At 32.7% G+C, this 70,394-nt stretch overlaps 10 protein-coding genes across 10 annotated transcripts in view; 6 read left to right on the top strand and 4 right to left on the bottom strand.

Moving 5' to 3' along the window:
• LOC145631084 (uncharacterized) overlaps positions 1–7,120 on the top strand; it is an 8,509-nt gene extending 1,389 nt beyond the window's left edge. Inside the window, exons 2-11 of the mRNA XM_081683184.1 lie at positions 1–84; positions 172–328; positions 409–472; positions 2,147–2,514; positions 2,996–3,259; positions 4,574–4,892; positions 4,985–5,082; positions 5,174–5,236; positions 5,767–5,857; positions 6,460–7,120. The exon at positions 1–84 is cut by the window's left edge and continues 71 nt beyond it. Coding sequence (XP_081539310.1) covers positions 1–84; positions 172–328; positions 409–472; positions 2,147–2,514; positions 2,996–3,259; positions 4,574–4,892; positions 4,985–5,082; positions 5,174–5,225 — 1,406 coding nt within the window. The 3' untranslated portion in view covers positions 5,226–5,236; positions 5,767–5,857; positions 6,460–7,120. The remainder of the gene's footprint in view (positions 85–171; positions 329–408; positions 473–2,146; positions 2,515–2,995; positions 3,260–4,573; positions 4,893–4,984; positions 5,083–5,173; positions 5,237–5,766; positions 5,858–6,459) is intronic.
• A 6,727-nt stretch (positions 7,121–13,847) lies between these two features.
• On the top strand, positions 13,848–17,677 carry LOC145632308 (protein STRICTOSIDINE SYNTHASE-LIKE 10-like). Its single transcript, XM_081684647.1, has 3 exons — positions 13,848–14,261; positions 15,526–15,789; positions 16,910–17,677. Exons 1-3 carry the CDS (start codon positions 13,966–13,968, stop codon positions 17,478–17,480), a joined length of 1,131 nt encoding a protein of 376 aa, XP_081540773.1. The 5' UTR covers positions 13,848–13,965; the 3' UTR covers positions 17,481–17,677.
• A 1,721-nt stretch (positions 17,678–19,398) lies between these two features.
• Positions 19,399–25,105, top strand: LOC145631083 (protein STRICTOSIDINE SYNTHASE-LIKE 10-like). The gene is made up of 3 exons (XM_081683183.1): positions 19,399–19,782; positions 23,144–23,410; positions 24,060–25,105. The coding sequence occupies exons 1-3, from the start codon at positions 19,529–19,531 to the stop codon at positions 24,640–24,642; spliced, it is 1,104 nt and encodes a 367-aa protein (XP_081539309.1). The 5' UTR covers positions 19,399–19,528; the 3' UTR covers positions 24,643–25,105.
• Positions 25,106–29,652: 4,547 nt separating this feature from the next.
• Positions 29,653–34,152, top strand: LOC145632307 (uncharacterized). The gene is made up of 6 exons (XM_081684646.1): positions 29,653–30,013; positions 30,602–30,708; positions 32,385–32,493; positions 32,607–32,768; positions 32,863–33,036; positions 33,705–34,152. The coding sequence occupies exons 1-6, from the start codon at positions 29,750–29,752 to the stop codon at positions 33,732–33,734; spliced, it is 846 nt and encodes a 281-aa protein (XP_081540772.1). The 5' UTR covers positions 29,653–29,749; the 3' UTR covers positions 33,735–34,152.
• Positions 34,153–38,400: 4,248 nt separating this feature from the next.
• On the bottom strand, positions 38,401–39,963 carry LOC145631082 (germin-like protein). The gene is made up of 2 exons (XM_081683182.1): positions 39,834–39,963; positions 38,401–38,951 (listed from the first exon to the last, which is right to left on the bottom strand). Exons 1-2 carry the CDS (start codon positions 39,961–39,963, stop codon positions 38,401–38,403), a joined length of 681 nt encoding a protein of 226 aa, XP_081539308.1.
• A 2,076-nt stretch (positions 39,964–42,039) lies between these two features.
• Positions 42,040–43,929, bottom strand: LOC145631081 (uncharacterized). Its single transcript, XM_081683181.1, has 2 exons — positions 43,238–43,929; positions 42,040–42,283 (listed from the first exon to the last, which is right to left on the bottom strand). The coding sequence occupies exons 1-2, from the start codon at positions 43,610–43,612 to the stop codon at positions 42,281–42,283; spliced, it is 378 nt and encodes a 125-aa protein (XP_081539307.1). The 5' UTR covers positions 43,613–43,929; the 3' UTR covers positions 42,040–42,280.
• On the bottom strand, positions 43,678–44,391 carry LOC145633174 (F-box/kelch-repeat protein At3g06240-like). The gene has a single exon (XM_081685452.1). The coding sequence runs from the start codon at positions 44,389–44,391 to the stop codon at positions 43,678–43,680; it is 714 nt and encodes a 237-aa protein (XP_081541578.1).
• A 2,083-nt stretch (positions 44,392–46,474) lies between these two features.
• LOC145631079 (kinesin-like protein KIN-7O) lies at positions 46,475–59,825 on the top strand. The gene is made up of 33 exons (XM_081683179.1): positions 46,475–46,721; positions 46,818–46,907; positions 47,549–47,667; positions 47,861–47,974; positions 48,055–48,136; positions 48,385–48,452; positions 48,525–48,599; positions 48,777–48,922; positions 49,035–49,137; positions 49,212–49,292; positions 49,432–49,500; positions 49,593–49,652; positions 49,733–49,894; positions 50,590–50,646; positions 51,492–51,734; positions 51,894–51,959; positions 52,044–52,214; positions 52,315–52,419; positions 53,401–53,484; positions 53,644–53,793; positions 53,879–53,992; positions 54,090–54,125; positions 54,206–54,409; positions 54,492–54,677; positions 55,279–55,485; positions 55,614–55,703; positions 55,791–55,931; positions 56,751–56,848; positions 58,296–58,374; positions 58,467–58,628; positions 58,767–58,886; positions 58,972–59,040; positions 59,322–59,825. The coding sequence occupies exons 1-33, from the start codon at positions 46,592–46,594 to the stop codon at positions 59,547–59,549; spliced, it is 3,909 nt and encodes a 1,302-aa protein (XP_081539305.1). The 5' UTR covers positions 46,475–46,591; the 3' UTR covers positions 59,550–59,825.
• Positions 59,826–60,380: 555 nt separating this feature from the next.
• LOC145631080 (acetylajmalan esterase-like) lies at positions 60,381–62,660 on the bottom strand. Its single transcript, XM_081683180.1, has 5 exons — positions 62,405–62,660; positions 61,348–61,560; positions 61,080–61,225; positions 60,703–60,976; positions 60,381–60,595 (listed from the first exon to the last, which is right to left on the bottom strand). The coding sequence occupies exons 1-5, from the start codon at positions 62,658–62,660 to the stop codon at positions 60,381–60,383; spliced, it is 1,104 nt and encodes a 367-aa protein (XP_081539306.1).
• A 2,508-nt stretch (positions 62,661–65,168) lies between these two features.
• Positions 65,169–69,544, top strand: LOC145633173 (GDSL esterase/lipase At5g03980-like). Its single transcript, XM_081685451.1, has 5 exons — positions 65,169–65,424; positions 65,837–66,052; positions 68,419–68,564; positions 68,962–69,235; positions 69,324–69,544. The coding sequence occupies exons 1-5, from the start codon at positions 65,169–65,171 to the stop codon at positions 69,542–69,544; spliced, it is 1,113 nt and encodes a 370-aa protein (XP_081541577.1).
• The last annotated feature ends 850 nt before the right edge of the window (positions 69,545–70,394 follow it).

The raw sequence follows: 70,394 nt of genomic DNA, 5'->3' as shown, positions 1-70,394 counted from the left end.
AAATTGAACCAGAATTGAAACATGCCCTTGAGCGTTCTATCACCAAGATAACAAAAGAAATAGAAGCTGAAAAATTGGCAAGAGGTATGATGAATAAAATATTTAAATTTTCACTAATAAAAAAAGTTAGATAATATTTACCTTTTAACGATCAATTTAAATTTTTTCTAGATGAAGCAAAAAAGCTAATTGAGGCTGAGGAGAGGGAGAAAAAGAAAGCTGAAGATACTCAAAATAAAATGAGGCAAAAAAAAGAAAAGATGAAGAATGTAGAAAATGTCACAAAGGTTATGAAAGAAAACCTCAAGGAAGCTTTAAAATCTATTAGGTTAGTTATAATACTTTACATTATTTTAATGTTCTTTTATAAAAATTTAAAATAAACTTTTTTCCTTCTTTGTGAAATAGTGACATGGAAATCAGAGAGGATGGTGGAACTAGTACTATCTTACCTGAGTGGCAACCTCGAGAGGTAAGTTTTTCATAGTTTTAGTAGTTTACTTTATATGTGTACTTCGGATAAATTAAAATACCTATATGGGGTTATTATTGGTAAAAGACTAAAAAACCTAGTTCTTAAAACACGAGTTGATCACAAATGGTCCCCCAAAAAAGGCAGAAATCTGTTTTAAGGAATTAGTTTGCAATGATAACTTAAAATGAAAGTAAGTCATGGTAGTTGCATGAGCAAGAAAGAGTAAACGAACCTAATTTGTTGGCACTAAGCTGCAATACAAAGGGACATAATATCATAAAATTTGTTCCAAAATTCTAATATAGACACGTGGTTCAAGGGAGCTACATATGACTATGTAACTATGTTAATATCTACCATATTGTTCAATTCAAATCCATGAAATTGAGTTTTTTAAGATTTAATTTATCAAAGCCTTATTGGTCACATACCTAGCAGGTAGTAGGTAAACACCCTCAAAAACCAAATTTTCACAAACAACAGTAGCTTAAAAATCTCAAAGTCCAATTGATCACAACATCCCAATAAAAAACAACCTGTTAATTTGCCCAAATCACCATCAATTCTTAAATTTTTAGGGTTTTATGGTATACACAAATAAGAGCATGAAATTGAAGATGAATATCGTGTTTGAGCATATTGAGATGATCGACGAAAGAAATGTAGATATGCTCGAAGGTGTCAAGGTTAGTGAATTGAGCAAAGAGTGAAGGGAAGCAAGAGATTGGAAAAAAAAAAGTGTGAACGAAGGGAAAAAATAATATGGTGAGGAGGAAAAAGGAAAAAAAAGTGAGGTGGGAAGGGTTGCACTCAAGTCAACAAAAGTATAATGTTCATTGAACATTTAACTTGGGGATAGCCACATGTATAGATAGTGTTGATGAGAAGTGAAGAGAGAGTTGGAAAAGGGACACGTGTATAGGTCTTTGTTTTATTTGGTGTGTACTATATATATGTGCAATAGTTGAACATGCATCTCTCTTAGATACTTTTATGATGTACCTACAGAATTCTTGCATATTATTAGAAAGGAAAAGAAGATGAAGCTTTTTGGACCTTTAATGGTCATATGAGCTTAAATAAGATTTGAATTGTTTATTTCACGGGAGTGTACTTATTCAAGTTTAAATTTCGTAACTGATTTTCGTGTGTGATTTAGTTATTTGCATGATTTGATTGTAGAAATACTTCCTTGTGAATTTTAGAAAGAAAAATGAAAAGATAAAAAAGTTTTGGGCCTTTAGGCCATTTTAGATCAAAGGAAGGAAATTAAGATCTATTGTTTCATAGCTTTGATGATTAAAAAACTGAGCTTGTTTTTGACTCCTGATTACGAGTCAAGAGTATCAATTGTGTGAGAAATTGTGTATTGAGTATTATATTGATATTTTTGTAATAGGTAAAATTGTGTCTTACTTGAACCAAGTTTAATCGTTTGTGTCTGAAAATTTATGATGAATCTATGAGAACATCTAATATGACAAAACAAAGATCAAATAATTATTAATATTTACATGAAGTTAAGGCTCATGTTATTCAAGTTTTCGTATTTAGCTACCAATGAGCTTTTTATTGTTTGAATAGAACATGGCTTTCGCTTTGGCTTTGGCATTGTCTTGTTTTCTTTTATATCTGATAATGATAATGTATTTCGGTTTATAAATGTTGTAGTTCAATGTTCCCTTCAATGGCATATTAGAGAAAAAAAGTGGGCGGAATTGCTTCATAGGAAGTATTCAAAGTGAATTGTGCAAGCTGCCGAAGTCTTTTGTGGAGGCTTCATCATATCACTTTGACAAATGTGATGAGCTAGTGACATTGTGCAGCAACTACGAATGCTTACTCAATGTGGAGCATTTAATATTAAACCCCATTGACATGTCTGAGAAGCTTCTTGTCACAGAAATAGTTTATTCTATCGAGGAGTTTTTTTCTCTCAAGTATCAGAAACTCAAGAGTTCTAACATATCTGCCGATGAGACTTCGTTGGGGGAAATGTGGTGGGATCATATTTCTGGGATGTTCTGGAGAATCTTTAGGTAAACAATTCCTTTCTTCATTTATATATGAGAAATTATACGCAATACTCTTACTTAAATCAATGTACCAATCCTTACATATTTTCTTGTGCTAGAGTTTAATTTTTCTTTTGAAAAAAACAAGTATAAAAGTTATATCTTCTTTGAATTCAAGCATTGTAAGTTAAATTGTTTGCTTATATAACTCTCATTATGTAAACTAAATGAATTTGTAAAGTGGTTCTTATTAGATTGGGTTTATTACCGAGCAAATGTTCATAATGCATAGCTAAAAAGAAGCATATACTATATTTGTAAGACTAAAAATTGACAAATTATGATGCCATGCAAATAATATTATCAGTAAGGGTTACACATAGAATTTTCAAAGCAGTAAAGTACCATGCAGAATTTTCATTTGTTTTTTCATTATAGGAATTGAATGTTTCTAACACATACATTATATGTTTATTAATTATGTTTTTGGTCATTGTAATTGTAGGGATGTGGCTAGAGGGTTGATGTTTTTGCATGAGAAAACTAATTATGCTTGTGGGGATTTATCTTTCAACACTTTCGTTACATTTGGTGGTAGGGGGCGGATCCTACCCTCCTTGGACAAGTCCAAGAAAGGTGAAGAAGATGTGACTCAATTTGTTCAGCTACTGAACAATATTGTATATTTTCCTTTCGTAGGAAAATCTACTCCTGTCATTGTTCTTCCGAGTGACTTGAGTAGACTCTTGGATTTCATTCCCCGCATGCAGTAAGTTTCATCATTATCGTCATCATCATGAAAAACTCATAACCATTATTGCATGAATTTTTTTATCCTTAATTGATTTTCTGGATGATGGATTTTTAATTTTCATTTGCACCTATTCTTGATGGTGAGAGTCAATTGAAGTTTTGTTCTTGGTTCCTTGGGTGTTCCTGTTAGATTCCACCACCCATTTAATTGCATATAGTTTGACATATATAACCGATTTAAACACTAGAAAGTTCATAAAAGACTTACTTGCTGAATTTCTGATTTGTAAGTTTGCTCTTCAATTTATGATTTTAGGATTTTTGAGAATCGTAAGTTCTCCTTTTGAAGTTTTCAGTTTCTTTACTACTCTAGTTGTTGTCTTATGATGGTTTTCTTATTATCTATTTCTGCAAATTGATGAGATAAGAATTTAAAGCGGGTATGGTTAAGGAAAGCATTAAACTTGCATAGGGATGAGAGGAGGTTTTGCTTCGAGTATGATGAGTGGATAGAATGATATCGAACTTGACTTTTATGTTGTCTAGTGTAGAGATATTGCGATGTTACAAATTTTATATTGTGTTGTCCATGCATGTGTTAAGATAACTATTTGCTATAGACTGCCTAGAATCACAGTGGCTAGAACAGGAAATAGAGGCAATAAACAGAGGAAATATGGGCAAAAGTTGGGATCTTTGATTGATATTCGACTGAAGTTACAATGGAGAAAGATTCTACCTTGGAGGCTACACTACTTCTATTCTACGGCTACAAGGATTACTTCATTCAACATAAAAAAACACTGTTACATTGCTCTCTCTATTTATACTCCTTACTGTCCTGATCCCAATACCCTAGCATTCCCCAACTTTGTCCTGTTGTGACAGAATGACAGCAGCCCATTTTACCACACCTCATAGTGGGAAATCACGTTGTTTGTCTTTTTGTGTTACTGCATTGGCTGCTGGCCTTGATTTTGCTCTTTGTTTTGTTGCTTGCGTCTCCTTGCATACACTATCATAGGTGCCTCAACCCGGTTCATAGCACTATTATCCTTATTATCAGCATTCATGATCAAGGTGGTGTTGTGTTAAACCATGGTTGGTTGCATCTGTTTCAAAATGTTAGAGAATGGTGTTCTTGGTCGTTTTAGTTAGTTTTCAAGTTGCACATGTATATAAATACATATGTTGTTAGTTTGTAATGTTTCACTTTTATTTTAAAGCTTAGGTTGTGTGTGTTAGCTGATGCTTACATATTAGGTTTATGTTTACTAAGGATATAAACTTGAATGAATTTCTGTTTCTGATGTGTTTTGTTTTACTTTAGGAGAGTACCGACATATTTTCTTGTTAATCATCCATTTTTTTGGACGGTTCAAGAGAAAATTGATTTTGCCTTGAAGCTTAAGAAGTTTATCAAAAAGACGAAACATATAGAGGCAGTGGTTCAAAGTCAGATGAAACGATTAGGTGCTTTCGATAATTGGTGGGATGGACTCGCAGGTGTTTATTTCAAAATATGGAATACTGCTCAACTTAAAAAGACTATTACTTCTTACACAAGAGAAGTGGATATTGTACGATTTTTTAATGCGGCTTATTCCCATATTAATGACGAGGACTACAAAATAGATCGCAAGTGGAAGGTTTGTTTATATTTGTGTGAATGTAACATGCTTGATTTATGTTATTATATATTGTAATAGTGTATTTTCTTATGTTTTCTTCATTCTGGCAGAAATTGACTGATGTAGAGATTGAGAGAGATCTGGAGGCATATTTTCCTGATTATTGCGTTACTATATTTGGATGTCTTTGTGATTGTATGAATAATGGGTAAGTGTACCTAATTTGACTTGTCAATTCTTTAACTATCTCTAAAAAGAAACAAAAACTAAAAGAACTAGTACATCTTTGTTTTTATTAGATCGTTACATGAGAATGAGTTGATGGATGTCAACCATTTACTTCCGAGTTGATCATTGATGAGGTATGTTTGCTTTTGAGGCCTACGTTCTAGAATCTGTTCAGCAATAAATCTACCAAATCCATGGTCATAGTTCATAGTTGTGTTGCATGCTCAGCATTTAATTCTGTTATTTATTAGAATACACTACAAAAACCTGATCCTTTTACGACAGTCCATTAATGACGGGGTTTAAATCATGTCACTAATATAACACTTTTAATGACAATCTTTTAGCCCGTCATAAAACATATCCAACTTCTACTAAAAGCCCAACCCAATTCTTATTATGACAACTAAAACCTCAATTAAACAAAAACAAAAGAAAGGCCTTTATTTTCTGTTATTCTCTCCACCATAATATAGTACCAAAACACCATTTTCGTTGCTCCAAGAAGATCAACAACTGATTTTTCCTCCATCAAAATACACCAATTTTTTCCAGAAAAATTAGTTGCAAATTTTGATTCAAGATGTTCAGTTGATTTTTTGCTTTGATTTAGGTTAATTACTCAATTTTAGCTTTAATTTCTTTTTCAAACAAAACAAAAAAGTGTTGTATCGATTGTTCGTGGGATTCGGCTTCAAAAGGACTACTAAATCGTTGATTTGAGTTGGGAATTGCAAAAAATCTTTGATTTGAAGGTTTGTTTCTCTCTCTTCTTTTCTTTCATTTCATATCAAAAAGCAGCCTCCACTAGGCAGACCTCTAATTAAAGGCTTTCAAAATTTACTGCGGTTATAGATTTTGCCCGCACCTAACAGTCCCTTTGCTGTGTTTCAACTCAACCTGTAACATCTGTTGGTTTGCTATGTGGCAAAATACCGGTCTAGGTAAACTGTTATTTAGAACAATAGCCATACCTCAATCTGTCAGGAACATTCTGTGCCAAATATGAATTATTTGTCTATGTAATTTGCACTCTCAAAACCAATGTTAGGATCTCAACTATCTCTTGAAATGTAGAGACCTAATATTAAAGAGTATAGTAATAGCCTACCAACAGAATTGCATCTTAGCTTGTTTTACCAGAAAATAACAATGGAACACTCATATAGTCAGATGTTCTGGTTTCCCACAGCAACCTGCAATCACTGTTGGTTTATGCATTGTTACTCGGAAAAGGTTTATAGCATCATTTTATGCATGAAGTAGAAAAGGTTTATAGCTGGTTAATCTGTGAATAGAATCATCTTGGTGGTGTTCAACAAGTATCAGGAGTAATAATATCTTCTGTTTTTATCAGTGGCAGGCTTCTCTTTTACTGCAGATTTCCTGATGACACTGCTTAATTCTCTGATGTCAATCATGTCAAAGGCTGGTTCTTGTGGACTCGACTTTGTCAATATAGGGCGCAGCTCAAGCTCTGAAATTTCATCAAATTTGTTAAACTTCTAAAACTTTCAATTGTACATTGCACAAATACTCTATTTTGTTTAGTCTTAAAATTGTACACATCTCTTATCAATTTTGTTTCTTCTCCATTTCTAGATATACAATATGTGGTTGGTTTTATATGGAACTTTTGTTTCACTTTGTAGGACCTTGTTACTATTCATGTTAATATTTGAACTATTACATTAGTGAACCAAAGAATCTATTGATATCAATTATATTAGCAGGTTTGTAAATGATAAAATTGTGACAGGGTTATCTGATCATAAATGGTTTTTCGCGACCGGATTTTTGCCTGTCGCAATTGGCTTCTGCGACGGGATTTTTGCCCAACGTAATTGGCTTTTGTGACGGGAAGATGATACATTCTTAGATCCTCCGTAACTTCTTTTGCAGCTAACTCCAAAACAAGACTTTCGGGAAAATGAAACAGGAAAAGCAGATGAAACAGTATCTCAATGAACTGAAGCAGAAGCAGATGACTTCCACAGTCTGTGGATAGAATGAGAGAGGCTCAAGCTCAATTGAAAACACCCTATCTTGTTCTTAGTGGGTTATTACTTTGCTTTTTTACTTGTGTATGAGTATTTCTCAGGACATGAGTTTAGTTTTGAGGACGGACCTCGATGACCTAAAAATAAAAGTGATGCACTTTTTGGAAACATTTGCAATTAATAACAAGATTTACAATTGTAAAGAAGATACTCCTTTGCTTTTTCTGTATTTGCTACATTATATCATCTTAGGCGGTTACATTTTTGCTTATTATCTTTCATCTATTTGATGCCCTCATGTTTTCCCTGGAATATAAGTTAAAATGTATTAATTAAATCAAGGCTCTGATTCGACTGACTCTGTCCTGTTGACACTTATAATTAGGCAAACTAGTGATCCTAGGAGTTGCTTTGCAACTGTTGAGAAGGATGTCCCTGGAAGCTTGACACCTATGCTTGGCGATAAAAAGGTAAGCTCTCATTTTGCTCGTTGCTTTTTTTTTATATATATATATATATACATAAAATATATATCATATCATGCATTTCCCAGTTCTCACTCAATGAGCAAAGATAAGGCTGGTAAGAGACTTGTAGGGCTGTAACTAGACTTGTAAAAATGGGTCGTTAGATCAGGTTCAAGTCGGATGATTTTGTGGTTGGGTCAATTTGTTATGGGATACTTGTGACCTGGGTGCTGGGACATGAAATCTTTAAACATATTCTCGATACTAGAATATTAAATACTCGACCCTACCAATAGTGGCGGTGAAAGGTTGTTCATCATCGGGTTTGGTTTTGGGAAGACATTTTTAAGTGTCTACAACTACCTCAATTTCGATTTTAATGTTGAGCTCCCCCTTCCACATACATCATGCTTGAAATTAGGCTAACTTTGATAAACCCTACTTCATTAATTAAGTGGGTCATATATGTAGCACCCATGTCTTTATAAATTAGACCAATAAATCGTTATATTATATGAAGTTAAGTGGGCATAACCATAACCTAGTGGTACACTAGTACTACAAGCTTAACCTTGCCCACCTTAGTATTAATCCTTACAGCCTCATTCCTGGTCCAAGACTCAGCTTGATGTATATAAGGGTGGTTAGGAGGGATGAATATAATGATGATGAAATGATTATAGATGAAGCTACACTTTGAGCTTAGCTTGTATATATCTCTAACCAACCAACTAATTATGTTAAGATTTTTTATAAAAATTTTAATCAGCTTCTTATATATGCATTTATACCTAATTAACACAAAATTTGAAGATTGATCAACTTGCTGCTTAATTAGTAGATATTGTGTAGCTATGTTTAGGCAAGATGATAAATGTGGAGAAAAGATATTATAGAAATAATGTAAACTATATGGCTTAAAATTGACCAAATTTCAGTAGAGTATATTGATCTATATCATGCCTCTTGAACCACATATGTTTGGGAAAAAAGGAACCAAAATGTTTCATTGCTATTTGCTTGGGATACCTTAATAATGTGTTTTTGAAAGAGAAAATCTTCTATCCTTTGAAATTATTGGATACAAACATGTTACATTATTGCAATCAATTTCTTTATATCCATGGGATAGACCACAATCCACATAATGAGTTTAGTACATTGGTATTTAATTTATACACGCGTCGTAGCCCTTATAGACAGATCATTATTTTGTCTGGAATTTATATTTTGCCATATCAACTTTTCACTAATGTTTACAAACCCTTTTAATAATTTGAAATTTTAATAACTCTACACAATATCATCAATTGTTACATATTTTAACCAAAAAAAGATGCACACGATATTTTCTTAAGGAGAGGTGGATATCATCCAATTGATTAGGCCATGTTAATCAATACAAGATTATCTGCAATTGATCTGATCTTGTTCTATATGAGTTGATTCAGCATTCAGGTTCATCCGATTGATATACAATTATTGATTATGTATTATCACTTTACACTTATTTTAATATTCTCTTATCATATCATTTGTGTTATTGTCGTAAGTCTTTATTTATATTCCTGTTAATTTTTGCAAATTCAATTATATCTACAATAATGACATCTTTGTTTGGTTTAAAGTTCAAAATCATGTGCTATTTACATCTATCCATATTTCACCATAATAATAACATTTCTCTAATTTTCCACATGAATTGAACTAGCACTACTTCCTCCATTGCTTAAAAAAAAAAATGCACGCAACACATTTAATTATACTGTACACTATTTATATACTGCACTTTGACTAGAATTGATGATTACATAGTAAAGTGAAATCTTGTTAGACTCGTGATCTCTCATTATTCAAAGATATAATTGATTTCTGCAAGGAAAAAAATAAAAAACAAGTGAAGTATTATACTTTTTCAAATTAAGTTGCCAAAATGAAGATATACCATACTTTGAATTAGCTACAAAATCAGGAATATAGAAGACTTTGATGTCCAAACCAACAAATACAAGTATAATTATAATCAATTACTAATTGAAACTTTTAAAGAAGTCAAAACTAATTAAGCTAAGCAAGTGAAATAATTAAGGCATTAATAAGCTAATAATACAGCACATACGGTTTGGTAGTGTACGTGCTAATATGATTTAGTAAATCATAATACAAAATTGTCAAGATACGCATATCTTGTATGAGAATTTAAATATTTGTGGCAGTTTTTGTCGCTTAACTCTTCTAATTATTGCCGTATTTATAAATTAAGGTAGATTATCCTTGATCATAAATAATTAATTAAATAGTTAATTAATTAATTAATTAGAAGGAAGATGCATTTGTTGTAGAAGATGAAAGCAAAGTGTAAACCCACTTCACCAAACAAAGAACTGTGGCTTTAGCATACCTTGTCGGGTCACCACGTTTAGTAGGGGTGTCCTTTAGCATATGACCCTTTTTAAGGGCATCAAATCTTTCTTAAATCTCTTTCTTCCAATTAACTTGTTTTCACATGTTTTTATTATTTTCTTCCATATAATTATTATGTTTTTGCCAATTTTTGTGAGGTTTTAAGATAGTATATAAAATATAAATTATTTAAATATTTAATAATCACAAATTATGAAATACATTGGTTTTTTAAGACTGAATTTCATCCTTGTTGATGATAATATCGTTTTAATATTATTTTATCGAGTGTTGATTAAGTAGTTATTCATAATAATTAGCATGATAATAATGTTACTTTTATCCTAGAATTATCAGGATATATTAGCAAGAAGTAGTGTAACAAAGAATAGTAACAACATATTACTAACTTCGTTTTATATTATTTGCAACGATTAAACATTTTATACGCACACTTTTAAATCATTGCAAATAATATTAAGCAGAAGTAATATATTATTTCATCATCTGATACAATAATGTTGCTATAATTTAAAAATTACATTAGTATACATGAAATTTTGTACTATAACATTAGGGCATGTTCTCATTGACTGAACTCAGCTGAACTGAATTGAACTGAACTAAATTGAGCTGAGCTGAACTGAACTGAACTGAACTGAAATGAATATTTTATAAGTGAAGGAAATTAGGAGCTGAATTGAACTAAACTGAACTGAGCTGAACTCAACTGAACTGAACTGAATTTCAACGTAAGAGAACAGACCCTTAATATACTTGTATTGATTACTAGGTACCTTTGCTAGCAATGTAAATTTGCCTACTTGAAAAATATCATAACTAGCAATGGAGATCAAATCACTCATTAAACATAATATTATCGAGACCTTAACATATTTTACAAGAAACTCTAACAATGTTTATATAATTTGTAGAAGTTTCAAGCTAAGTCAATCAACATTTTTGCGACTTTAAAAGTTTACTAGACAATGCACTATATTATGTACGAGAAAAACTTGAATGACAAAACATTTTCCCGTCTTCGAAGCTAGACTAATGGTTTTCAAAATTTAAGAAAGAAATCAAGACTTGCGAAAAATTCCTTTCTAAAAATCTCAATTTCTACCATTTATGTTTATGGGCTTTCTATTCCAAAAAAGGCTCAACAGTGATCCAACTGTATCTGTCCTCTCTGATTTGATTGGACTTCCTAGTCCCTCCCACTTTTTTCTTTTTATTTACTCTTATTATTATTTTTTTTTTAAAAAAAAAAAAAAAAAAAATTAGAGCTACAAAAATGGCTAAATAGTAAATACATGATATCCAACATTGAAAATTAACTTAGGTGTTATTGTGAATTATATGTAAATAATATTCACTTAAAATGAAAAGAACATGTTAAAGAACATAACAAGCCGTTAAATAATGTTCTTTATCCTTATGTTCCTTGATAATGCACTTTTATTTGTGACATAATGTTTATTTTGAAATATTTTTGTCTTTAGATTAGATTATGATGGTTGAATAAAAATAATGTTCATTACATTATACTACCTCCGGTCCAATTTAGTTGCAACTTTGGGGGGGTGGGGTTTGCGGAGGCCGAGGCAAAATTTCCTAAGCATGTTTATTGAAAGATAAGGGTATACAAATAAGTATTAATCAAGTAATTAAAAAAAAAAAACAAATTCAACCCAATTTTAAAAAAGAAACCTACCACCACCAACCCAGCCATGACCAACAAACCACCAACCCCAGAAACGCAACGACCCCCAACCTAGTAACCCACCGATTCCACCAGCCACGACCACCAAACCACCGATTCCACCAGCCACGACGACCAAGTGACCAACCCACCGATTCCACCAGCCACGACCACCAAACCACCGACCCCCGAACCCACCGACAATGAAACCACCAACACCGAAACACCAACCCTGAAACCCACCGATTTGAAACCCACCAACCCCAACCCACCGATTTGAAAACCACCAACCCTAACCCACCGATTTGAAACCCACGAGGCCACCGATCTTAAACCACGCCGCCGCCGATCTTAAACCACGAGGAAGGAGAGGAGAGAGAAACCTTCGATTCACGGTACGCTCAATTCTTCGCCGTGAAACTTTGGAACTCACCGGAAATCGCCTCAATTGGGCTCGATCAAACGACAGGTTGAGGAGGAGAGAGAAAAAAAATGGGGATGGTGAAGATATGTAGAAATTTGATGAGTAATGGTGATGAGGAGGAATTGATGAAGGAGGGTGAAGGTGGTTGGAATTGGTTTCAGTGGCTAAGGGGTTGATTTTGGTGAAAATACGTAACTTAATTAATGTTAGGGTTTAAGCTAATTAGATAAAATCACTTTTGTAATTAGGGTGTTTTAAAAAAAAAGTAAGGGTAAAATGGTAATTTTACCACTAAAAAGATACTAAAAAAGGAAAGAAATGAGAAATGAGAAAGTTGCAAGAAATAAAACAATTTAGTTGTTAAGGTTAATTAACTACTATATTTTGAACATGATGTTATTCAGAAAAAATAAAATATTTACGTTATTGCATGAATACTTTGAGCAATTGAGCATTAACAAAAATGGCTTTCCCCATCCTACAATTTGAAGCTTTTTATTATGAAAATTGCAAGATCACACAATTCACAGCCACTTAGCCCAATTATGCGATCCAATTGATTGGGCCAAATTTTGTTGAATCTCAAACGACATGGCCCAATACTTATATCAATTAAAATTTTGCCATTAATTGTTCAATATACTCCCCCTGTCCTTAAATTACATTCCTACCCCATTCTATTATGTGAGGAATAAATACTACAAGTAGGAATATACTTTAGGGAGGACGGAGGGAGTACTAGTGTTACAAAATGGCTCTAAATTCCATCACATAATGATGTTACCTAATTGAAGACAAGAGAATGTATGTGAACTTGGACTCGAACTCACCGTGAAACAAATATATGTAAGCCAGGCATTTCATACGGAGTAAAAAATTTGAACCACTCGACTTTAGAAATTTAAATGCAAGTTTGTTGGCTTTTTATACTCCTTCCGTTAGATATTACTCGCAACAAAAGTATATTTTATGTTACACAAATAATACCACTTTGTTGTAAGTAATATGTAATGGAATGAGTATTTGTTTTTGTACATTTCGTGCAAGTTATTGGACATACATATCAGTATTTGGGTGGGTGGACTATTTGGGAAACAAACTCACTCAATATTGTGCACAACGAGATAGACTATAATTAACCCTAAGTTTGGATATTGTCCAAACACTTTGATCAGATTACATGCTCTTTCTGTTCTTTGAATACTTGTAACATTTGATTTTTTCATTCGTGTTTGAATAATTTTAGCACAAGACCACTATAATTTTATGGTCTCTCTCACTAATCCCACATGTACTATTCTTTATTGCTCCTCTAATTTTCTCATTTTATTTTCTTTAAACCTCGTGTGTTTAGGAGTAGAGAAATTATTCTTTCTGTCTTTATTTATTTGTCCTATGAACGTGGGTGTTTTTATTTAAGTATTACAGTCTTGTAACATGATAGCTATTTTTATTAATTTTTATTTGAATTGAAAGGCTTAATATACCAAACTTAAGGGTCTACGCATGTACTGTTCAGCTTAATTTAAGTTCAGTTTACCTTTAATCAGTTCATTTCAGTTTTTAATTTCCTTCTTCTATAAACAATTTATTTAAGCTCTATTCTCTTCAGTTCAGTTCATTTTAGTTATTTTCAGTAAATCAAAACAGACTCTCAGTGCATCCTCGATCCTCATCTACCTTAAAATTTTCACATTATTATCACTGTACCCGTGACTATGTACAATATCTTTTACTAGTACAATCATAGTTGCCAATTTGGACCATTAATAAGCAAAAGCAAATACATCAATCTTGAAAATCTTCCAGTTATCCCAGAGTCCCAATAATCCCACACACCAATTCTTCTACAATCAACTCAAAAATGGTGAAAGCTTCAGACATGGTACTTACTGCATCAACAATTGCAGCTCTTTCAACCCTTTTAGTTCTCTTTCTTCCTCGTTTTCTCTCTCCTCCATCTCTTTCTCTCTCTACCCCTTCTCATGACCTTCTTCATCGGGCCCGGCCCATTGAAGTCCCAGGTGCTTTTGGGCCTGAGAGCCTGGCCTTTGACCCATCTGGTGCGGGCCCTTACACTAGTGTTGCTGATGGTCGGATCCTTAAGTGGGACCCTTATTCTACTTCTTGGGTCGATTTTGCTTTCACCTCTTCCTTCAGGTATTATTCTGTATTGTATACGTAGTATGCTGTTACCTGTTTCCAATGATTTTTCGTTATTCGGTTTTGATATATGCAGTACTAAGGGTTATGTATTTATTTACTTTGTCGGGTATTATTATGATTTATTTTTAATTAGCGGAAGTTTGTACTAGTTGTAACAAATTTATGAAAATTTAATTTATTGTGAGAAGTAAATGAATCCGTGATGTGTTGTTGAGAAAAAATTATGACAAACTTCCCATTTTTAAGGTACTCAGACCAATCATGCATTAACATATGAACTCATGGGTTAAGATATGTAGTTGTCACATTACTAGTTTGAGTTATGATATAGTAGTGACAATTTATTATTAGGTAAGGCTTCAGGGAGTAATATTTTTAAAATGACTATTAGATGGCACGGTGGGTGTATGGTATACAACATGTTTTATAAACACAAATAAAATGAAAGTCACTCCTTTGCGAAGTTGATTCTACATAGAGGAGTTGATCTTGTATATGGTGGTGCTGGCGAATTTGACCTTGATCAATTAAAGTCTTAATAAGGCCTTTCCTGTATAAAATTGTGCTTATGACCAAGGTCTACTAATGTTTGTTAATGGCACGATTTGAGTATTCATCAAAGACAAATATATAAATATTCGTTAAAGCTGATGACATTTTATGGTCTTTGTAACTAATTATATTGCAAAGTTGATAAATTAAAGCAACTGACTTGAGTATGAACAGAATAGTACTGAGCAGAAAATACTTGGTTATTATTATCGGACTTATAAGAGTTGGAATGTAGTTTAGGATTATGGAAGTGTGAGCAACATAGCAGTTGGCTGGTAAGAATCAATGGGGATGAACATGTATGAGTATAAAGTAATTGAGCTAGTCCATCAATTGTTTTTTGGAATGGAGCTGCACTTGACTTGGCAAGCATGTTCGTGAATGTCGAAAATGTTAGTAAAATAGTTATCCTGTTCCCGGGTTTCAGAATGAAAAGAGTTTGTATATTTATTCAATTTGATGTACCATTGAAGAGATATAGGTGCCATATTGAGCCAGTTGTTACGAAATGCTTCAAATTTGTACTTGTGCTTAACCTTTGATGTTGAATTCAACTCATACAATTTTGTACATCGAGCCAGTTGTTAAGAAATGCTTCAATTTGTATTTGTGCTTAACCTATGATGTTGAACTCAACTCTTTCAATTCCTTTGTGAAGAATCTCAGCTAATTAATTCATTCTTCTTTAATGGTTGTTTTTATGAAGAAAGAATTGCACACAGCCGTTTGCACCAGAGTTGGAGCATGTATGTGGAAGGCCATTAGGTCTGAGGTTTGAGCAGAAAACTGGAGATCTTTATATTGCTGATGCATACTTTGGCCTTCTAAGAGTTGGGCCTGAAGGTGGGTTGGCCTCAAAGGTGGTAACTGAGGCTGAGGGCACTCCCTTGTATTTCACCAATGACATGGACATTGATGGAGAAGATGATATCATCTACTTCACTGATTCGAGCACAAAGTTCCGCAGAAGGTATATATTTTCGAAGATCATGCAATTTTTTGTATTACCAATTATGTTTCTTGGGACTTGGGGATAAGGGATAACTGTTTTAAAGTGATTAAGAGTGATCAATTTTTTTCGGTTGCATTTTTTCTCACTTCATTCTCTATCAATGACTGTTCAATATATTCTGTTTGCTAATCCTTGTTCTTATAAAATGCTATGGAGATATTTGGAAAAATCCCAATTTCAAGATCTCTGATATTGCTTGTCAAAGTTCCGTTCAGTGGAGAATGATAATAGCTAATTCAGTTGGTAGAGCCATAGAGTTATTCGGAACCTGCTGATTTCATTAGCCTTATAGCCTCAGCCCCTCCTCATTCTCTTAGGTTGTGTTTGGTTAGGACTTAGGAGGGAAACATTTTGAACTGAATTATGGTAGGTACATTGTGATGGGATTGAGTGGAGAAGAGGAGGAAAATAAGGGATGGGGAGGTTATTGTTGAAAATGACAAAATATTTTGAACCCCCATTTTTTTTTTCCACCCCTTGACAAACAAAACAGGGGAATATTGGAAAACTGGTTAGGTCTTATGTGGAAAAGGTAAACCTTTTATCCAAAGACAACCTAAATGAAAACCTCCGGGGAGAGGGGTCATTGTTTGGCTCGCTCTTTTTCTGCTCTTATGAGACCTTTCGGGTCATTTGTCACATACTAACATCTACATAGTGAGTGCGCGATACTGTTTCAATTTCAGACATATCATCCCATCCCTTTGTTTCTGTTGGTGTGACCAGAATTTCAGTCAGTTGTATATAAGTATATAACTACTGTGTAACTGTGAATTAGTCATTAATCACCCCCATGAATGCAGTATAATTCATTTCTCTATCGCTAAAAGATGTATTCTCAAATTAATAGGCCACATGATTTGGGGTATGTTTTAAGGAATTTAGCTAAAGCACCTTTTTGCACTGTAATATAATTCCACTATACCAATGTGATCTTTCCAAATAATTCTTACAGTATTAGGAAATTATGAAAGGGGAAATATGGGAAAGTTGATTAAACTTACTTTGTTTTAAGCTAGAAAGCAGCCTTATAGCTTCATTGTATGAGTATTATTACAAACTGTTCTTTGTTTTGCAGGCACTTCATACCATCAATTCTAAGTGGAGACAAGACAGGCAGATTCATCAAGTACAACATATTATCCAAAGAAGTAACTGTCCTACTACGTGACATCGCCTTTGCAAATGGAGTTTCATTGAGCAAAGACAGATCATTTGTGATTGTAGCTGAAACTGGCACCTGCAAAATCTTAAGGTATTGGCTTCAGGGTCCAAAAGCAGGACAAGTTGAAACTTTCACAGATTTGCCTGGATATCCTGACAATATAAGAAGAAACTCAAAGGGTGAGTTTTGGGTTGGTTTACACGCCAAGAAAACTCCTTTGGCTGATTGGCTTCTTAGAAACACTTGGGTTGGAAATACATTGCTTAAGATCCCGCTTAGGTTTGTACAACGACTGCATGCTTTGTTCGTGGGAGGGCACCATGGTATAATTGTGAAGCTGAGTGAAGAAGGACAAGTTGTCGAGGTTTTAGAAGATACTCAAGGGAAGCAAGTGAGGTATGCTAGTGAAGTTGAGGAGAAAGACGGAAAGTTATGGATTGGTTCTCCTATTACACCTTCTGCTTGGGTTTATGATTTGGATTAACGAATTAACCCAAGTACTGTTTCTGTGCATATGATGTAGAGATTAGGAGATATTACCAGTAATAATAAAGAGTGCCAGGATCATCACTTGTGTATCCTTATTCTTCAAAATTGTACTTCTGTCGGATTTTGTTATCATATTATTAGCTCAAATTATGCTATCTTGGTGATATTAAATAAAAGCTGAGTTATAACTAAGGTCAGCTGATGAAGAAGTATAAGATGTTACTGTTCTGTAAAGAAGATGCCTAAATCAAAGGAAACAGCAGACATGGACATTCAGGTTTGGTAATTAATTGAAGTAACCAGTGAGTGAAATTGAACAGCTATGTTGCTCGGATTATAGCTACCCTATCCCATGTTCGATATGGGTATATGTGTCCAAGTGTTCGAACTCAATTATTTTGTGACTTTTTATTTTTAAGATTTTGGTTTAAATTTAAGCGTCAAAGGGGTTCTTATCTACCGTATGTCCGTATGTGTGAGTGTTGAGGATTCGACACAAGTACTTGAGATAAAATGCATAACCTAGATAACACAGTTGATAAGTATCAATTATATGTGGAACAATCACTGATCACATAATGTTGAAATATAAATTTCCCAAACAACACATGTAAGTGTTTCACGTTAAGAAAAGAAGAGAGAGTTGAACACTTCTATAACTAATACTTACTAAATAACTAAAAGAACAACCGCTGACATCATCCATTATTCAAATTGTTCACTGGTCAACTTCTCTTTCAAAATTTTCCTGCCTAAACTATTTTTTTTTTTCTCTTTCACATTTTTTTTAAAAAAAAAAAGAATTAAATATTGACTACAAAATATTTTAATACATAATACTGTACATTAAACTCTTCACAATTTTTTTAATAAGCCTTTTGACAACTGTTTACCTAATATCTTATGATTTTTTTATGGAGTATTATTTAAATAGCTTTTTTTTTTAATATCTGTGCATCGCACGGAAGCTAATCTAGTTATAAACTTAATAGATTACTCTTATTTTATATGGTTTTGGGATAAAACCTCATTTTGACTTGTAAAGTGAACTCTCTTTCATAGTTAGAGTGTGGTCTAAAGTCTAAACCCTATACCGCTATACTTTGTATAAACTATGAATATTATGCTAAACCTTGGTAGAGTTTGGGTCTAAAGACTTTGGGACCCAGACTTGAATTCATTGGATCTAGGTCTTATTTGATTACTCAACAGAATAAATTGGTGTTATTAAATCTTATTTAAATTAATAAAATTTATTTTATCTTTATCTCAACTTAATAACCCTTATCTTTATTTTACCGATCTATACGTGACATATTTTCAAGTTGAAGTAAATATGATTGAAAAAAAAAAAAATCCAAGCCGAAATATCTTTAATGAATCTACCATGAAATAAGGGTACGAGACTACGAGTCCGGCCTAGTTTTTTTAAAATTTTATCAGTTTAAGAAGGACAAGGGCTTATATAGTATCGGGTAAGTAACCTGATTGGCCACTAGGATACGTGTACAAGGTATGGATTAAAACTTTAGGATCCGAATATACATAGTATGTATTATTAAAACCTAATTGCACCTTACGCATGCATTCCCATCCCTATCTAACATTTGATAAAATGACATTTTTAATGATATCTAATAAATTTTGAAACAAAACTCTCAAGTTTTTTTTTTGAAACATTGAGATGAAGTACACTTTTTACAATTTTGTTTCTTTTGATGGATTATGTTATATCATTACATGCATACTTAAGGACCCACAATTTCCTAATAAGGTTGAAAGAATTATGGCTTTACTTGAGTATTCAAATTCTTGTATTTGGTAGTATCCGTTTGTTACACCAAATCTTATCACAAAAATATCAAACATATTCCCTTACATTTCTTATTTTCATTACCCCTAATAAACCTTATTATATATTCATACTCGACCTCCACCTTTCTCTTCTTTTCTCTCTTCTATATATATTCTTCAACCAAAACTATCAAAATAAATTCATAATTTTACTATGATATAGTAGTAAATAATTTATCTATATAAAAAATGAAGCCATTAAAGTTTTTGACATCTTCTACAATTGTTCTTTTATGCGCCTTTCTAATAACCACATATTTTCGTTCTGGTTCAAAATTTTCGGAGCTAGAGTTTCTACCTATAGAAGGCGCTTTCGGGCCCGAAAGTCTCACGTTTGACCCTGCCGGAGACGGGCCGTATGCTGGCGTATCCGATGGCCGGATTATAAAATGGGTCCCACATCAACGGCGTTGGGTGGACTTTGCCTTCACTTCTCCTCTAAGGTGTGTGTTTTCCTGCATCATATTTTATAACTTATATTCGTTAATTAAGATTAGTGCATGTTATTAAGATTCTTTATGTTTCCTCTTTTCTTTTTATTATTTTATTAATATTGCTAAAATCAATGTTGGTAATCCAATAGTTAGCATCATGGGAAATTGTTGAAATGATTAATTAATTTAATTGCTTGTTAATGTTAATGCAAACATTTTTTTTTTTTTTTGAAAGAATGCAAACAATTTTTTGAATATGCATGAATAGATAAAAAAATATGTTAGATAAATAAAAAAAAAGGGGGGAAAGTTAACAAATATCCTGGGGCGTTGGATAAGATGACTAGAATTATAAGTATTATTAAACCAAGATAAATATTAATTACATTAATTGATGTTTGATTTTGGCATGCCATGCATGCATTTCCAAATTAAAACAAAGTACTGTTTTAGGATATATAGGAGCTCATTAGCAAGATTCTAATTATTAAAAAAAAAAAAAATGAAATGTGAAATTTTTAGTCATTATCATCTTCAAAATGTTTCTTAATTTTCCTCAATTCCTAAAATGCTCATACACGTATAATAGGCATATCATGTTCATTAGTCATTTCACCACATATAACGGTTGAAATTTTTGCTAACAAAAACTAATGCAGATAATAAAATAATTAATGCTAATTCAACTTCAATTCAAGTTAACATTTAGCCTGGCCCACAATGACAATATTTAGTTTGTTGGATTGCTAAAGTATTTATTAAAAGTATGTGACATGGTAGACTTGTATTCTAATAAGACACAAATTGTTTCTAAAATTACATAAGGTGTTATTTTTAACTTAAATTCAAACACAAACTCTATTGAAAAACCTCAATCACTTGAATAAATTGAAATACAAATTACAGTTTGGTTTGAAGTAAACCTTTCGAATTGGGTAAACTTTTAACAGTACACGCTTAGACACATACATATGCCTAACCAGCAACTAAATAACCGCCATCTACTCTATCCGTACGTGGTCATGAGTGTTCTGTTACATTGATAGACATTGCTAATAGCTAAACAATAGACAGCTCATTCTTTTAATTTAGGTGTTTTTTGTCCATTCATTATTTACTTATTTATTACCAAAATTCCTGGTAATTTACTCGTACAAAATAAGAGACTTTAATCTCTATCTTGTTGGACATGTCTTATATAATGTATGGGACACTTAGTCCTCTTTTATTAATACCAAGTAGGTGTTTTTAAGGTTTAGCATACATAGGAGCATTAAGGATCAAGCCTGCTGCCATTACTTTGTTGTCGAACACACTAAAAAATACTTTTTTTAAAAAAAAAAAAAATCAGTGATTTAAACTAACAGATAATATACTGCATACAACTTAACTTAGCTCCGTAATGGTATAACAGGTTGCATTATAACTTTGGTGTCGAACACTAGCAAAAATACTACTACCTTCGTTTTATATTATTTGCTACGATTTGATATAAAGTAGAGAGGAAAAATGTCTAATCGTTATAAATTATTCTCAGTTATGATTGAGGTGAAAGCTATTAATCTTTTCAAATTTATTTTAAGAGTTACTCAAAAGACATACAGAGTATTTTTGTTTCGTAGTATACGAAGTATCTATTTATTAGTGAAAGCTAAAAAAATGTGGTATATCTATTTGGAACAAAGAGTCTTTCATTAAATATTTTGAATTCTAACAAGTATAGATCATCCTCAATTCAGAGGTTTTTTTTGCCTAGGCAACAAGTAATAGCACAATTTTGGCGTACGTAATTACCTACCTTTTTATGGCTTGTTGGTATATTTTCTATAAGAATGTAGTAAATAAATTCTAGGTAATAAATAACACTTTGAGAAATGCATACAACGATGTTTTAACTAGAATGTTTGGATCTATTTCCTTCTTTGTCACTGGTCTATAAGTCTATATTATTACGGAGTTCTTTCTTTGTTTTAGCATAGTTTTGACGCTTACATAGACGTAAAAGGAGATGTTAGAGTATTACAAGTATTTATTAAATAAAAGTAGATGTGATAGAATTTAATGATGTTTTTATTGATTAAATGTGAAAAAATAGAAATATTGCATTTTGGCAGTGGAAAGAGATGTATATATACTCCCTCCGTCCCTTATGGTGAATTTCATGGGAATTAAGAAACTTAAATAAGAAATAGTAAAAGTACATTGAAATGGTAAATTTACATGGGATATGCAAAAAGTAGAGAGCGAAAGTAATAAAATTATATGAAAATGCAAAATTTATATAGAAAAGCTAAATTTGCACAAATATTATTGCAAATTGGAGGGAATTTTGGTAAAAAAAAATATACTCTTTTATGTCTCATAAATAATACCCATTTGTTGCGAGTAATATGTATCGGAGGAAGTAATATCAATAGTACGGACTAGTTGAAAAAAGCAAATGAGACTATCATAATGGAGGGAGTATATAATAAATAGTACGAGTAGTCAAGTACTCCGTAGTATGATTTTTAGTAGGAGTTTCTTTCCAAAATAATACAGTAGTGTAAAAATTGACGTCAAAACATAAGGATACCAAAAATTCATGAAAACTCAACTAACCATTAATATCTATGCCATCATGAAAGTGATGTCTAGCTAATTTGCTTAATCTGGTGTTTGGCTAACAGTTAATTGAAAATCTTTCCTTTTTGATTGGGATTTTGATAAGAATTAGTTGATAGCTAGTGTCACACTCACACAAACATTACACATTTACACTAATCTCTTAAGACTTAGATGTTTTGCTTTCAAAAATAATATTTACTTTTCTGCATCTTCACCCACTAGGGTTGAAGAGTCGTGAAAATAAGTTCTTAGGTAATGAATAGTTGTTGATAGATATCCTTTATTATAATCACTTATCATTTCGAATTATCCTTAAATCGAGTTAAGAACTAAATTCAATTGTAATTTGTAAATACCTATGTATAGTTTTCATCCTAAACCTGACTATGATCAGATCAATTACGAGCAAGTTGGCTATATAAGTAGTATATTATAAGTCCACCTCAAAGATTACATGTCAATGATTTTGGATACAATATATAGATTGTATACATTTAAAACCATACACTCAGCGGACGACTATGATTATAGAACTAGTACATGTATTATGATATTATGTTATTGATTTCTATATTAATGTCAATATTTAGACAAGTTTAATGATAACACCATCTCATAGTCTCATTGTATGGTTGCAATTTTTCCGCATGTATGAAAGCTACTCTTCGATGTTTTAGAACAGTACAACATTAAATTGTAATATTATGTGTGTGATAAACGTTGACCCGTTTTATTGGGTTGGTTGGTTGTTGTCTTTTAACAGGGAATTTTGTGAAAATCAAACCAATCATGAAAAAATGGAACATAAATGTGGGAGGCCATTGGGCCTAAGATTCAATGAGAAGACAGGAGAGCTTTTCATAGCTGATGCTTATTTGGGCCTGCTTGTTGTAGGCCCAAATGGTGGGCTTGCTAGTAGAGTTGTAACTGAAGTTGAAGGTGTACCACTTGGGTTTACTAATGGGCTTGATATTGATCAATCTACTGGAGTTGTCTACTTTACTTCTAGCAGTACCAATTATCCAAGAAGGTTAGTCCATTCCTCTTTATATCTTTTTGTTTCTTTGATTGAAAATTTTCTGATAAAATGTAGCATGTCAATGTACAACTTTGATCATTACTTTATACGAAGTACTTCTTTTGTTTTGTGTAGTTGTAATACTTCCAACTATTACACTACTCATAGACTTGACTTTAAATATCTTTGGTGATTTATACTTGAGTAGAAAACAATAGTCATATACGAGTTTATTAGATTCATATTTACACAGCTTCACAATATCAAATTTTAATAATTTTTACCACATAGATGATTAAATACTCTTTATATAATGGCCAGCTATGTTAATTGGACTCTTCATTTCACCTCACGTACCCGTGTAAGACCCTCGACACTCAGACACGGGTATGACACCCGGCACTTCAGTTTTAGTCCAAAATCATGAAACATTTTCACAAAATAGCCGAGTCGGACACTTGGACACGTATCTGTAGTGGACATGGTCCTCGAGTCCAAGTAACAAAGATGGCCGGAGATATGCATAATTGATTGACATGTGTGAAAATCAAAACGTGACGGTCCTTCCAACATGTTAGTTGGTTGTCGTAGGTGTGATACTTGCATGGCATTAACTATATATAGATGTTTCTGAAAGATATAGTGTTGTATACTCTTGCAGGAAGTATATGTCATTGATTCTTAGCAATGATAAGACAGGAAGATTGCTAAAGTACAACCCACATACAAAACAAGTAACGAAGCTTCTCGACAATCTAACCTTTCCAAATGGAGTATCCTTGAGCAAGGATGGGAAATTTCTTCTACTAATTGAGACTACTACTTGTAAACTGTTAAGGCATTGGCTCGAAAACAGCCCGAAAGGCGGTACCACTGAGGTGTTAGCTGAACTCCAAGGCTATCCAGACAACATAAATAGGAACTCCAAAGGAGAATATTGGGTGGGTGTTTATTCAAAGAGAAGTAAAGTTTTGAAGTGGCTTCTTTCATTTCCTTGGATTGGACAAACCATTGTTAAACTTCCGTTCAATGCCGTCGAATTGGCTAAGGTTTTTGTAAGATTGAGAGCAATTGGTTTGGCTGTGAAGATGGATGAAAATGGGAATGTAGTGCAAGTGTTGGAAGATACTAGTGGTAAGTTGAAGTTTGTTAGTGAAGTGGTGGAAAAAGATGGGAATTTGTGGTTTGGTTCTGTTATTTTGCCCTTTGCTAGTTTGTACAAGAATTATGATGCACAAAGTTAATCGAAATAAATCAATAATATAGTACCTCTATTAATTTTTATGTGCAACTTTGGGGTATTATTTGTGAGATATAAAATATTTTAAAGTTGCGTATAAAAATTAATGGAGGTAGTAGATGATATAAGGATGTTTCATGTTTGCATAGAAAGAATTTGAGTGTATGTACTTAAATTAATTATTTACTACTCCGTAGTAGTAGTAGTGTATTTAAGTTCATATAAATGAAAATCAATATTAAAATTTGAATATTATACTTCTAGCTATATAACAGGATTGAGTTTATAGAAGGGAAACAAAAATTTTTAGTCAGTTTAGGGAAATCTTCTTCAGTGCTAGGTTACTTGGGGATAGACTGATTTAAGGCATATTGGATCATTCGAACTGATCTGACAAACTGCAAAGACATATTCTAATATTATATTTTTCTTTCGTAACTATATACTATTACCTCCGTTTTTATTTAGTTGACACGTTTTGACTTTAGCACTATTCACACACATCCCTTTGACTGTGTTTTGTGCTTTATACATAATGAAAAATATAATCATGTGAGATGCTGTTAGATTCGTCACGTTATATACTTTCAAAATATCAACTTTTTTATAATTTTTGCTTATTGATAATTAAAGATATTAATGATTGAATAAGTGCATTGACAAACGTGACTAAAGAAACTTGTCAACTAAAAAGAAACGGAGGAAGTATATACATATAAGTAGATCTGAGTAGTTGGTTCATTAGGTTATTTGGGTACAAAAAAGGCGCTACTTGCATATTGTACATATAGTCTAATTTTGATCATAATGAGATTGCTAATTTTGTGAAGTACGTAAGGGTTTTATCATCCAACACATGATATCATAGTCCAATAATAATCATTAATTAAGCATAGTAATTGATATATTAATTAGGTTTATTAACATGTACATGTGTTACATATACGGAGTACGAAACTTAATAACAAATGAATGTTTCAGTGAACTGATTAGGATAGAGAAAGGTCCCTCAACGACATTAAGCAAGATATATCATTGTCATGTCAAATGTGTAACATAAATAAGTTCAAAATCTTCGTAAAAGTAGTAGTTTTCATATATAATTTGTGGTGATGCTTAAATGTGTCCAACCCATTTTTTTCACTATACTAGGAACCACATACAAATTCACGTAGTATTTTTTATTTTTGGCACTAAACGCCTACTTGACTTTTAGTAGATGGCGGTTGCCCCTGATGGTGGTCTAGCTAATCTTGTCCACAAGTTTTATTTTACAATCAATGTTGGACTCGTATTCATTCATATTATCAATCGCTAAATTAGTAACGTTCCATATACATATTCATTATGTACGTTATTTATGATTAAAGATATAATATTAAAAATTATGCGTGTATTAACCAACATAAAAACCAAAATGGTACAACTAAACAGAGGAAAGATTCAATTTTCTCAAGATCGAGAAAGAAAGGGAGTCTAGAGATGTTCAGAAGGCATATGAATACATTACACAACACGTTAATTTAATTAACAAAACACGTTGATTTATTTAAATACATATTCATCAATATTGAACAACGCCATCACATGAAATAATTGTTGAATAAGTCTGAGATCGATCGATTCCATCCAAAAATCCCATGTGATAACCTTAGTTTAAGACTCAAGTGATGACAATAAAAGTGAGTTTGATTGCTTTGATATTATATGACAATGACAATGACAACGGCGAGGTTATGATAATGATGATGCTAATGACTCCAATATAATAATCTAAAACAAAATTAAATAAACTTATACGGGTTTTTTGAACTAATGATATAATTGGATTGCATCACAAGCCTTATTTTCTTAATTTGAAATTTGGTCATAAATTATTATCATGAAGTATAATTGTTTTGCCCCTTGTATTTAATTAAATGTTAGCTACGTACAAATTTTAGATTCATTATTAAATTTTCAATCTAGTGTATGTACAATTGTACATCATAAAATATTGGGATTGCTATGCCTATGAGGCTATGATATGGCGTGTATTATGAATTTGATGATGGTAATCAAACTTAGCTTGTTTAACTGGTGTAACATATACCTCATACTGCATATGTTAGAATATACGAAGTATAATCTTTAATTCATGTAATCTTAAGATTACATATTCAAATCCAACCGAATGCAATTTTGGTTTTGGGATTCTCTCATCCTCTTTCTTCATTCCCACCTTTCTAAAGCCCTAACTCCAAAGGTTGCAATGATTTATCGTAAGAGGTCAAAGATCGTACTTGATGATAACTAAGACCTAAATATCTATCGATAACTGTTACACATAATATATACTCGTATAAAATACCAATTATATATTCTCGTAATAAGTCTTATTGGGGAGTAGACGTGTGATCCTTGATAATAATCGTTACATGTATGGTTGTACACACATAAGTATAGTGTATCTTTAAGAAAAAAAGTTTAAAATTTCCAAAAATTATTTGTGGTGATGCTTGACTTTAAGCATGTACGACTTTTGATCTTCCCATCTACACCTAAGAGCCACTAATCACTAAACAACTACTTGAATTTTTTGAAGATTGATCTTATTGGATGTCTAGTTAGATAAAGTTTATTTATAAATTTGATGTTTCAATCAATCGATTCTTGTTTTTTTAATTGATTGGTTAATTAGTAATTATTAGGTTACTATGATAGAGAATTTGAATATATAGTATTTTAAATATGTAGTCATGTAGAGGGCCATTATTCATAATTCTTTGATTACTCCATATTAGATTAAATTGAAAATCATACTTGATATACTCCTTACAATTTCACTTTGAATTTGCTTCCTTCTTTACTTTTGGGCGTGTTCTTATTTTTTTATACTTCTGCTTTATTCATTAAACAAAATAAATTATACCCTTTACCTTCAATCTATTATTTAATAATTCTACTATTTGCCAAAAAATATTGAATGCAGCCTTAGAATAAAAATTGTTATATACACCAGAATGTATCGTGCACCTAATTAACCCAATGTTATTTTCTACTCTTCATTTGATGATTAAATGAATAACAATCATCAAAATGAGAACAAAATATGCACCCAGGTATAGCCTTAAAGAATTTGGTTACAGTACAAAAAATAAACTACTGTAATAAATATAGAAGACTAACATATGTTTGAGGATGAAATTAATACACTAGACATTGACATGAAATTTTTCCCATACAAATTGAATAATTGATGTATTACTATTATTTTCACTTATATTCACCAAATGAAAATAATAGTAAACAATATATTTTTAATGAAGAGCATTGTAGCACACTGATCAGCAAGGAGCAGTCACCCTTTGATATCAATGCTAGCCAAAAAAAAAAAAAGGTTACACAAATTGCAAGAATAAACAATATACTCCGTATTTAATGAAAATTAAAAATACCATAACAAATCATTATTCTTCATTTCTACTCAAAATACAGCAAAAATAATTTGTATAAACAAAGTTACCAACACCCACAGATCTGACAACAAAAATCAAGCATACATGATTTTACATTGTGCAACAATAGAAACTTAAAAACAATTCAGCATTTTTGCCTTTGATTGTCACTCGTGCTTGCCCTATAGGGTGCCCTTGCCCACATCTTGCTTTGCCATACCTCTGGAGGTGTTTGGTATAAATATTGTAAATGAAACGGAAAAGATTTTAAAAAGTAGGGGAAAGGGTAATGATAAACGTTACCTTTAGTATATGTTTGGTATTCTAGTGGAATGGAAACAATTTGAGTAGTTAGTGATTGAGCAAGGAAACGTATTTTGTTTCCACTAGTTTGTCAAGGGTAACAAATTGGGGGATTTTGTTACCCTTATGAAAGGGTATTTGTTACTTTTAACACATACCAAACAACTAGAATTGGAAACGCTTGATTGAATCCGTTTCCTACAACTAAAATTACTATACCAAACGCCCCAAGTATAATCCTTATACTAATTCTCCTCAACTTCTACCATAATATAATTATATAAACCTCATATATGAACTCATAAGCACATTTATATATCTATAATTGTTCCAACAGTTTAATGAATATTAATCATATACTAGGAGGGGACTGAAACCTAATCACCCGTATATCTCGTACTAAAATCCAAATAAGAAGCGGGAATGCGAAGAAAAGCAGCCAGCAGATTCCCAATAGGGCAATAGGATGGGTAATCTAGCCACTAAGGAAATACAATACACTTCGTTTATTGTATTACAAGTAGACCTGGCAAATGGGTCATTCAGGTCGGGTATGGGTCGGGTTGGGTCAAAAGGTTATCATCAAGTTCGGGTCGGGTTGGGCCATTTCGGGTTTCGGGTTGATTTCGGGTCGACGGATAATTGGGTCGGGTCTGGTATCGGGTCGAGTTCGGGTCGGGTCAATTTTCGGGTCGGGTCAGTTTGGGTCGGGTCAATTTTCAGGTCCAATTTTCGGGTCAACTTCGGGTCGGGTCAACTTCGAGTCGAGTCATATTTGGGTGATTCATTGGGTTAAATTTAGGGATGTCAATGGGGCGGGGCGGGGCGGATGTTGGTCTTCCCATCCCCATCCCCACCTAATATTTTCATCCCCATCCCCAACCCCATCCCCGCGGCGGGTCCAATTTTCATCCCCATCCCCGCCCCACCGGGTACAACTCCAAAACCATCCCACCCCACCCCTCAGTTGGATATCCATCCCCACCTAATCCATTTGACATAAAATAGAGAGAAAAAATATCTAATCGTTGCAGATAATATATAATAGAGGTAGTATATAAATCACAAAAAGTCAGTCAAAGAAGGATACGTAACTAGTACAAAAGTCAAAAATTGAGCCAAGTAAAAATAACAAAATAGAAAAAACTTATCCATTTCAATCCCGAGGGCATTTTCGTAATACCACTGCACTTGTAAGGCCATTTTATTTTCTAACAGCCTATATTATTGTTCCTTAGATCACCATTTGTTTTTCTTCCCTTAGCTTTCTCTCTCAAAAACAACCATAATAACTCTTAGCACACACAAAAAAAAAAGAGAGATAAATATAATTCCCTGAAAACTTCAACCAAATTCTCTAAAAAAAAAAAAATGGTTGTAAGAAACAAAATAATCTCACAAATACTACAGAGAAGCCGCAGCAAAAGCATCATCAACACAAGTTTAGGCCAACAAAAATGCTGGGGATCATCAGCGGCGGCGACAGCGACGGAGGTGGGATCAAAATCAATGGGGTTTTGGTTGAAAGATTATGAAGATTATAGGAAGTCATTGTATGGTGGAAATATTACTCATAAAGCTCTTTTTGTTGATGCTGTTGGCACTCTCCTTGTACCTGCTCAACCCACTGCTCAGGTCTTTTTCTTATATTGTACTATGCTTTCGCCATTCGTCGTATTCTATTCATCAATTTTTACTTCCAACTAGGCCAGGGTCCGTGAGCACGGACCCTGGCCTAGACGTACTAGGACTACAATTCCATTTTGTTATAGTACTATACTTTCTCTGTTTTTATTTGATTGATCATAACATTTGGTACAATTTTAAGCATTATAATGTATGGGTTTCACACTAGTCACAAAGCTAAGGCATTGCAAATCATTGTTAACACATGAAGTGTGTTAAGATATTTATGAGACATTATGATTAACTAATGTAATTTGCATTTAAAAAAATTAAAACCCGTCTAAATTATTGGTCATGAGATATGAGTAGCATTTTTTTTATAATTAGTGAGTGTGCTGCATTATTGGTGACTATTTTATTGAAAATGGACTAAAGAAATAATTAGGTGTTGTATTATTAGGTACAAATTAGATTAATGTTTATCATTAGTAATTTTTAATTTATTGCCTAAAAAAAAGTAATTTTTAATTTATTACATTTTTGATTATTTATTTTAATTTTCTGGATGATTTATAAGAGTAATGTAATTGGATGCAGATATACAGGCAGATGGGAGAAAAGTATGGAGTGAAATATTCAGAGGATGAAATATTGAATAGATACAGATGGGCTTATGGTCAACCTTGGGGAAGATCACGTCTCAGGTATTTCCCTTATTTTTTTTTTCTTTCTTATATACAGTAATGAATTTATTTAATTTACTGTATTTCATTACATTTATTTTTTGAAATATTTCTTCTTATTTTACAATTTTTGTTATTGATGTGTCATGACTCATGAGAGTCATGAATTGCAGAGTTGCAGTATTGTATTTGTGGTAGTTTCTATATTTCTGTTATGTGGACCATATATCTGAATTCTGTGTGCTAAGAAACAATACAGCACGTATACACAAATTTTTAGAGGAATTCTAGGACTCTAACTGCTCTTAATAAGGGACATAATCATCCATTTACTTTTACCGTACTTGAAAAAAATAATGTCATAACACATGTTGGTATTTCATTATAGTTTAGATAGTATCACTATGATACCAACCACCTTATTCAATGATATCATGTAAAATACCAATGTGCGCTGAAATGACTCCAATAGTTAGAGTCCAAGAATCCCTCAAATTTTTATATTTTCGGAAAATGTTTGGTCGATCCTTAAAATGCGACACTGCTGACCTCCCTTCCAAATAATGGAAAAGAAGTGTGAGGGTTACTAACACTCTAACACGTTAGGTCATGGTACGTATCAATGTCTAATGTTAATTGGTACTCCATAGTTTATTTATCATTTTATCATCGATTTTCGCGTTCGTGAAACCTTATCCAAAATGTAGTTGGAAAGATGTGAAACTGGCTAAAAAGAATAAAATATACCCCGTAACAAGTTCTTCTGCAAGATTCACGGTAGCAGTGTACTTGATTAATTTATTTGATGCCACATGTGGACAGTTGAACTAGTTTTCTTTTTGTTGCGGAGTACTTCTTATTAATGGATGATTTTGATTCCTTTGTTACTAATTATAAGAAAGAGGAATCTTTCAAGTGTTAATAATGTTGATTGATTCCTTTGTCACACTACATAATAGACCTTGGATAACTTTATTCTATTCGATCTAGGGTACATATTCGAAAAGTTCATCCATTCGATTTTGATTTTGCTATATTCGAATAAAATTCACACTCGTAGTGTTTACACACCGTTGTTTAAACAGTACGAGTGTGAATAAAATTCGCTAGATCTAGGAAGGAGGTACCACGGAAGCTTTCCGTTACCTCCCTATTCTTGAATCTGATCCCGGTAGCCCCCTCTTGCCCTCCCTTTTGTTTGAAAAAAGTTAAAGTTAAGTTCTAATCTATCCTAAGTTTGGACATTGGATGTAATTCAATAGTTCATTAGTCAATTTACTTTCATATACTACTAATTGATGAAAACTTGATTACATGGTAAAAAGAAGGCTTATATTATATCCCTTGAATTGTAATTGTACATGTCAGATGTCATTTTATCCCGAACCTCTAAAATTCAACTAAAAGTGGAATTATTGTCGTTCTTATCTATATTATAATTCAAGTTTTTCATGATTAAGATTAAAATACATAAAAGAAAGAAACTTCTTTAATAATTAAACAACTCTAATTTGACAAAAGGCAAAAGTTACACTATAAGTGGATTTTGATGGCTCTAACACTATGCATTGTGGTCCTGATATCCCATTTTATGACAGTGATGGATGTTTACAATGATTACATTAACTAAAGATGAAAATAGTATGTTTAACCAGTTGAAGTACGGGGATTAATCATGATGAACCTTCTCTGTGCAGATACGTCGATGATGGCAGACCATTCTGGCAATACATTGTTTCGTCTTCCACAGGCTGCTCGAATGCTCAGTACTTTGAAGAGCTATACAACTACTTTATGACTGAGAAGGTGTGTTAAGGGAAATAATCAGTTTAGTGCTCTTTTGTTCTATGTCTAAATGTGTATAGTCTAACTTACACGCGTATTTGGGATCAATGCTGATGTTATGCATTTAATTTCAGGCATGGCAGCTTTGTGACCCGAATGCAGGGAAAGTATTTCAGGCTCTGAGGAATGCTGGTGTAAAAGTGGCCGTTGTCTCAAACTTTGATACTCGGTTAAGGCCTCTACTGAGGGCTCTGGATTGTGAGCATTGGTTTGATGCTATGGCTGTGTCAGCTGAAGTAAGAAGGCTTATTGGTTTGCCTTTTTAGTGTTCACTAAATGTGATTTTACTGTAACTGATAGAAGTGCATCTCTGTGAAATATTGAAAACAGGTTGCTGCTGAGAAGCCAAATCCAACAATATTTCTGAAGGCCTGTGATCTTCTGGGTGTAAACCCAGAGGATGCTGTTCATGTTGGTGATGATCGTAGAAACGATATATGGGGTGCTAGAGATGCAGGCTGTGACGCGTGGCTTTGGGGAAGCGAGGTCCATTCTTTCCAAGAGGTATTTGCTCTTCTAATGTGTCACTAATTCCTTAACTCCATGTCTAGTTTTATTTCAGTCCTAGAAAACATAACGGTGTAATAACATATGAGATTAACGCGGAGATTAGGGAGGTTAAACAAGTAGAGAACCAAAAAAAAAAAAAAAGGGGAATAGACAGGTAGGGTATGGGTCCTAATTTCAAAGAATAACCTTACTAAAAAAAAATTTTCAATATGCTAATTTAGTCGCTTGTACAATTATGTTTTCCTCTATATTTTAAAACGGACAAAACAATATCTTTAATAATTTACAAATTCCATTGTTTGTGGTTAAGGATGAGTTATGGTGCGGCGTATCGTTCCATCCACATGAATGCAAGACTATGTTATATCCATAAGATTTTAGATTTTTTAGGAGAAAAAAAAATTGAATTTAAAATGCTATTGGACTTTGATAAGTTATCAATTATTCAATATGTTCAATTCAAGCAAGACTTTGCAATCTGATAAAGACATATCACTTGTGGAGGGTATGCTTTCCTTTAATTAAAGGGTTAACTTTGGGAAAAGCTTAGAAAAGAAAAGGTAGAGAAAATTTATTCATATGGACCATATGATAGGAAAATAGACAGCAATGAAATCCACATACAGTATGTTGCTTCTTAAAACCGACTTTTTTGGATTCAGGTTGCTCAAAGAATTGGCATCCACATATAAGCAAACTGAATGTTTTTTATCTGCTGCAACTCTGTCGGGCTTTTGGAAAAGACGCAAGCTCTTTCGCTCTCCCTTGTTTAGGAGCTGTACGATTGGTGTTATATGCCTGGTAACAGGACTTCAGAGGAGACTATATGTTTATGTTACCAACTAGCCTGTAAAAAGGGATTTTGTATAGCTTCTAAGTTGTATGTAATGAGTGTCATCAATATAAATGGTAAAATGAAAAGGGTTGAGGAACATAACATAGAGCACAGTATAGCAATGTGCAGGACCTTTGTTGGATTTTGAAGCTGCAACAAAGTTACCTTCCTTCCCCATTCTCAGGCAACAACGGTTTTGTTTTTGGGCTCCTTCCTAAAAGGCCGTATACTAGTGTAGTGAACATCTCATTAATAAAGAGCTCTTCTCTTCCTTATTTCTTCCATGTAGGACTTGAGATGTGCATATTCCCAACACTTCTTATAGGCAACATGCATGTAAAAGCCAAAAGCACAAATTGGCTAACGACCTAATGTAGCACTCAGTCTCACTAAAAGTATATGTTAGACGATCTCACCAAAGTACCTTACATACATTTAAATAAATAGAAACACTATGCGATCATTTAGTTGACTACCAAAAAGAATACCTCACATGAAATTCTACTTAGGTATTCAGTAGCCAGTAGGAGAGAATTTGCAAGTTGAATACAACATTTTTTTTTTTGAATAATTGATACAACATTCTTAATACTTGCGAAATGTCTTAATTACATGTATATCAAGATCGCATACTCAAATCAAGCTTCACACACAATCAGATTTGGTTGATTACTGCGCATTAAAAAAGACCTGTCAGTAACTGAACCCAAGTTGGAGACATTATTATCAAAATTTACAGTGAAAATCCACAAAATACGATGGCAGTTCAAAATACAAGCGAACCAAAACAAGAAAGCAAAGGTAAACAAACTCCATTATTGATTATTCACCTATGTTGTTGTAGCTTGTAAGACACCCTCAAGCCCCAATTGGCTCCATATTTCTTAGATATTGTATGATTATAACAAGTTTATTATATCATTCTTATAAACAGATATAAACTTATGAGGTTATGACTCACAAGTCACAAAACAATACATATTTAGCTCCATATCAGATTGCACTTAGATTCTGGTACCATTACTTGTTACTTTAAAAGAAATTGTAGGATAGCAATACAAGTGACCACTTCTTTGACACTAACATTCAAGTCTTAAACTCTAGAATAATAACAACACCCGCCCAAGTGTCACCCTAGGCAATAACGAGCACTTTTATATTTTATGTAATAACGAGCACTTTTATTCTACTACTATCTCCGTTAAATGTTATGTGCAACTTTGGAATTTTTTTATATTTCACAAATAATACCCCAAAATTGCACATAACATTTGACGGAGGTAGTATTTAAAAATTGGAGAGTACAAGTATCCCTTCAAGAGTTTATATTACAATATAACTCTCTCTATATTATTCTCTAAGGAGTATTACAAAGTGAGAATAGTGGATTATTAAAAAAGGTAAATAATACAATGAGGTGTAGTATATAGGAAGGCTTATGTATGGTATGGCTTCTTGTGTTAAGTTGTATTCAATGATTGAATGCCTATGACCTATATTTATAGATGTAAATGGAGCTTGGAAAAAATGGATGGAATATTATAGAAATTCCTCCATCATTCTTGTATCCATAATGTTTTAGAAAATTCACGAACCATGTATTATATTCTAGCTAATAGCTTACAATGTCAATAATGCTCTAGGACATTCAAGTAGGATAATTCTAGAGAAATCAAGAGCAAGTAATGACATTGCTTGATTATTTTCGAAAGCCTCTAAAATATGTACAATACTCCACCAAAATAATGGGCTTATAAAATTTGGGTCATCCTCACATAATCCATATATTGTTTTCGTTTCATATTAGTTGAAACGTTTTTACTTTTGATTAATGTTTGTACTTTATCAATTACAGGTTTTAAAACATAGTTATGTGGGAGGAGTGAACTATTTTAAAGAGGAAAAAGGGATAGTGGAATTAAAAAAAGTTAAAGACAAATAGTTGCAACATTACTCGAATTTTATTATAGCAAGTAGAATAAGGAGATTATGAAGACATAAGGAACGAAAATTTGAAAAACTATATAAAATGAATGAGTGGTCAATTGGTCAGAAAGAAAACGCACTGTCATACATTCTATGTTAACAAGTCGACATAGTATTCTTAAAAAAAAAAAAAAAAAAAAAAAAAAAAAAACATATTTATATTAGCTAACCAATCAGATTAGAATTGAACTATGCTGGTGAATTCCCTAAGAACCCTTTCATTAAGTTAAAGGGCACGAGAACAATATATTTATGCAAGTTTGAGATCAATCATAAAAATATTTGTTTAGTAAACATAATTTGAAATTATGATAAACATGTTGATTAACCCGTATACATTAAGAGCATTAAGAGCATGTTCACTTCAGCTTAATTTCTGTTCAGTTCAGCTTCAATCATTTCAGTTTAGTTCAGTTCAGCTTCTAATTTTCTTCTCTTATAAAATATTCATTTAAGCTATTCAGCTCAGTTCAATTCAGCTCCAATCAGTTCAGTTCAGCTCAGCTCCAATCAGTTCAATTCAGGAAATGTGAACAGACCCTACAAAATGTTTTCCACTAAATACGTTTTACATACAAAATTGGGGAGCGCGCATACAAAAAAAACCATAACAAATTCACACAAAATAAATCACAAAAAAGAGATTGTTATAATATTCATTAATGGATGTAATTCAAACACCCACTTTATTTAATTGTGAGAAACCATGTGTAAACAAATTAGCGCTTGCCAAAACATGGGTTGTAAATATTTTCAATATAGTGAAAGAAAAACAAAACAGATGCAAAAGATTGATGTAGAGTATAAATAGAAGTAGAAAAACAACTAAACGAAAGACTTTTAAATAACCAACTAGTTTTTGGTCCCAAGCGATGTCCAGAATTCTTTTAATTAAATTTGTTGTTCATACTGTTATTTTTTATATATATTAATATTTTTATATTTAAAAGATTGCATAAGCTCCCTAAGCACTAATCTTAACGATGACAATTGGCTAGACTGGTGTTGATAACGTGAACCACAAGAGCGGGGGATGAGAATCGATCCCAAGATTTCTTGAAACCTTGAGGGAAGCTCTAACCACTTGACATATCCCTCACCTCATAGTGTGATGTATATCTATTAACTATTGTCAGCGACAAATTCTATGCTACTCCTGGAGTACCGTGGTCTCCTTATAAAATTTATGTTATTTTAATATGAACTTCTTGTTATTTCAATTTATATATATGTTATTCTAAAATAAGTATATGTTATTTTATATTTGCATGTTATTTTTTTTCAACATTGATCCTTTCGTTGTACTCTAGATTTATAAAATTCATATTATTTTGATATGAACCTCTTATTATTTCAATTTATATATATGTTATTTTTTAAATAAGTACATGTTATTTTAATAAATGCATGCTTTTTTTATACATGATGTTAAAGTAAATAAGTGAATAACATATTATTTTAGCAAAATAACACAAGGTTTTAAGCAAAATAACATAAGATTTAGGCAAAATAACTCAAGTATATTGGGTATGGAGTAGTGGAGTACCGTGATCCAGGAGTATATAATACTAATCTATTAACTATTACTAAAATAAAAGATGCTGACGTCACTACTGCCCACTTGTCGCTCTCTTAATATAAAAAAATTCTGCCTAAAGACAATGATGATGTCATCTTTTTTTTTTATAACATTTTTGAAATTTAAATATTAGAAGATTCTACATTTCAACTAAAACCTACCAATTTATCATTGAAAATTGAAACAAGTTTAAATAGCACACTAATAAATGACCTACATTGAACTATGAATTGGACGACGTTAAACAGATACTATATCATAATTTAGATGAAAATAAAAAAAAATTAAAATTATAAAACTATAAAATGTACGTAAGTCTTATTTATATTCATGTATAATAGTGATTTATTTTTAAAATGTACAAATTATAAAGAGGTTTTATATAAACACCGTGCATTATTACACAGGTCCTAACCTAGTTGATTACTAAAACAAAACATGCTGACATCATTAAGAGACACATGTCAACTTCTTATGAAAAATTTTCCAGCCAAAACTATTTTTGACATCATCATTTTTTTTTTTTTTTTTTTTTTTTTTTTTTTTTTTTTTTAAGAATTCTTCCTAAGTTCTAAGACATAGAAATACAATACTTCTTTCAAATTTAATTTATGAGACTATAAACACTTTTTTGAATTAAAAATATTGACAATTATTTTAAACAAATAATATATTTTTAATCCGTGCAACGCACGGGAATAAACTAGTTACTTACTATCATATGAGCCGAAAGGAATTGTACTTACTACGGAGTACTTAATTAGTCCACTTCATAAACTCGCAATTTTACTACTTTATTCAAACAAGAGTAGTTTAGTAGGATATGCTTCATCAAACAACATATGAAACAAAGATCATTACATCACTTGTCCTATTTTACATGGACAAGCATATTCCAAAACACACAAACGTTTTATTATAAAATCAGTCTCAACTCCAATTTTTTTTAATTAGAGGCTCATTGAAATCTGCGTGACTGAAGGTTCCTTACGATTACAGGACTAAGTTGGAAGGCCCTGCTTAGAACGTCAACTGGGATGGGTGGACTAGCCCCAAATGTAGCTGCAGCGGTTGTGACGACACCCGGGTTTTGGCTGCTGAACGCAGACAGGGCAACAGCAGGAGTACGCCCAATATTGGTTTCAAAATGTATGAGGCCTTGAGGAAATATGAAAACATCTCCTTTGTAAAGTATCTTGGAGAATAACTTGTTATTACCATTTGGTTGGTTGGAGGTTACGAAACCAGCATAGAAGGTTCCTTCAAGCACTGTAAGGACCTCAGTGGCGCGAGGATGATGGTGGGGAGTGTTAACACCATAAGGTGCGACATCAATCCTAGCCAGTGATATACCAAGGGTGTTTAGACCTGGAAGGTTCTCCGCGGTAACTCGTGTGACATTGGAGCCTACTTGGTTGTCTGTGTTTCCTGGTATATTTAGCCCTTGAAAGAGGAAGTCGTCCACTGTCACCTCCATTGGATTCTTACAAAACAATCCGTTCACAAATACTGTAATAATTAAGAAAATCATACCCCAAAAACGAATTAAGGATCAAATAATAATAACATCTCTTAACTTAATCATGTTAATCACCCTTTCATGTATTTACGTTAAAAAATTAGTTCTAATGTACAAATATATCAAAACAGTTTAAAGCCATCTATAAACAATTCAAAATCAAAACCCAATACACTAGATTTATTTATATTATTGTACTTGTAACATTCCCCTTACCAAGTAAATTTAATTTCATTGATCATATAATAGTAAAAGCTTTACAAAATATGATACGGAGTATAATAATTTCCATATTGTTTCAATTTTATCAGATGTCTTCGAAGAGACAAATATGTTATATTAATTTTACAATAATTAAATTAGACATCAAATATGTGAATATAATAATATAAGATAGATATGAAATTAATGTTGTTATTACATACATACATATACTAATATTTTTAAAATTGTGTAAATAAAGAAAATGAAAAGATAAGAGGATTATTTTACTTTTTCGTTCTTCTATTTTTCAAATATTGCACCATGAGAATATTTACAGATCTATCACAACTCAGCTTTCAACCTTAAAATTTAAAATTATAAGAAATTAATATTATGCGCGTGTATATATAAATTGAGACCAATCAATCTAACAACATTTCATAAGACGTTTTTTCATTTCGTCTAAATTATAATACATATGTGGTTGAATAATAAGAGAGTGTACAAGAATAAAAAAAAAATGCAAGAAATGCAATATTTAAGGAACAAAAGAGCATGAAAGTATTATGATTAGTATTAATTAGGTGACATATATGCGTGTTAAAATTAAACTTAGAGTTATTGTTGAATATAATGAAAGTAATTTAAAATAAGAGATAGAACATTACATCCATCAATAGGATTATTTACCCCAACGCAGAAATCTTGGAGCTGATTTGGATCAGTTGCATAAGCAACATAAGAAGCAACAACTAGAACACTGATATAAGAGATAATAATATTAGTATTAGGTGACATTTTTTTGTGTTGAAGAGTTTAAGGTTTGAACAGATTATTTTTTAAGGTTAGAGTAGTTTAATTAAGATAATACATTCTATCCTTTTATAGTGGAAAAAATTCAATGTTCAAGATTGGTAGTTGGTTGTGGAATTATTCACTTTCATATTTTAGTGCATAATAAAATGTATTGGAATAAACACGATGTGTTTTATTATAAAATAAGTGGTTTACCACTTAGTTGAGTTACCACCTTCTTTTGGTACCTGTAGTAATTCTCTTTGGAGACATCTGATAAAATTGGTACCTGTAGTTTTCTTTTCTTGTATGAATATTGTTTCATTAATTCTGATGGGCCTTCTTAAATACAGAAATAGAAGCTGTTAAAGTTTTTTTTCCATATTGATTTTGACATTCTCGTTGACATTCACATATATACACGAAGTAAAATTAAGTAGTACTTCATCTAGCAGTAAGAATTATTATCTCGCAACTATGAGGTTATGGGATTAATCTTAACTCTCATTAGAGGTAACTTGGGGAAAGAAATTATCTTATTCTTCTATTCCCTTCCACTCTTAGGGGTTTTGCTCGTGTGCTCAGATCAGGTTGACTCATGAGAGGTTGCAATTTATTTAGTATTCCAATTTTTATTTTTTATTGCAGCACTTCAAGCCTATAATTGATCTATTAATTTTTTTAATTGCAACCAACATTTTTATCAAACTTCAGCACAAGCTGATGACTAAAAAATCACCAAGATTAACCCCGATACTTAGGTGTCAATACTGGATCGCCGACAAAAATTGCACCAACTGCAACAAAGTTACCTTCCTTCCCCCTTTTCTCTTCCCACTTATCTTGATGTTCGGAGGGCTTAAAGCTGATAATGCAAACTGATCACGAGCACAATTCCTCGACAACTTACCAGCTAAAATGGTTGACGTATACACAAGTCTTCTAATTTCAAGAACGAAGAATGGAAGTAAAAAGAACAAGGAGCCAAAAATCAAGGTGGGAAACAGGAACAGAGCTGATGATAACCAATGTGCATCACATAGACCTAGAAATTACTTAAATGACTTAGATACTAAAAGCTCCTTATACTTAATAGTCTTCTACTTTTATCTCCTTAAAAGAAAAATAGCAATAAGGATTATAGCCAAACCCATATTCCATATCACACATTACAAATTCAGATGATGAAACCCCAAGAAACGGAGAGGAGCAAAAGTTTAAACTTCACTGATACTTCAATGAGTCAGAAATTCACAATATCTGCATGATCTTCACTTCAATTATGTCACATTTGGCCTTTTTTTCCAACAGGATAAACACATGTGCAGACATGAAATTACTGCACTATCGATTTCAATTTTCAAGCCTAAGATATTAAAATTCAGACTACCACGATGATAGACTCCGGCAAGCAACATGATTGATAGGAAAGAAGGGCAGAAGATTAAGGGGACGTTTGGTTCATGGAATATAGGTATGAGGTATGGGCTTAGAATGATTAAAACCCATACCATATGTTTGGTTGTTAAAAGTATGAATTTCAAACCCATATTTCAAATCCATGAAGTATAGGGTTTAGAAACCTTTGGGGCAAGGTGGGTTTGGCTCATTCCATTCCTAAGGTATCAAATAAAAGGAGAGGCTAGTGAGATATTCCAAACCAAACACATGGTATTAAGTATCAAATTTCAACCCGTTACCACCTTAACCCATTCCTGATTCCAACCCCATACCACTCTGCAAACCAAACGCCCCCTAAAATACTTCTTGTTAGGCTGCCAATGGATGCTCATACGCACACTAGTACAATATTGACCGCTTTGGGCTCCTTTCCAAAAGGCCTTATACTAGTGTAGAGACATCTCATTAATAAGGAGCTCTTCTCCTCTTTATTTCTTCCGTGTGGGACTTGAGATATGCATATTCCCAACACTTCTTACAGGCAACATGCATGTAAAAGTCAAAAGCACAAATTGGCTAACGACCTGACGTAGCACTCAATCTCACTAAAAGTGTATGTTAGACGATCTCACCAAAATACCTTACATACATTTAAAACAAATAGAAACACTACGCGATCATTTGGTTGACTACCAAAAAGAATATCTCACATGAAGTTCTACTTAGGTATTCAGTGGGAGAGAATTTGCAAGTTGAATACAACATTCTTAATACTTGCGAAATGTCTTAATTACATGTACATCCAGATCGCATACTCAAATTAAGATTCATTGCTTTACACACAATCAGATCTAGACTACATACTCAAATTAAGCTTCACATACCAATAAGATTTTTGGCATTGCTGGTTGATGGTTGATCACTGCACATTCAAAAAGAGAGTTGTCAGCAGCAGAACCCAAGTTGAAGACATTATTCTCAAAATTTATAGTGGAAAATCCACAAGATACGATGGCAGTTCAAAATAACAAATAACAAGCGAACCAAAACAAGAGAGCAAAGGTAAACTAACACCACCATTATTGATTATTCACTTATGTTGTTTTAGCTTGTAAGACACCCCCCAAAGCCCCATCTGGCTCCATCTTTGCTAGATACTGTATGATTATAACAAGTTTATTATCATCATTCTTATAAACGGATATAATTTATGAGGTTATGAGTCTTATGACTCACAAGTTACAAAACAATACATGTCTAGCTCCATATCAGGATTCTGGTACCGTTACTTGTTACTTTAAAAAAAAGTCTATAGTAGGATAGCAATACAAGTGACCACTTCTTTGGCACTAACATTCAAATCTCAGACTATCATGGATCACCCCCAAGTGTCACCCTAGGAGGTAATTTTGTAAGAGCATAACCATCAATATAGCTTTAAGCCTTTAACGACTGAAAATAATTGAAATTAAACTTGATACAGTGTATATTTTACACAAAGCAAGATTAAGGATTTGCTAATTATTACTTCCTTGGTTTTTATTTCAGGTTATATAATTTTGACATTCATGTTAGCTAACGCACAACATTAACCATTATTTTAGTTATCTAGCCTGCTGTAAGGACTGTAACCAATACTAATGAAAGGCTGATTCTTTAGTTATCTAACCTATAACCAGGGAGGTTCATGCAATCAACAGCAGCAGATAAAATGTTACTGGTATTAAGCTTATTAGATGTCTACTGGAAAGCAACAAAAAAAGGCTAAACAATTCATCCTAAGCAAATTGTTGCCTGCATAAATGTCAAAGACCTCAAAGTAGCTAACAATTTTATGAATCAGATAATAAAGAGTTGTTGTGTAATAATATTATACCAGGTTTGGTCCATCTTGGTCCTCTTTACCAATTTGCACGCCGCCACTAATGCTAACAACACTTCCCCAAGACACAACCATCCCAGTATACTCTGGTATCCCCTGCATTCTAGCATCTCTGACTGTTTTCTCTTGTAAGTTAAACCAGTAAAATCTAGCAGTATCGTACCAGGGATCAGGTTGGTTCAATAAGATCTCTTGTCTTTCCTTACAGAAAGCAATGGGTGGAAGAAAACCGCAATAATAATATTTCTCATCATTCGTCACCCAGTCAGAAATACCAGATAACTCAACCCACGACTTGGCCACCCCATACTCCTTCATGATCCATACATTATACGAACCAAGTCTAAGACTGACCTCATTTGTAAACATAAACAGACATAGACAATCATCCAATACCCTCAGTTTTAGAATACAATATTCATTGTACTTCTCAATTACACTATCCGGCAAACATTAAAACAACTAATCGCTGGAGCTTTGTCTGGCAACAACCGCGAAAACATGATCCAATGCAGCAAATGGTTGTGTACAAGTACACCAGAATTACACCTATCTTGATCAACATAAAATTCATCACAATCATCAAACTTAAAATTAGTACAACATTTCCATGAATCATCGTTCAAGCTATAAACCATAGTTTTTACACCACTTGTTCTAATAACTTTATAATCACAATTCAAAGAATCAAAATATTCAAAACCCAGACCCACTATTCCAGGAATTATCTTGTAAAATTGTGTAAATGGATTAAGCAAAGCCGCGCAACAATCAGAATTGTAAAGACATAACAGACCATTACAAGAACCACCAAATTTGATCACTTTGTTATCGAACTTATGGCGAACTTGTTTGGATTTTAACACTTGATTATTGAAACATGGGTCGAAAATTTGGGGGATTTGCAGCTGTATAGCAGGGGATTCTGGAGAATCGAGGTCGAAGGAGTAGAGATTGTTGCTGATGGTGGAGACGATGAGGAGACGATTGGAGTTGGAGGAGAGAGAATTTGAGAGATGAAGATTTGTGAATGATGGAGTGTTGATTAGGGTTCTCCATGATTTGCAGACGCATTTGAATCGTAGCAGAGATTTCACTGGTAATCGAGATAGTATGTTGATTACTACGTCTGTTGGAAGAATTTCCATGAGATTGAAAGGCTAGGGTTTCCAATTTCAATTTCTATTTCAATTTGGGGGAAAATGAGGGGACTAGGGGAGAGTTTATTTGTGGAGCTAGCCAGCTAGGCGTGTTAACGAGCCAAGCTTACTCGCAAACTGCTTGATACTCGGCTGTCAAAGACTCAAAGTTTGGCTAAACAAGCTCGAGTTGAGTTCGGGTTTGATTCGAGATCTTAATAGGTCAACAAATTCTACTAAAAGAGATAGGCTAACCGGCTAACGTGTGCGATGCACACTATAGTTAGTCATGTTTGGGGAGCTCTTTCCGTTTAATCATATGTGACAAATTTAGTTGTTGACAACATTAATAAAAGGCAAATACGGAGTATGTAAACAAATGTATTTAGGGGTATACATGTTTGTACACTGTTCTTATAAAAAAAAATCAATTACGAGTAACATTAGTAGGGGTACATAAACATTTAAGTGAATATAATTGTCCAAACACAATTCATAAGAGTTATCTCATACTTCCTCTGTTTTTTTAGTTGACACGTTTTGACTTTAACACTATTCACACTCTTCATTTTGACCGTATTTTGTGATTTACACGTAATGAAAAATAAAATTATATGGGGTCTTATTAGATTCGTAGCGGGATATATTTTCAAAACATCGACTTTTTATAATTTTTGTTTTTCGATAATTAAAGATATTAACGATTGAAGTAGTGTATTGGCAAACGTGACTAAAGAAACGTGTCAACTAAAAGGATACGTAGAAAGTACTTTATAAAATGTAGGGAAGCTAGTAGTAGCATACTAGCATATTTGATGTTATTCGGTAACTACCTTATTTGAGCAAAATTAGTTTATTTGATCAACATTATCTTATTAGCTATTAAATAAGCTAATTAAATGTGTTTGGTGGGAAGCTTTTTTAGCCCATTCCACCATAACACATACTGTATAAGCTCTTTTTCTCAAAGCTCTTTTAAAGCTTTTTCCATTAGCTTATTCAATATCTTACGATGAAATAATGACACTTATATCCTCTTTTAAATTAAAATCCAACGACAATTACCTACCCTTACAATTAATTTATTGGTTATTTCACATAATCAAAGTCTAAAACAACTTTAAACAATCAACTATTTACCAAACACCTTTATACAAGCTTGCTAATACAATAAGTTAGTCAAATCAATTAATACAACCAGCTAATTACACAATCAGTTTTAGCTTTCAACTTTTCACTAAACACGACCTATAATATAATTAAAAGAGAGGGTTGGAAAGTCTTAACCTCCAAATAAAACTAGCATTATATCTACTTTTTTTTTTTTGTTTAACACTATTCACCACAATAATTTCTTTCTTTCTATTAACCTTCACTAGTTAGTAGTCCGAGCGTTGCCCCGAGTCGTTGCTCCTGTAATAGATATGTAATTTATAATTTTTTTAAAAAGCTTTTCAACACTGTAATTGTCATTGGCAAACCAAAATCGAGTTTTAGCATTTTTTATTGAATTTTGTGGTTTGCACTTATCCTCCTTATCCTTAAAAGAGATCACGAGGCACATCAACGTAAGGATAACTAACCAACTATACGCATCCTAGACTGAATTTGGTGAGATTGAACGACTGACTATACGCATAAAAGTCGGAGAACGAACCTAGTAAACTAGCTATTCTAACCTCCTATCTCTCCATATAAACTTAGCGCCCGTTCTGATTGAAACTGAACTGAATTTAACTAAATTGAAATGAACTGAAAAGAATATGTTATGAAAGAAGAAAATTATAAATTGAATTGAACTGATTGAAGCTAAACTTGAACTGATTAAATTTAAACTGAACTAAAATAAGCTGAAATTAAGCTAAAGAAAACGCTCTTATTACCTACAATACATTTTCAAATTACATTATCCGTCAAACTTGTAAACGAGAACTCGAGAAGCACCAAAGACCTCCCTCGTTGACTTCCTAATTAGTACGAGTATGAAGTTGTGGATCACAAGTCAAACGAAAATCTGAGAACTTTTTAAACAGAAGAAAAGGCGGGAAAATGCAACAAAAATACATAATCTCAGTTTCTACTTCAATTTTCAGTTGCAATTGAGCTTCAAACTCAATTCAACAGAGAAAGCCGAGATTTTCCCCAAAAAAGATCCCCTAATTCTGTTGTTGAACAGAAAATTCGAACGCAAAATTAGGGTTAATTCAATATGAAAATGGAGAGGATTTACGTCACAGTTAGGGCAAGACCTCTTTCTCCAGAAGACGCGAAATCAAGCCCTTGGAAGTTGTCTGGCAACTCAATCTTTTACCCTAATTCTTCTTCTAAGTTCGAATTTGGTATCTTCTCCTTCATTTGTCGAAATTAATTTCAAAGTTAAGTAATTTTTTTAGGGTTTTGATTGATTTGTTTTTTGGGTTGATAATTTTATGCAGATAGGATTTTCGGAGAAGACTGTAAAACTAAGGAGGTATATGAAGCTCGTACTAAAGATATTGTTTCAGCTGCTGTCGGCGGGTTCAACGGTATTTTCTTCTCTCTCATTTTAGGATTGTATTTTGGGTGTTGGGAAATTAGGGGATCACATGAAATTGGTATAATTGATTGAATAATAGAATGTTTGAGTGAAGCTGTAATGATTAGTAATGATAAAAATACTTAATTGTGATGGAAGTGTGTGTGATTGCAGGTTTTTTTTGGTGACATGGTTAAAATGGGCTGAATTGATGATGATTTTTTTTAAAAAATATTGTTGTTTTGTTTGGTGCTATAGGAAATGACATTATGACAATAGTGTTTTTAGATGTGTTGATTGAAGCGCCTATTGGGCGAAGGTGGAAATGGAACTTATTTAAGTAATCACTTTGGAAGGATGATAGTATTTCAACTACTCATAATTGCTTAAGCATACATGGTAAAAGATTTGTTAGTTATTGCGTGGATGCACATAACTGACTATTAAGGTTCCGTTGGAGTTTAAAACTGAATGATGATATTGCATGGTAACATTGTTATTGTAAAGTGAGAAATAGCATGAAATAAGAAGGTTAAATGGGTAAATAGTATAAAGTTGAAGGTGTAGTGATTTGGTTTCTATGCTTTAGTTTCTTGTTTCCCAATGATCTTTGATATATGCAAATGACTGATGTCTTACACTGATTTTTAGGTACTGTGTTTGCTTATGGACAAACAAACAGTGGGAAAACACATACAATGCGTGGATCCCCTTGTGAACCAGGAGTCATTCCTCTAGCTGTTAGGGAACTATTTGATATAATTCAAGAGGTATATCCTTCATCGAAATAGCCTCGTTGCTAGAGGCTTTGGTTGGTGTTGTGTTCTTTTATATAATTGATCATAGATGCTTGCAGCCAAGTTGTCACATCAATACTTTTACTTGTTTACATATAAGTTCCTCTGCATGATTTTTCTTACAAATGTCAACATCTTCTAATCTTATGTCTTCTTTTTGTTAAAGGTTCCTGATCGGGAGTTTCTTTTGCGAATGTCCTATTTGGAGATTTATAACGAGGAGGTCAATGACTTGTTAGTTCCTGAACACAGAAGACTGCAAGTTCATGAAAGCCTTGAGGTACCTATAACTTATATTCTTACTAATCGAATAAGCTGATCAAAATTTGCACTATCCTTTGCTCACTTCTTTTATTGCAGCGGGGCATATATGTTGCTGGTTTGCGTGAAGAGATTGTTGCCTCACCTGAGCAAGTCCTTGAATTTATGGATTTTGGAGAATGTATGGCTTTTTTTTAGATTCCTCCCCCCTCCCTCTATTTCTGATTTTTGCAAAATTTAACTCAAGAATTATTGTCTGAACTGTAAGTCTGTAATTGTTGGGGCTAGGCTTAAAGTGGAATAAACCTACTTTGACTCTTGCCAATCACCTTCTGTTAATGTGTTATGCTGCTTTTGAGGACGATTTTTGAGCTACAGTAGAGTGTAGGAGTGTTGTCTGTCTCTACATCTAAGTATATTATTTTGCAGCTCATCGGCACATTGGAGAAACTAATATGAACTTGCACAGTAGTCGGTCTCATACAATATTTCGCATGGTATTGCCTCTACTCTTTTATATTGCATTTTAAATTTGTGTAGCAGTTCCGTCTCACTAGTTCTTGTCACAGATAATTGAAAGCCGAGATAAAGCAGGAGATGAAGAGTCTGGGGATTCCTGTGATGCTGTCCGTGTCTCTGTTTTGGTATGGGGAATCCAAACTATTCTAAATCACAATCTGTTTCTCAATCCTCTTCTGTAAACTTTTGATTGAGCAACTTGTAATTATATAGCTACATAAAGGCTACTGCCAAGTTTTCTCCTTACTTTCTTTTTCTACAGCTTGGTATGGATTCTAATTATATGTCATGGTTCAATCCAGAACCTAGTTGATCTTGCTGGCTCAGAACGTGCTGCAAAAACTGGAGCAGAAGGTGTACGTTTGAAAGAAGGTTCTCATATCAATAAAAGCTTGATGACTCTTGGAACTGTTATAAAAAAGCTCAGTGAAGGTGCTGAGAGTCAAGGGTAGGATCCACTTAATTGCTCTGTAATCTTTTGGTCGGACGACATTTACATATTACTTACATGTTACATCATGGTCTTAAATTATTTTCTTACTTTTTTACATGTGAGGCAGGGGTCATGTTCCTTACCGAGACAGTAAACTTACACGTATACTGCAGCCTGCCCTTGGAGGGAATGCTAATACAGCTATAATATGCAACATTACACTTGCACAGGTTAGAAATCTTTGTTTAGATTACTATTTGAGTTTTAGCTGCTCTCCCCTGAATTGTGGTTGTTACTTTTGCAGATTCATGCAGATGAGACAAAAAGTAGTCTTCAGTTTGCAAGCAGAGCTTTACAAGTCACTAACTGTGCACGCGTTAATGAGGTCTTAGATCAGTTTCTTGTACATTTGCAGATTCTGGAGTCTATTATTGATGCTTCAACTGCTTATACAATAGTGTTGATGTTTAAGGACACCATGGGTTTTCATTTTTGACCTAATGGCTAATCATGTTCGTTTCCAGATCTTAACTGATGCAGCCTTGTTGAAGAGGCAGAAAAAAGAAATCGAGGAGCTTCGGGGTAAATTGCAGGTTGCCATTACATAAACCGGTATCCTTATTGCAATTATCATTTTCTTGTATAAATCTCTGTCCTTCTAAGAGAGGAATGGATTTGTTTTTAGGCATCTCAATCGGATCATCTTGAAGAAGAAATCCTCAACTTGAGGAACACATTATTACAGGTATGAGGTTATTTTATGTGTAAGCACAGTTGTCAACTGCTGTTGTCTAAGTCCTGAAATTGTTTTACCTGGCCATGTAGACCGAGTTAGAGAGAGAGCGAATTGCTCTGGAGCTGGAGGAGGAGAAAAGAGCTCAGGTGGAGCGTGAGAGGATGCTAGAACAACAAGCAAAAAAGATAAAGAACTTGAGTTCTATGGTATTGAACTCGAATAGAGAGGAAACTCGTGATCATCCTAAAAAGGTGTGGCTCATAGAAAACATGTGCTTGTATCAATAGGATATTGCTTTTGATGTTTTATATCCCAAGTAGAAATCTTGATTTATGCGAAGTTATCATATACTTATTACACGATCTGTTAACTTTCCATAGCTATAAATCCTGAGGTTCCCCATCCTTTTCCATTCCACTTTTCTATCTAAAGATGCTAGTTTACAGTGCTACTACTGGGAGTATGGGACTTGGAAGTACACATAAGTCGTAGCAACAAGTGAAGCAACTTATCTCTTGCAATATTGAAAATTATTGTCTAAGAGCATTTAATTTTAAAGATAAATGAGGTGCAGTAATAGGTAATCAATGCTGGTAAAGTGTTATTGTTTACATAAAAAATTATTCTAATTCTGCATGATTTTGAGTTAGTATCTTATTTAGTTTCAAGACTTCTACCTCTTCTCCAGCTGTTCTGTCAGCATAAGCTATGCATTTAAATTGTATAAGAAATTACTGCTATCAACATCAAATGCTTTCTGTTGGAGTCTGAATTCGAGAGATGACATTTGGAATTTTATATTTCTATCCTTGTTGTGTACATATCTGCTTTTGCTGTGGTGTTGACATGTTTGTAACTTAATTCTCATTTCTGCTACTTTTGGAGGAGCTTCTTTCTTCAACCCAATCTTGTATAACTCTTACTGTTAATCTCTTTTATTACATAGGACAAGAGACGTGATACATGGTGCCCCGGTAAACTCACAGTGGAGGCTTTCAAAGAAGTAAGGAATTTACTGTGCCTTTGTCATGATATAGAAGGATCTTGTGCACTGTGCCACTGTATACTGGTTCTATTGCTGTTATAATTGGTTTTGAGTGTCTTTAAGATGATGAGATAATAAATGTGGGTGTATTTTAATATTTACAATTTACATCAACTTTTCCGTTTTCTCCTTTTCATGTTAAGAGCTCTCATTGAATAATTAACAGTTGTGGATGTGCTTTGTGCTCTTCAGTCAATTTAATAACAGGACTAAATTTTTATTCCTTATTTATAGATTAAAAAAGATTAGTGTAAAGGGATAAAGATAGTGAAGACTGATGAGCATGACTGCATGAGACAATTACTTATTGGGAGCCTTGGGGCTATAATGCAGAGTTTCATTTCAAAGTTTATTTTTTATTTAATCTATTTATTTTATAAATCACAGCTGTCTTTGATAACATTACCATGAGGTGGTTGAAAAAAAAATTGATTCTTCACAGCCCTCACCTGGTAGATTAGATAAAAAAAATAAAATAAAAAAGATTTGGAGATAAAACAATATCATAATTCTTCTATCAATTTTATTTGTATAATTCAGTTTGATACACTTCTTGATCTAAGTGGAAACCTGCATGTGCAATTATGGTTGGATTCAATGTCCCAGGATTCATAACTTGTGGATAATAGTGACAGATAAAATGGGAACTTGATCCCATATTTTTTTTTATATATTATTGGTTATCTTTTCTACCGTATCGATTGATAGCCATGTCACTGTTCTCTTTCCTTGTGCCAGGAACTTACTTTTCAGAGTTTCCTAACAAAGTTTACTGAAAAGTTTGAATGGTATTTTCATTTTAGGCATCTAACAAGATGGATTTAAGAACTTCTGGTATGAAAGTGAGACAAGAGCGTGATCAAGGACCTCTTGTTCCTTTTGAAGACCTTGTAACTGAATGTGAAGCTACACATGATGTCTCTAGCAAACAAAAGAAAGATCATGATGACAGTTATTCAGATGACTGTGTGCTTCCAGACCCATGTACCTTGCTCAAAGTTACTAGCAGGAGAAAAATGCCACAAAAGAAAAAGACCTTGCCTTTGGTTAGTATATTATTTCTTTGCCTTTTTTTCCGATCAATACCTCTGTTTTTATGCTGTGCTTAGCGGCTTAGCCTTCTAAACTTCCTATTGTAAGTATGTTACTGCCTTCAACCCTTTATTACAGTGATATCTGACATACTTTGATTTATTCTCTCTCAGGAGAACAATGAATTACATGAATTGCAAGCAGAATATGAAGACCTTTTCCTGAGATTTGAAACTCAGGTCTGAATTTTTTCTCTGCCTTTGTGTTAAATTAATCTGAAGGGAGGTGACATAATACCTGATTCTTCTTTATTTCAAATGCAGAGGATCATGTATGAAGTACAGTTTGATTATTTAAATAGAATGTCGAAAACTTATGCAGAAAACTTTGATCACCCTACTCATTCTCCACACAGTAATTCTTTATCCGGTGATAACAATATGCTCTCAGTAGATACAGATGCTACTCTTTTAATTGAACAGCTAAAAGAGCAGGTAATTTTTCTGTTAATATTGGTTTGTTCTACCCTCCTCTGCCATCTTCACCCCTTGCACTTATGTGTATTGTTATGATTATGCCGTGTTTGTCTTTCAGGTTAAGGTGTTAGAAATGGAGAAAGTATCAAGTGAACAGAATTTTGAAAGTATAATTGATTTTGAGAAAAAGCAGAAAGCATTTGCAGTGGAAAAATATGAAGAGGTATTCATGTTTTATTTATTTTTTCAGATTTAATGTTAAATTTGATTAAATTCTTGTCTCTGAGAAATTTGTATCTTTATATGTCGATATTCATAGTAATCAAGAGCCTCATAGTTTGATAATGTGTGCATGTGTCTGTATTCTTATCTTCACTTGGTGAATCCCATTATATCTGGACTACAAATTTTCATTTTTTCTTCCTGGGGTTAATTCTCTACTACAAGTATACAACAACCAAAACTTATATCCTTATATCACCATGAAATGGGCATTGTTTCTCTTGGGGAAAAAGTTCTGAAACTGCTTGAATTTTAATATTCTACATATGATATTGGGATTAATAACCATTAAACCTTGTAAGTCTGTGTCTCCTTTATTCTAATCAATTCCAAGTATCTGATTTGGAAAATTAGTTACAGCAGAGGCTGGAGATGGTCATGTTAGTTTAAAGAAAAAGACCCATCGCAGCCTATCTTGGATGATCAGCTTGTTATTGCTTTACGTGGTTAATCTGGTTATGTGTTTTTGTATTGCTTGCGTCATTCTTTTTTCGAATTTCCATCTGGCTTTACATATGCTTTTCTGATTTTCTAAATATTTTTTCTTGACCTGCTCATTTACTTTTCAATGGCATGATTTGCTTCTCATAGTGTTGTTAATCTCACTAGACTAAAGTCAGAATCAGAAGGATGGTCATGACTCATGCTTGATAATATACATTGTTTTATCGATCAGTAGTTTTAAGTTATGGACATTGCAAACTTAGTGACATATACTAGAAACAACCTTAGTGCTTATATAGAACTTTTATGAACTTTTTTTTTTTCCTTTCATTTTCCGATTAGAATGCTTGCATACTCTGTCTCTTTCCCACTACGACGGCTAGTTTGTTTAGCTTTCCATCTTTCAGCTGGATTGTTCCCCTGTTCAATAATTTTCTTTCTTTGTGTGCTGATGGTTTGTGTTCCTTTAAATTTTCAGCTCTATGAAGAGCTCCAGAATGCCAAAAAGGAGGCTGGTGTTGCTTGTACTAAATTGAGTGAAAAATATGCTGAAGCAATGGAGGTAAAAACTTACTGCTTTTGCATCCCTGCAATAAATTTAGTGTTTAATCTTTTGCAGTATAGAAATTCTTGCTTGCCTTTTTCTTCTATCTTTTACTTGATTATTAATTGAGTGAATGGTAAATTATTCTTGGTTTCATATTATTCTTGGGTCAAATAGGAAAGCAATTCAAACTTAGTGTCGGAGCTTCAATTAGTGGTCCAACAAACATGTGAAGAAGTCCAAAGCCTGAGTGCTTTATTTGGATGCATCTCATCAGTCAATGAGGAACTTCTTATGAACCATTCCAATGCACTTGACGAGTTACATGTATGTTTTTCTTGATCCTGTTTCAAATGTTAAAATGTATGTGCTGAAAGAGTAGACAAAGTTGACTTGCTTTGAGTTTGTGCAGAATTTGAAATCCTTTTTGGGTGAAAACTCCGTGTTATTGAGATCAGTTGCTAAAGATCATGAAAAGCTAACCAATAGCTTGAAAAACAGGATAGTTGAACTTGAGAATGAGAAGGTGAGGTATCATATAACTGAAATAAGCAGCAGGATGAAAGTTATTATGATGGTTTTCATCTTATTTTAACAGATACAATTTCTTTGTAATGATGCAGCTTATATTCAATAGTCAAACTGAAAAAGCCTTGGCTGTAAGTTTCTTTTTGGTATGTAATCTCTGTTGTGAATGTTGGTTTTCTTCCTTTGTAAACACATATCCTTCATGTTACAGGATCTCTCAGAACAGTATGATCTGGAAAAATCAGATCTGTTTTCTCATATTGATTATCTTGAGAAAGAAGTCTATTCCTTGTCATCTTCTTCCTTGTCTAGAGAAAAGGAGTCAATGAGGAAAGATTTTGAGAAAACCAAAAATAAGTTGAAAGAGACCGAATCAAAGCTTAAGAATTTAATGCAAGAGAAAACTAGACTTGAGGTACTCAGCTATTTCCTTGTATTAAATCTTAGATAACGATTAAATTTTATAATGTCGAGGTGATGTGCTTTGTCATGAGTAGGGTGAGAGAGCTAATGCTGAAAGAGAGATTAAAAAATTGCACAGTCAGAAGGCTCTTCTTGAGCGTGATATCTGCAAACGAGACTCCCTTGCTGGTAGAAGACGTGAGTCCTATGTTGATCGTCCCAGGGCAGCTGATTCCAAAAAGATGAGGGGTCAAGAAAACGTTATGCAGCAGACACTGCAGGTTTGGCAGTTGAATTATGCTGATATTAATTGTAAATAATCTAGGTCAAAATCGAATTTGCATTATTCATAATTTCTATAAAAAAAATGGAGGCAGATTTTCATATTAATGGTAGTGAAAAGTATACTACCTCCATTTTTCTTTAGTTGACACCGTTTGACTTTTACACTATTCACGTACTACACTTTGACTCGCTTTTGTGATTTATGAATACGATAAAATATAGTCATATGAGATCTTGTTTGAATCGTCTCGATGTATATTTTATTAATATCCACTTTTTATAATTTTACAATGTTGATAATTAGAGATATTAAGCGTTAAAAACATGCATTGGCAAGCGTGAATGCATGATAATAAAAAGGTGTCAACTAAAAAAAAACGGAGGTAGTATATGATAGCCTCATTTTCCCTTCTTGGTCTTACATGCTATCTGATGAATTAATTACTGCATGCTTCTTCCAAATTAAGACTAAACTTTTGGTGGGTTTACTTAGGTTATTTTTTTGTAGCTTAAAACTTCTTGTGCAAGAGTAATATGAGCTTTCAGCTCTGTAATGTTTTCCATATCTGAAAAATGTTGGCTTTACTTGGTATTTAGGATGATTATAAGAAGCTGGAAGTTCTTGCTTTTGAAATGGAAACAACAATTGCTTCTCTTGAAGAGGAGCTTGCTGCTGCAAAGCAAGAAAAGGAAGAATCACTTGCTAGAAATGAAAGTTTGAGTTTTGAAATTGAGATGTTATCTGACAAGTTTGACGCGTCAAACAATGAATTAAATGCTTTGCAAGAAGAGCTTTCGGATTTAGTAAGCTTCTTAACCTTACTATTATACTTCGTATATGTTTTGTGTTACAGTTTTGCAGATTTTGGATTACTTTTCCTTCTCCTTTGTTACGCTAAGATTTTGAAAAGCATTTATCTTATTTTGATCAGAGATTGAAGCTTGAGAAATCTGAAAGCTCCCACCAGAAAATGGAAAGCCAGCTTAATCTATTGGTTGAGGAAAAGGAGGAGCTAGCAATGGTATCTTGATCTCTGATTAAATTTAGAATAATTATATTTACTTTTCTTTGCATTATGGGTTTATCTACTCTGTATCTTGATTTTCAGCAACTCACAAATACCCTTTTAGAATTGGAGGAGGAAAAGGCAGTGTGGTCAGCAAAGGAAAAGGCTTCTGTTGAAGCCATTAAGGAAAAAGCAAATGCTCATAATGATGAGCTCACTTCATTGTCAAGTGAATTATCAAAGGTAAAAATCACATCAATATTTTTTTGGTTTTTGAACCTTGCATGTTCTACATCTTGGTAACTCTTCCCCTCCCCATTAATCAAGCTTTTGCACTGCGTATGTGATATGGCTTTTGCACTAAGCTTAAGGCCCCATTTGGTTTGATGTTTTCATGGAAAATAATTTTCCCATTTTTTCGCATTTTCCTTTGTTTGGTTTGTCAAGGGTGGTAAACAATATTTCCCATGGTGGGAAATTGCACCCTTAATGATGGAAAATACTTTCCTTCACAAAACAAGGGAAGCCATGTTTTTCTCCCTCCTCCTAACCTTCTTTTTAGTGTTTACTTTCCCCTTATCCATCCTCACATTCTCACTCCTATGTTTTACTTTTCTTTAACTTTTCTTGTATGCAACCAAACAAAGGAAAACTAATTTGCAATTGTACTTTTACTTATAAATATGCTTTCCATGAAAACTATTTTCATGAAAAATGTTTTACATCAAACCAAACGGGGCCTAAATTTTAATTGCGGGGAGGTTTAGTGATTTTTAGGGGTGAGATCGGGTAGTTGTGGCAAAGTTGATTGAAAACATTAAGATGAGAGAATGTGAAACATGTGACAATTTACTCCCTTTCTCAGTTAAATTGACTGCTTGGTTCAATGTCTTCCAACAGAGAATTCAAGTTGTGCAAATTATTCGTAATTGTTGTAATGTTTATTTTTATTGTATGATGGTTGTTTATGTTTGATTCAGATGTAGTATTTTTGACATGAAGTTATAATGATTTGTAAATGATAATATGTGCTTAATCTAGCGGTATGTTTTTCATATAAAGGTGAGAAGTGAAATGATGTCTTTCCAAAAGGAATATGAGGCCCTTCAGGAGAGATTGAAATGTGCAGAGGAACACGCAGAGTTGAAGACGAAATGCAGGTCTGCATCAATTGTCTGATCACCTTGCTATTATGATTTGATTTTCTTGTCATTACCTGTTCACCACCATCACGAAACCATTGATACCAAGTACAGATGAGTGCATTGTGTCAACAAGCACATTCATCTTAGACATGCTTCTTTTTGTTTAGAGCAGTTGACTTCTTTATCGAACTTGGGTTTGTATCCCAAATTTTTGAAACATCCATGGGCACAGCTTCACTTGGAATCTAGGTTTCACGTTTAAACTCAGCCTTTCCTCCAGAAAACATAGGTCATGAAAAGTATTTTTGAGCGTAAGGTATTATGATAGAGTAATAAATAGCTCTTTAGGAAAGTATAAACCCAAATAGGGATAGTCCATTTCCACTCCTGCAAAATTTTTCACTTGGAATAGTTTCCATTCATTTTTCTTGTGGATTTACTGTAGTGAAATGGGTCCCTATTAAAAAACCAAGTTTATACTGTTTTTTCAAAATGGACTCAGCTACAAGCCTACATGTATCTATCATGGATTCATGGGTACATAACATGTCCACTTTCCAGACTGACCTCATTCTAGAAAATTTGTATACTTTTTCCCCTTGAGCTCCAATGCCTGTGTAAGCATGCTGTTAATTATCCTATGAGGGTACCAATGAAGTAACATAGGCACATAGCTTATGGAACAATCTTCATCGAATTCTTTGAATATTTTATCTAAGCTATTGATGATTATTTGTATGACTGTACCACTGAACACTAGTTCCTGGACTCTATCAAATGAACCATAGTCCATAAAGCTGTAGCTTTGTTTATTTTCAAATGACAAGTTACTGGGGAGAATTCGAGAATGACATTAACAGAAATTAGTCTATGCATGTTCTCATTCTCTATTACACAATATATAATTAACTTGTTCATTTGCCTAGAGGTATTAGTAAATTTCCATAGCATCAACCAGGCAGCCATTATTCACACAGGTGCACGAATACTGCTATCTGAACTGTAGCTGTGGTTTCTTCTACAAATTATTGTGTTTTGTGCAATTGGTGCTTTTAATGGCCTTCATATACTTGGATACTCCATGTAAGATGATACTGATGGCATAATTGAATATTTCTCTTTTATTATTTTTACTTTTATATATATTTATTTTTATTTATAAAGATTTTCTCTTCTATTGTAATCTACTTATTATGTTTCATAAACTTAGACTAGATTTGTTAACTGAATTAATTAAAGACATTGTTGAGCTTTGGGCTGGGAAAGAGCTGAACAGAAAAGATACAGCATATTCTGTAACTTGTGTCGGGTTCTTTTGAATTTTTTATTATACTGGAGAAAAGCAATTTTGATTTTTGTTTTTTTTAGGGCAATTTTGACAAACGTTTAGCTTATGATACTTTCAGCTATTTTTCTTTAGTATAAAGAGAATCACCTTGAGCTTTTCAAATATGTTCTGCAGCATGGAAAGGTTATCCGAGATTGATCACTTGAAACATGCACTTGAAGTGGCGGACAATGAGAAGAGGAATTGTGAACATGTTTGTTTCTTATTCCCCTATTCAAATTTCAAATTCTGTTGGATAAATTACTTTTCCATGGTACTAGCTACATTGTTCTCTTTCCTTGACAGCAATTGAAGTCCAAGCTTGACGATTTATCTTCAGAGCATAGTCACGCGTGCAAAGAAGTGGATAAGCTTCAGACGGAGTTAGCTACTCTCAAAACGGAGCAAAAGGATTTATTATGTAGGATCAAACAAGAACAAGGATCAAATTTGTCTAATGACTTGCAGGTCTCATTTATGTGTCCTATTTGTCAAGAATATTAGTCTGACAGTTGGTAGCTATGCATTGCTTGAAAAAGTAAACCGCCTGTAGTTAGATTCCTAATCAAGGCAGTTGACCTGTTTAACTCTTTATCATTCTTACAGATGAGCAAAAGCCAGCTCCAGTATATGACTGAAGAGAGGGACAACTTGAAGGCACAAATTGAAGAGCTGCAAGGAAATAAGGTTGAAATTGATTGTATTGGACAATGCGATGATGACAGGGTAAACATCTTCTTTATCTGATAACTACTATTCGATAAGTCTATAACCTTAAAGATATCTAAAACTAAGTTTGTTTAATTTGCAGTTGACAGCTCAACATGAAGCAGAACATCTTTCAAAGAGATTAACTGCACTGGAATTAAAGATACATGATGTGAGTGCTTGTAGAGTTTGATTTTCTATTATTAGTGTCCTTGTGCATAGAGGATACATAATGTAGATAGCCAAGATAGGATTCGATTTGTTTGCTGAATTGATCAATAAGCTTATTGAGTTGGTGTCACAGCAACTATTCTCTCTTGAACTGAACTTTTTATATAACATCTTTTGGAGGAATCCTGTTCTGATGCTGATCTGTCAGTGCTATCTGTTTCTCCTCTTCTGAGATCTATAAAAAAAAAAATCTCTTAATTTGTTTTTTTTTTTTTTAATCAGGATGAAGTTAAGAAGAACAAAGAGACAGCAAAGCTACGAATGAGACTCCGATCTACACAAGCTAAATTGGATGTCTTTCGGGAGAGGTACAAGGAGGCTTTAGATGAGCAGGATTTCATGCATAAGAAATTTGAGGAAGCTTCCACTATGTTGAAAGAACGGTTGGCTTCGTACGGTATAGAGGTGCTTAACTTGAAGAAACAACTTGCTGCTGCAAATACACGTTAACCATTTCATGTATAGATATGTTAAGAGAAACACATGTGATTTGTACATTGAAGTGGTTCGAAATTGGGGATTCCTGTAAACTTAGGTTATTATCATTATCCCTTAGGGAGTATATATTTAAAAACATATCGAGCTAACTTACTAATTAATTGTAAAAATATATGCAGTTTATGTATTTATTAGGAGTGGATTAACAAAGAAAGTAGTATTTTGGTGGGGAGGGATTGATTTTGATGCAGTTTGCTGCTTTCTTGGGCTGTATCCTGTATGGCTGTATGTAACTTCATGTTTGATTAATGATGATAAACTCAATTACTCATCCATGAAGTATTATTAACCATTAATAAATTTTTTGCTGTAGCGTTTTTAGTATCTTATGAACCATGGAAGGGAATTTTTTTTTTTTTTTTTTTTTACTTGCAAAATGAAAGAAACTTGTTTGTTAATGTTTATAAAAATATATTTTCCAAACAAACAAATTTGACCATTTAATATCATTAATTTTCCATCAAGAATTCAAAATACTAGTATTCCTTTACACTTTTTTTGATAACAAAAAATGTACCTTAACCTATATATGATGTTATTAAGTGATATTTAACTCTCTAATAATCTGCCATCAGTAGAAATCATTACAACAGTAATTTAAGGGAAAAAGTTTAGAAAAAATGTTCTCTGAATTACTTTAAATTAGATCATGTAACAAGCTTAAGAAGAAGAAATATTAAATACTTGTAGATGTTTAGAAGTTGAATGCATTCAAAATACAAAATATAGTTCTTGGATAATCCAAGTAGTAATTAACAACACTAATGAAAAAAATAATCAAACTTAATTAGAGATGCCTCGAACAATTTGCTTGAATAGCCCTTTTGCCATAACTCTATAGGCATGTTGAGTCATATGCACTCCATCCCAACTCACTAGCTTAGATGGATCGCGACAAACTGAAACTCCATTATTTCCACACATTCGAGTTATGTTAAAGTTGTACTCGTTATCACCAATTCCACAACATGTCTTTTGTACTTCATCCTTCTCAAACCCTGCATATCGATAATTATATGTAATAGTTCGAGTTGTTCAACAAAGGTTAAATAATTAATTTCAAGATTAAACATTAAAGTATGACAATAAAAACTATATTACTAACCATTTGAAGCAGCATTTTGAATGAGTCCCTTCAATGCGTTGAAATAATCAGCATAGACAATTGCAACATTAGGATGTTGTGTTTGAAGCTCTTTGATAGCTAATTGTAATCGATCGTTTTGAAACGTTGCGAAATTATTTAAACCCTTTAGACATTGGAGCTCATCGTACATAGTTGAATCATTCGTCTTGAAATTGCTTAGATAAATAGGCATGCATCCGATGGCAAAGTTACCAGGAATTACAACTTTAGTAGCGCCAAAACCAATTAGTTCCTGCAATGTATACCCATTGTTTATAATTAGTAATCTGAATGTATTATATATAATAATGAACAATTATTTAAAATCATAAATAATATGTTAGTAAAATAACAACCTTCACGGAACTAATTATGGCTTCAAGTACTTCATCCACCATTTGTTGCACTTCTTCCATTGTTTTTCGTCCAAAAAATGCATAGTTAAAGTCGTTGCCTCCTGTTTCGACGATAAATAATGCATTTGCGAGTTTGGCCTTACAATCTGCATACATTTGATTAAAAAAATTAGTTACTATTTCCTCGATCATCATTAATATCTTTAATTATTTAATACACAAGAGTTATCTCAAACTTTTTAAAAAGACGGATGAGAAGTTTAATTACCTTTAGGATTAGGGCAGAGTGAATGAAGGTGAGACTTAAACCAAGCCATTTGAACAGATAATGAACTGTTGGTAACCGGCGATATAATGTTTTTAGCAGCTAAGGTTGTAGTGTCGAGAGCCGTCGATCCCGCGACAGCAAAGTTAACACCATGAGTGAAGTTACCGGCTTCATTAAGATATGCATCAAGCAAGGGCAACTTGAAGTATCTTGCTGTAATTTAATTATGCAGTAAACAAAATTTATTAGTGATACATATATATGGACTAACTGATTTATACAATATAGATAATGAATATGATTGTATCAAAATGCAATTATTATAAAAGTATGGCAAAACTTTACAAAATAGTTGTTTTTAGAGTTTTTTCTAGTTAAAAACCTACTTTCTTTGATCTTTAAAGTAGATCTTTAATTTCTTCTGTATTACTAATCCGTTTTATTTATTTAATGAAATTTTATTGATCAAATGTTCTACTATATTGATATTAAGTTTTTATTTATTTATTTATTATTATTATTATTATTATTATTATTATTATTATTATTATTATTATTATTATTATTATTATTATTATTATTATTATTATTATTATTATTATTATTATTATTATTATTATTATTATTATTATTATTATTATTATTATTATTATTATTATTATTATTATTATTATTATTATTATTATTATTATTATTATTATTATTATTATTATTATTATTATTATTATTATTATTATTATTATTATTATTATTATTATTATTATTATTATTATTATTATTATTATTATTATTACTACCAATTTGTTAAAGATTCGGTTAATTAACTTGACTATTTATATGGTCTTAATTAATTTGCATCAAAAAAAAAAAAATGGTTTTAAATACTTAATGTATTTAATTTAAACCTAACTACATACGGTCAAGGATAGAATATACATGCATAATGCACAAACAATTAAAGTTATTTTGAATCTAAAAAAGTGTAAAAACAAATATGAAACAATATAATATAAACTTAAAGATATTAGAAAATTTATTAACAAGGTATGTAGCGTACCAAAAAAATCAATCATGAGAAGGCCATTGGAGCAACGACCAGTAGGCTTACGAAAGTAAGTTTGTCCATAAGGAAGTCTTGCAAAGGTTGTATGTTTTCCGATGGGGAATTCACGTATCAAGTTACCGGTGTCCGATATCGAATCGCCAAATTGATAGATCGCATCTACTTTCGGTACTTGTAGTGCATGAATACGAGAAGGAAAGGAAGAGCAAAGAGCAAGAACAACAAAGAATATTAGTTTCTTGCTAGCCATAATTTTCTTGTTACTACGTATTTTTTTTTTTTTTTTTTTTTTTTTTGGGTTGTGTTGTGAATAAAAAAGTGAGGGGAATAGTATGAATTTATAGGATTTAATAAGGTTAGAAAAATCGATGTCTTAGTCGGTTATTTAATTCGGTTAAGGGTAAGTCTTAGAAGATTAGGATTTAAGGGTCAAAAAATAAATATCCTAAGTCGGTTTATACTAGGTTTTACTAACTTGCAACATGCCAACATAAGAAAAACTATTGCTATTGACTATTGTATATAGGACTAATGTTTCCTAAATTACCGTGCTAAACTAATTTCATAGATTATACATTAACTACTTAATTTAAAAAATATATATTGAAATCCGGTAATAGATTTTATGTTCGATTTTATAAAATCATGTAATGACACCATAGCTACTTTAATTAAAAAGTTGTTACAATCTTACATTACTCATCATGAAGTATGTACACTCATATAGTCATATCATTTAACACAAGTTTAAAAAAATCAACTAGTAATATAAAGTTCAATTACCGAGCTACAAGTATCACAAGCAAGTTAAATTTGAGCAGATTATTGATGAATTTTATTTACAGTTTAGTATTTTAGAACCCAAATTCTTATATGTGGCTAGCCACACGATGTGACCAGTCATAATGGGGGATATTTAGTTAGTATTATAAGGGTTATCTAATCAGTGTTTAGGAGTTAATTTGTTAGCTTAGTGTGGTAACTTGATCCGTTAGTGTTACAGAGGTTACTCGATCAGTGTTTTAGGGATTATTTTGGTAAGTCATAAGCGGTCACACAGTGTGGCCAGCCGCACTGATTTTAAAAAGATTAACACACCAAAATGGCCAAATATTATAGAAGTAAAGATGAACTAACAAAAGAAGATTTTAAATTTTTAATGATAGAGAACGTGATTAATCTTTGAGGCAAAATCAAAAGTAAAATAGTTCATTGATAGAAAAGTCATACGACAATTACAATGTAAATTAGAAATAGCAAATACAATAGAAATTGGATTAAATAATCATAACCATGATCTTTGTAGATGACATTGATGAATATTCTCTTTCACATAGCTGTAACTTTCCACACGTGGGGTCTTTCCATCTATTATAGCTTCGAAACTGGTCAATACTTGATGTAATTAGTGTAAATGTAGAATTAACCTTTATTGCGACATTGTACAAATCTTCATAAAAAATCAAGCAATTTTCTATGTAAAATTAAGAAAAAAAAAGCCTCAAACACTTATAAAGAGAGAAATTACGCCTAATATACGAGTAGATATAGCCAAAATAAAATTGGGTTGATAAACAATTTTACGATCAATTTTAATGCAACATCTCCGTTAACTAAGTATTACAGAGTATTTCTCAAAAAAAAAAAAAAAAAAAAAAAAAAAAAAAACCGGAGTAGTACCATACGTTCATACCAATTAAAAATTAAGAATACTTCTAGCCGTAATGCTTTGTGAACCAATAAAACAAAATAAGTTAGTCAACGACTTGTTCATCAAATTTATGAAATCCATTCCCTTGTAATAATCTCTAATCCAAGAATGAATGTATAAATTATAATATCTTATTAAAGCCATTAATCCTCAATGCCGGCCTAATTTTGAGGAAATTGATATGTGTGGAGTGTGGTCTTAAGGCTGCATTTGATCAAGAAGCTAAAATTAAAAAAATTACGCATAAATTAAACATTAGATCGACACATTAATTTGTCATGTACGTACACTTTAAAAATGTACATGTCAGAAAGGTAATGTGTACTTTAAAAATATATTCACTTTTGGATTATCATACTACTTTCTCTATTTATCGATCTCCTCTTTAATTTCATAACTAACAATTTTATTTCAAGCAGTTTGCGAATTATTTTACAAGTAAATTTACTATACAACTTCCAATGTTAGGGTATCTTGCTTATTAAGCTAGTTTTAGGGTGTTTTTAATTTGTGTTGATGATATCTTTATATACTAAGAAGTGAATTTGTTTTGTAGAGTGTAAATTTATTTATAGATAATATGGCTATCTTTATAAATTTTAAATGTTTTTATTTTCAATAGATAAAATAAGCTTATAAATTTGTAATAAAGAGAACAACTTTATCAATAACAAATAGGTAATTTCACTGTATATACTTCGGGAAAAATAATAATTTTAAGGCAACTTTACATTTAGGGCTTTTTTTTTTTTTATGAAATTTAATAAGTTATAATCTTAGAATTTAGTACAAGACGTTAATTTAGGAAATATTAATCCGAAATACAATACCAACAGGGTTTCTTATGATGCAAGTTAGTATAACCTAATCTTCTACAAGCTAGGGCCTTGGAGTAAGGCTAAAGAAATAATCCTTAATCAAATAACCGACTAAGACTTGTATTTTCTATCCTTAAATTAAAATCTATAAATAAGTTCACTTTCCACTCATTATTTCGTTCACAACAAAAACCCGATAAAAAGTACGTAACTAAAGACTTTGCTTATCATGGCTAGCAAGAAACTAGTATTCTTTGCTGTTGTTGCTCTTTGTTCTTCCTTTCCTCTTCGTGCACTCTCTCAACAAATACCGAAAGTAGATGCGATCTATCAATTTGGCGATTCGATATCGGACACCGGTAACTTGATACGTGAATCCCCCATCGGAGAACATACAACCTTTGCAAGACTACCTTATGGACAAACTTACTTCCATAAACCTACTGGTCGTTGCTCCAATGGTCTTCTCATGATCGATTTTTTTGGTATGTCACCTTGCATTGTTAATAGTCTCACTAATCACCTTTTATGTTTATTTATTATTTTTAACATTTAGGTTTTTTTTTTTTTTTTTTTTTTTTTTTTTTTTTTTTTTTGGTTCCAATATAATTGCACAAATTTAATTTTTGCATGATTCATATTAATATTAATTGACAACATATTTTAAAGAAAATATACAAACAAATCAAATGTTACGGAGTATTAAATTTATAAGTGACCAAAATTATCCATTCATTTAACACGTATACAAATGTGATTGTTACATAGTACTCTATAATTAAATCGAATTGATTGGAGTGACAAAATATTACAAAGAATCTATTATCTATAAATCACTAAAACCAATTTATAAATATTTGTATGACTAATAAATTTTGTTTATTGTATAAATTGCAGCAAGATACTTGAAATTGCCCTTGCTTGATGCATATCTTAATGAAGCCGGTAACTTCACTCATGGTGTGAACTTTGCTGTTGCGGGATCGACGGCTCTCGACACTTCAACCTTAGCTGCTAAAAACATTACATCGCCTGTTACCAACAGTTCATTATCTGTTCAAATGGCTTGGTTTAGGTCTCACCTTCAATCAATCTGCCCTAATAATCCAAAAGGTAATAATTGAACTTAAAAACTAACCTATCCTACAAAAAATTGTCCGTATTCTTAAAAGGAAATTTTGTCAAAAACTACCTATTATACTCAAGAATTTGCGAGAAACTACCTATTAAAAAAAATGTTGTAATTTACTACCCATTTTTTGAAAAATGTTGTAATTTACTACCTGTTGCCGGATTTTGAAGTTTGACCATATTTCTCCGACGTTGACTTAGGCACTTGCTACTCACGTGAGACTTAATGTTCATTTTTTTCCCAAATTTCCCCCAAACTACCTATTATGCCTGTAACGTTCATTTTTTTTTCCCAAATTTCCTCCAAAATTTGAAATTCACACTGTTCATATTCTTCATCTACTGACAAAATTTCCTTTCTTCTTCTAATCCAATTAAACTTCCTCCTTGGGTTTTCATGAGTCCACGACGTCACCCTAGCAATGGGAATCCACTCTTGCATTTGGCTTTGGACGAAGAAGACATTCGCACACCTGCAATTCACAATTTTCGTTTTAAATAAACCCTAAATTCATGGGAACGAATCTTTGAGATCAAAACCAGCAATTAATAGAGGGTTTCAATCGAAATTTATTAAACAAAACTAAATTAAACAACAATTACCTCAATCGCGCACAACAGAGGAGGAGATTGGCTCAAAAAAATCGCCTTCAAACTGAAATTGGGGCTTTCTGGGAAAAAGTCGTGGAATTAGGATTAGTGGGAAGCAATTTGGGGAAAATTTGGGAAAGAAAGCTTCATTAAGTCTCACGTGAGTAGCACGTGACTAAGTCAACGCCGGAGTAAAATGGTCAAACTACAAAATCCGGCAACAGGTAGTAAATTACAACATTTTTCAAATTTTAGGTAGTAAATTACAACATTTTTTTAATAGGTAGTTTCTCGCAAATTCTTGAGTATAATATGTAGTTTTTGACAAAATTTCTTTCTTAAAATGTTGTACATACTACATACCAAATTAATTTTGCATTATTTAGTATGCATGCGTCACTTTGATCATATCAATTGTAGTAATAATTGAAATCATATAAAATATAGTCGGATTTGATTAAATTTTTGTATAATTTAGTGTAATTAGGGTGGCTAACGCGCGCGATGCAAGTGCCATATCTATATATATATTTGGGAGGTTTTATGGATTTAGACTTATGCTATAACTTTAGTTGTTAGTAGGGGTGTCAATCGGTTTTGCGGTTCGGTTTATCGGTTTTCGGTTTACAACGGATCGGTTTTTAACGGGTTGGAATTATTATCGGGTCAGTTCGGGTCGGTTTTAAATAATTTCGGGTCGGTTCGGTTAGGTTTGTTTTTATTACAGTTTCTTTTCGGGTCGGATTCTAATCGGGTCGGGTTATAATTGGTTCGGGTCATAATCGGTTCGGGTTAAAGTCGGTCGGTTTAAAAACGGTGTTTGTCAGTTTAAAGCGGGTTTTGGGTCAAAACATATCGGGTCCTAATCGGGTCGGGTTGTAATCGGTTTAGGTCATAATTGGCTCGAGTTGAACATAGTCGGTTTGATAACTGGTTTTTGCCAGTTTTAAACGGGTTACGTTAACGTATATATCCTAGTATATCCTCAACATTCTATAATTAGTTATTCCAATAGATCATACGGAGTATTAATTAGTTGTTTAGCTTTAATTAAGTCCCTTTTCTGTATAAAGATTTTCAGGATCAAATAATAATAACAAATCTAGAGTAAGCTTTTGATTCAGATTTTTTTAATACAATATAGTGTTCGGCTTTAAGTTACAGGTTGTAAACGATTTGGGTTTATCAGGTTTTTGTCGGGTTTAATCGGTTTCGGTTTACAATGGGTCGGGTTGCTATCGGGTTCGGAAGTACTCGGTTCGGGTTGTTCTCGGTTTCGGGTTGTATCAGTTCTGCTTGATAACGGGTACGGTTCATTAACGGTTCTCAAACATTCGGATCGCTTCAGTTTCAGGTTTTAAAAAATCGGGTCGGGTCGGTTTATGGTTTTAAAATAACAGGTTCATAGCGGTTCGGTTCCTTTTCGGAACAGTTCGAAACGGTTCGGATTCACCAGTTCGGGTCGGTTTTTGACAGCTCTAGTTGTTAGTAAGATAAGTGAGGGAAACCATATGTCCATATATAAAGATTTTTTTTAGGGGCATTAACGTAAGCACATAGAGTTTAAAAAAAAAATGCAATTAACATTAATGAGAGTAAATAAATAAATAAATATTTTAAAGGTTATAATCGTCCAAGCATTATTCATAAGAGTGATCTCATACTTTTTAAAAGGTAGGGATAAATACGTACTACACTTAAGGATATTCGTGATCAACATCATAGTTACTAATTTTTTTTTGTTCATATATATGCAGATTGTAAAACCAAACTCGCAAAGTCATTGTTTATCATTGAAACCGGAGGCAACGACTTAAACTACGCATTTTTTGGACGAAAAACAATGAACGAAGTTCAACAAATGGTGAATGAAGTAATTCAAGCCATTATTAGTGGCGTGAAGGTTTGTATTTTTTCTAATCTTTCGAATATGGTTTTAATGGTTTATAATATACTCCCCCGTTTTTTTAATACTTGCTCCACTTTCCTTTTCCGGCCGTTTTTAAATACTTGCTTTATTTCCTTTTTTGGAAACCTTTTACAATATTTAATTTTTTTCTCACACTTGGTGGATCCAACATAATACTCTCTCTCCTCTTATTCTTCCACCACTTTTGCTTTTTACAATTTTTTTTTTATTTTTTTCAACTACCCCACTACCTCCATATTTTATTATTTTCTCCAATTTCTCCTAAAACTCCGCGTATGGAAAAATGGAGCAAGTATTTAAAAACGGAGGGAGTACTACTAATAAATATGTGAATTACTAATTAAATACAATGGATTTATATATATTACAGGAAGTGATTGATTTTGGTGCCACAAAAGTTGTAATTCCGGGTAACTTCGCAATTGGTTGTATGCCTATTTATCTTAGCGCTTTCAAGACGAGTGACTCAAACATGTATGATGAGCTCCAATGTCTAAAGGGTTTGAATGGATTCGCAACGTACCAAAATGATCAGTTACAAGTAGCTATCAAAGAGCTTCAAGAACAAAATCCGAATGTTGCAATTGTTTATGCTGATTATTTCAATGCATTGAAGGGACTTCTTCAAAATGCTGCTTCAAATGGTTAGTTTATTGCCAATTTATAATGTATGAATCATTTATCATTTTGTATTAATTATGATAATAATACATAATAATTATTGGTATGCAGGGTTTGAGAAGGATGACGTACAAAAGACTTGTTGTGGAATTGGTGACAACAAGTATAATTTTAACATAACTCGAATGTGTGGAAATAATGGAGTTCCAGTGTGTGACGATCCATCTAAGTTAGTGAGTTGGGATGGAGTGCATATGACTCAACACGCCTACAGAGTCATGGCGAAGGGGCTATTCAAGCAAATTGTTCGAGGCATCACTAATCAACCATAATTTCTTTTATTAGTGTGTGTTAATTACTATTACATCTATTTGGTAACTATGGTTAGATATTGTCGATGCATTTGACTTTGATAAACATCTACAAGTATTTGATTATTCAAGAATCTCTTCTTTGTACGGTTGTGACATGAAATACATATTTTCCGATATTAAGTACTCCCTTCGTGTGTTATAGTTTAGGCACATAATTTTAGGCAATTTAAAAAATAAAAATAAAAAAAAGGGGTTAGTGGAGTAGTTAGAGTATTAAAATATTGTACAAGAAAGATAGTAAGGTTAATAGTTTATTGAAAAGTAATCAATGTGAGAGGAAAGATATAATAAAAAAGTAGTAGTGAATTTGGGTGGAGACCATGAGAGGAGATAGATATAATATTTTAATGTATCTTTTTACCAAAAAAGGAAGTGTAACACTTAAAAAAAATACGGCCGGAAATGGAAAGTGTAACACTTAAAAAAACACGGAGGGAGTATATTTTATATATATCTGTAATGATTTAGGAAGAAAATTTCGTGAAAAACTCTTATTTAAAAAAAATGTTGTAATTGACTACCTAACTTTTAAAAGATATTGTAATTTACTACCTTACACCGGATTATAAAGTTTGACCAAAATTTTTCGGCGTTGACTTGGTCACGTGACACTTAGTGACCATCACCTGGGAAAATTGTGAGACAATTTGGGAAAGAAAAGGGTCATTAAGTGTGACGTGATGGTCATGTGACCAAGTCAACACCGAAATTTTTTGGTCAAACTCCTTTATAATCCGGCATAAGGTAATAATGTACAACATTTTTCAAAAATTAGGTAGTCAATTACAATATTTTTTTTAATAGGTAG

The sequence above is a fragment of the Chenopodium album genome, chromosome 5, assembly GCF_948465745.1.
Source record: "Chenopodium album chromosome 5, dcCheAlbu1.1, whole genome shotgun sequence".
NCBI classification, from domain to species: Eukaryota; Viridiplantae; Streptophyta; class Magnoliopsida; order Caryophyllales; family Amaranthaceae; genus Chenopodium; species Chenopodium album.
This window is presented reverse-complemented; position numbering and strand designations above follow the sequence as displayed.

Excerpts from the sequence above, each read along its gene's own strand:
- LOC145631083 (XM_081683183.1), top strand. The coding sequence starts at position 19,529 with ATGAAGCCATTAAAGTTTTTGACATCTTCTACAATTGTTCTTTTATGC. Across the intron at positions 19,783-23,143 it reads GCCTTCACTTCTCCTCTAAG|GGAATTTTGTGAAAATCAAA; the intron begins GTGTGTGTTTTC and ends GTCTTTTAACAG. Across the intron at positions 23,411-24,059 it reads AGTACCAATTATCCAAGAAG|GAAGTATATGTCATTGATTC; the intron begins GTTAGTCCATTC and ends ATACTCTTGCAG.
- LOC145632308 (XM_081684647.1), top strand. The coding sequence starts at position 13,966 with ATGGTGAAAGCTTCAGACATGGTACTTACTGCATCAACAATTGCAGCT. Across the intron at positions 14,262-15,525 it reads GCTTTCACCTCTTCCTTCAG|AAAGAATTGCACACAGCCGT; the intron begins GTATTATTCTGT and ends GTTTTTATGAAG. Across the intron at positions 15,790-16,909 it reads AGCACAAAGTTCCGCAGAAG|GCACTTCATACCATCAATTC; the intron begins GTATATATTTTC and ends TTTGTTTTGCAG.
- LOC145633174 (XM_081685452.1), bottom strand. The coding sequence starts at position 44,391 with ATGGAAATTCTTCCAACAGACGTAGTAATCAACATACTATCTCGATTA.
- LOC145633173 (XM_081685451.1), top strand. The coding sequence starts at position 65,169 with ATGGCTAGCAAGAAACTAGTATTCTTTGCTGTTGTTGCTCTTTGTTCT. Across the intron at positions 65,425-65,836 it reads TCTCATGATCGATTTTTTTG|CAAGATACTTGAAATTGCCC; the intron begins GTATGTCACCTT and ends TATAAATTGCAG. Across the intron at positions 68,565-68,961 it reads CCATTATTAGTGGCGTGAAG|GAAGTGATTGATTTTGGTGC; the intron begins GTTTGTATTTTT and ends TATATATTACAG.
- LOC145631082 (XM_081683182.1), bottom strand. The coding sequence starts at position 39,963 with ATGTCACCTAATACTAATATTATTATCTCTTATATCAGTGTTCTAGTT. Across the intron at positions 38,952-39,833 it reads AAATAATCCTATTGATGGAT|TATTTGTGAACGGATTGTTT; the intron begins GTAATGTTCTAT and ends TAATTATTACAG.
- LOC145631079 (XM_081683179.1), top strand. The coding sequence starts at position 46,592 with ATGAAAATGGAGAGGATTTACGTCACAGTTAGGGCAAGACCTCTTTCT. Across the intron at positions 49,293-49,431 it reads ACTGTGCACGCGTTAATGAG|ATCTTAACTGATGCAGCCTT; the intron begins GTCTTAGATCAG and ends GTTCGTTTCCAG. Across the intron at positions 58,887-58,971 it reads GACAATGCGATGATGACAGG|TTGACAGCTCAACATGAAGC; the intron begins GTAAACATCTTC and ends TTTAATTTGCAG.
- LOC145631080 (XM_081683180.1), bottom strand. The coding sequence starts at position 62,660 with ATGGCTAGCAAGAAACTAATATTCTTTGTTGTTCTTGCTCTTTGCTCT. Across the intron at positions 61,226-61,347 it reads ACTCTGCCCTAATCCTAAAG|ATTGTAAGGCCAAACTCGCA; the intron begins GTAATTAAACTT and ends AAATGTATGCAG. Across the intron at positions 60,596-60,702 it reads TCAAAATGCTGCTTCAAATG|GGTTTGAGAAGGATGAAGTA; the intron begins GTTAGTAATATA and ends ATCGATATGCAG.
- LOC145631081 (XM_081683181.1), bottom strand. The coding sequence starts at position 43,612 with ATGTTTACAAATGAGGTCAGTCTTAGACTTGGTTCGTATAATGTATGG.
- LOC145632307 (XM_081684646.1), top strand. The coding sequence starts at position 29,750 with ATGGTTGTAAGAAACAAAATAATCTCACAAATACTACAGAGAAGCCGC. Across the intron at positions 30,014-30,601 it reads CTGCTCAACCCACTGCTCAG|ATATACAGGCAGATGGGAGA; the intron begins GTCTTTTTCTTA and ends AATTGGATGCAG. Across the intron at positions 33,037-33,704 it reads AGGTCCATTCTTTCCAAGAG|GTTGCTCAAAGAATTGGCAT; the intron begins GTATTTGCTCTT and ends TTTTGGATTCAG.